Source organism: Notolepis coatsorum, assembly GCF_963971535.1.
Source record: "Notolepis coatsorum genome assembly, chromosome: 8".
Classification (NCBI taxonomy): domain Eukaryota; kingdom Metazoa; phylum Chordata; class Actinopteri; order Aulopiformes; family Paralepididae; genus Notolepis; species Notolepis coatsorum.
The window spans coordinates 126,808,234-126,880,322 of NC_140172.1; the positions used below are offsets into that span (position 1 = coordinate 126,808,234).

The 72,089-nt window shown below is 41.3% G+C and overlaps 1 protein-coding gene across 1 annotated transcript; it reads right to left on the reverse strand.

Moving 5' to 3' along the window:
* Positions 1-10,730: 10,730 nt before the first annotated feature.
* foxred1 (FAD-dependent oxidoreductase domain containing 1) lies at positions 10,731-31,816 on the reverse strand (the record flags this gene model as incomplete). Its single annotated transcript, XM_084319951.1, has 12 exons — positions 31,431-31,816; positions 31,122-31,295; positions 30,572-30,792; positions 26,916-27,026; positions 25,987-26,105; positions 25,596-25,690; positions 21,451-21,552; positions 19,103-19,179; positions 14,851-15,011; positions 12,376-12,505; positions 11,174-11,278; positions 10,731-10,985 (listed from the first exon to the last, which is right to left on the reverse strand). The coding sequence occupies exons 2-12, from the start codon at positions 31,273-31,275 to the stop codon at positions 10,731-10,733; spliced, it is 1,530 nt and encodes a 509-aa protein (XP_084176077.1). The 5' UTR covers positions 31,276-31,295; positions 31,431-31,816.
* Positions 31,817-72,089: the final 40,273 nt, after the last annotated feature.

Here is a 72,089-nt window from a genome sequence, read left to right on the forward strand (position 1 = left end):
AGTAACGATTATAACACATGGATTGGGGAGAATCAAGCACCGTGGATTCATGTACTTTCGTGGATTATCTTGGCAACACGATCGACATCAATACTTGGAATGGCGATCAGATAATTGGAATATTCTTTTTGCAGTACATCCTAGTCAAGGTAAGTGCTATATGTTATCAATCTTACGTTGATCCGAGCATGCCTTCATTGTGATCTGTGTGTCCTGTAACGTTACTCCACAACGTATGCCGTTGGTGACGATCGAAGCATAACCCCCCCCCCCCACCCTTTCATGCATGCATGATGAAACATAATACCGATAATCTAGCGTTGATTTCAGATTGATTGTTGATCCAAGCGAGGAATGGCACGATTCCTAGTGAAATGCAATAAAATGCTGTTTAGCTGCATTTCCTGGGATTACACAGAATTACTCTAAAACTATACTCATATTCACCACGGTATAAAACGGGAATGTATTGATGAAAGAATTATCTGTTTTTTGCATCTTGATCGGAAGAAATTCAATGACAATCGACTATATTATTAGATCCATAGCTATAATATGTAATATAGTTTTAGCACTGCAAACACCGGCATGTACCCCCATTCATTACAGTGCTGGCACACATGGCCATACGCCCACAGCGACCTCTGGCGCCCAATGTGTTAATAGCAAAGTGCATGATAGTAAAGGACAGTATAAAGTATTTCTTTCTCTTCATTTCAGATATTGATTGAAGATGTGTTTAGTCGACGGCTGAGAATAGGTCCGGTTTTTGGCTGTCCTGACTGAGGTGGGAAGTTCATTCCACCATTGTGAGAATAGCTGGCTTCTCTTTGATGAAGGATAGGAGTGGGTCTGAGGCGGCCAGAAGATGTAGAGTGAATGTATAGAGCCCAACTCTGTCTCTGCTAAAGAATAAATATTTCTTCATGAAAAGGTTACATAGTGAAAGTAGTCTTCAAGAGGAAACAGTGTGTGAAGCTAGACAGCTACCTACTGTTTCAGTTTTCACAGAAAGTAGGAATGTTCACAAGTTGAGAACTACCAATCCAACCACCACAATTCGGGGTCACTTCTCAAACAGGGTTTGAGAATACCTGAGTTAAAAGTTAAAGTTTTAAACGGTTGAGCTGGCAAGCATCACAGAGAGATTACAATTGACTGTCAGCTCACATTACTGTACCACATGCACTTCTTGTTTGTCCGTACTCTTATCACTGTCTGTGTCTAGATCCGACATTCACACACACATCAACGTTACCAGTCCGCCGCACACGCATAGCTCCGTTGCTAATGGCAACCATTACCATATGCCATGGGCGGAGTTTATGGGGGTGCAGGGGGTGCATTGCACCCCCTGGTGGCCGGGGGTGAAATTGCTTTAAAAAAAAAAAATTAAATCAAGATTATTTTTATTTTAATAAAATTATAATAATTGTGAGAAACAAATCTGAATTCTATTATGTTTTGTTTTACAATACATTCATTTTATAGTAGTAATCATGTCACATTATAAGGCGAACCTTCTGTAGTGTGGCAGTGAAAGGGTTAACGTGCGGCCAAGCACCAAGCAGCAGCAGCAGAATGCCCCGCGCGATAGATTGTAACACTTGTACAAAGCCACTTATTCTGAGATGATAATTAATGTATCTGGATAACCAATGCACGGATTTTGTCGAGGCAGGTAGCGTTATTTCGGGAAAATTGATATCTATAGTCTGGTATATTTTTCGTCCACGAAAAATGGAGGCTGTAATAACTATTATTGCTCGAGACCGAGAGTCTCTATGAATAATAATAATTAGAGCCTCCATTCTTCAAGTCAGTTAAAAATGATCCCCCGTAGTGCTGTGTGTGTGAGTGTGTGTGTGTGCTGCTGTACTACCTAAATAAAATAAAAAATTAGGGGTTAGGGCATTGTAAAAACGCTAAAATAATAAAATAAAGGTAAAAAAAATCACGCGTGCGCGGTATCGTTCGCCGCGCAGTCGCACCCCCTGGCGTGAAGTTCAAACTACGCCTATGCCATATGCCCTCCACTTAGTTCCAAAGTCCAACTTTTCATTCAACATCGCCAATTTGTTATATCTGATCCTGATAATATAACAATGAATAATCACTCTGACACGGAGGTACTCAGTAGCGAGGATTTATACTTGGTAGCAGGTAAACACAACAACCCCAGGTGCGCAATCACAACGTACATATACAGGGCGAGTATGGCAATCGCCCTGGGACAAACCTAACCCAATACATAACAGGTGCCACCTGCAGAAGTTCTCTGACGACTCCTCCATCGTAAGCTCTACAGGAAGGGACAGAGCAGGCTGTTCTTCCTGAGGAGACTCAGGTCCTTCAATGTTTGCAATAGGCTGCTGCAGTCATTCTACCAGTCTGTAGTGGCCAGTGTCCTCTTCTATGCTGTGGCATGCTGGGGGGGCTACATCAACTCGAGGGACACCAACAAACTGAACAAGCTGGTGAGGAAGGCTAGCTCCGTGGTGGTCAGACTAGAGGTGGTGGCAGAGAGGGTGATGAGAAGGAAGCTGGCTGCTATCCTGGAGAATCCCTCCCCCACCCCCTCTACAATGAGCTAGTCAAGATGAGAAGCACGTTCAGTCACAGACTCATACCCCCCCCGACACTCAACTAACCACCTCGACCAGTCCTTCATACCAGTGGCCATCAGGCATCAGGCTCCACAACAGTGGGCACTGGGCAGGGACTGCTGCCAGACATCCAACTACTAGGAACCTAGTAGCTGACTCCCACCTAAAAGGACAATATACTTACCTTATGCATACCGCACCTTATGTGAATACTGTATACTTCATCAGAGCATATATTTAGCATTTTTTTATTATATATTAGATTTGATTAAATTATTGGATTATTAGATTATATATTGCATATATTTAGCATTTTAGCATTTCGTTTTTTTAGATTATATATTAGATGCGATTTAGATGATTAGATTATATATTGTAACTATATTTATTGTAGGGCAAATATAACCGAGAGGGCATACATATGCTCAGCTCGCACCTTGTTGCCCATAATGTCCAGAGTTAATTATATTGTATATTGTTTACACTGCCTTTTTATTCTATTTTTACTTCTCCACTGTACTATAATTCTGTGACCTGTACCTGTATGTCTTCTTGTACTACCTGTACCTCCCCTCCCCCATGCTGCTATGATGCCTGAATTTCCCCAAGGGGATCAATAAAGGAATATCTTATCTTATCTTATCTTAAGTGTAGCCTTTTACGGACTTCCTGATCACTATCCAATCAGAAAAAGTTACATAGTGAACGTAGTCTTCAAGAGGAAACAGTGTGTGAAGCTAGACAGCTACCTACTGTTTCAGTTTTCACAGAAAGTAGGAATGTTCACAAGTTGAGAACTACCAATCCAACCACCACAATTCGGGGTCACTTCTCAAACAGGGTTTGAGAATACCTGACTTAAAAGTTAAAGTTTTAAACGGTTGAGCTGGCAAGCATCACAGAGAGATTACAATTGACTGTCAGCTCACATCTTTCTTTTCATGGATTCTGAAATAGTCAAGAAACTAAATGATCCAACATGATACGGTTAAATGTCTTTATAAGTCATGGTTTTCCCCAGCATGACACATTTATGCCACATAATGCTACTGACATTGTATGCCGAAATTTCAACATAATTTCATGTACACGCATGCGTGCACAGGAAATACACTTTCAGTGACACTTCCTGTACTGATGCAGTGTAGTGACGAAATCAGAGAGGACAGTGGTTCTTGTCATGGGTTTCAACTGTAGGCAGGGGCGTAGCTGGGGGGGGGGGGGGGGGGGGGGGCTTAGGATGATTCCAAGGGCCCAGCACTGGGGGGGGGGCCCTTTACTAGACATCACTCGGGTGTATTATTGATGCTCTCATTGATACTATGTTTGTGTGTGTGTGTGTGTGTGTGTGTGTGTGTGTGTGTGTGTGTGTGTGTGTGTGTGTGTGTGTGTGTGTGTGTGTGTGTGTGTGTGTGTGTGTGTGTGTGTGTGTGAGATATATAGAGAGAGAGGGGGGGCTTTGGTAGACTATTGCATTGGTCCATTCATTGAAGATGAACGCAATGCGACATCCTTTACTAGGCTCACCCACCAACAGTGCAGGTGCTGAACTGCTGATCCGAATGTATAGGTAAAAACCATGTTATGCGTTTTCATTCACTGGGGGCCTACAAATACATTCTTTCATGGGGCCCAGAATCTACAGCTACGCCCCTGACTGTAGGGTTGGGTTCTGTTAGCCCGTTCTGTTTTGTAACCGGTTCAAAGTTAACAAAATACCTGGATTCGTATTCTAACAAATTATCAAATATTTTTCTCCCCCTTGACCTTCTGCTTATAACATTGCTGAAAGAATATTGTGAGACTGTAATAGCTGCATATATTTTTTTTTCTTGGAAATTGTCTTTTTAGCACAAATAATTACCGGTACCTAAAGATTTGATAAGGAATTTGAAAACGTTTGGATTCAATAGGCATACTGGATTCAGATTAAGATAAGATATTCCTTTATTGGTCCCCTTGGGGAAATTAAGGCAGCATAGAAGCATGGGCGAGGTACAGGTATGGGCAGGGTAAAAGTTGAAAGACATAAATATAGGCAATACAATTTTAGGAAAGAAATGTACTTATATAATTGATCTATAAAAACGCTTTCGAACTGTCAACTGTCAACTGTCTGTGAGTGTGTGTGTGTGTCTGTGATGGGGGAGGGCAAACAGATTCCTAGTGCAATGTGCTGAGATAAGTGTGCTTTCATAACAAACCCAGAGCCCTGTAGGCTACTGCACACCTGGATGCTGCTGAGCTATAAACTTCATAACAAGGAACTGGCCCACGCTGTAGCATAGCAGACTGATTATAGGCTAAACGACTAATACATATCTGTGCACCAAAACAGTCAGAAGACACATCGAGAGAGCTTCCGTGCATCGATCATTTCTAGAAGTCAAGTCATGGACTTAAAAAATTTAAGAACTTTGGGCGAAGGTCTTGACGGTTAGCTGAGCTCCAAAACATTTAAAAGGAAGCGGTTTCTATTAAGTGAGAGAAGTCACACTCTGAAATCAGCGTTTCCTTGCAGAAAAGAGGATCTCCTAAACTTGTCCAAGGCATGTTCCAACAGTTTTTTTTTTTTTTTTTTACTCATTTGAATTTCCAAACTGCAAGAAATTAACCAGTCATTGAACGTCTGGGGAAGAGTCTGTCAAAACACGCACAGCCTTCAACATCTGGACTGCAGTCCCTGTCTGCATGCCCTGCCATTCACGCTATAAATGAATGCTACCTCAGTGGCACTGTAATTAGTGGCGGCGTTCAAGTCCTTATCAGTCAGTTTTTACAATAGATTAAAATGTATCCAGCACAAGTACAGTACAACGAAAAGTGTGGCATCCAACCAGAGTGCAAATAATAGCAGTAAAATGCAACATCAATATACAGGTGATTCAACTGGGTACAAAATAATATACAAATTAGTACTACTGCGTGTAGTGCTAATCAGATGTATAATACAGAGTTGTATAAATATATAGACCACCTAGCAGAGTAGGATATATGTACAGATATAGCTAGATAGTAAAGGACTATGTGCAGGTAAGTACAGACAGAGGATAGGTATACATCACAAAACAAACTGGTCAGACTACTACTTGACCTGACTCCTAAAACCCACCTTACCCCTGCCCATTTTGACAACCTAGGATCGATGGCTTAGAGTAGACGACAGAGTACAGCAACTTGCAATGGGCCTGGTCTACAAGATACACTACACCACTAAGATACCCATGTACATGTCGAAATACTTCCCAAAGGTCCGTGAATTCCACGACCACAACACCAGAGGGAGCTCCACAAATCATGTTCAACCCAGATTCGGCTCAAGGAAGGGACTAAACACGTTTCCCATTTATGCCACAACAATGTGGAACGCCCTACCCACAGCCATAAAATAATGTGAATACCTATACCCTCCTTCAAAGCTGCTCTCAAAGAGCACCTACAGGTGGCTGCAATTAGAAACTGGCCCTGGTAAATGTTCAACTCCCCCCCCCCCCCCTCCAATGTACAGTTTCTTCCCCTTCGATGTATATATATTTTTTTATGATCTCTTTCTCCTACTGTATATTTGTATGTCTTGTATGTCATAAATGTTGTGATGAAACAGTACTGTATATCTGTATGTCATGTATGTCATAAATGTCTTGATGAATTGAAAATGGGGGACCCTGATGTAAACAAGCCGAAAGTATTTTATTGGTCTGCATCCTCCAGTTGTGTGTATTGAGCTGTACTGTATTGTACGGATCTGTTAACAGTTTTCAATCAATCAATCAATCAATCAATCAATCAATCAATCAATCAATGCGGTGGGAATACATTATACAGCATTATAGTACTGTACATGCTATCATACAGAGCTAAGGGTTATGTGCAGATGTACAAGCAAGTATATGAGGGCGGGGGTATATGCAGGTATATTCAGACAAATACATATGTGGTGATATAAAAATAAAAGTGTAAATATGCGGTAGATTGATTGAGCATTTTATTAACAGATTGCAGAATGGGTACAATACAGTACAGCTCAGGGACGTGCACAGGACTTTAGAGGGGCAGGTGCTCAAAGGCTGAAAAGGGCACTACACTTGTGTGTATATATTAAGCGAGCGCGTTTAGCGCGCAAGCGAGATTTTTAAGGGCCCTTTTCGGGCGGGGGGCCCCCTTTTTATGCTTTTTGGGGGGTTTTGGTGATCAAATATTGAATATTGAACTATAATAATCAGTGCAGGAGCTCACTTATCCTTGAACACTTTTATCACTGACTTAAAAGGCCCATACATCTCCATAAATGTTCAGGGGGGAGGGAATAAGTGCTTACCCTACAGACCCCAAGAAGTGCTGTATATTCTGTATTGTTTAATATAAATGCATTTTTTATTCCAATCTCGATTTGTATTTGAGATTCCCAAATCCCATCAGACTTGACTTCTTTGTGTCCCTCAATGAGTGTAATATCAGCATTCAACAGCGGTTTCTATCATGATCATCATCACCACCCACGCTATGCATAAAATATATAGGTCCGCGGAGAGGCATGCTGAGGAGGCCGTGCAAACTGCAATGGAATATGGGGCATCTCTCTCTCTTTACCTAATATTTTGATTCTATCCTGACATTTTTCAGTTGGAAGGGCAGTCTATATGCATAACAGTTAAAAAAAAAAAAAAAAAAAAACATTTTTTATTTTTTTTTCAAAAAGGGCACTTTTTTGATGAGGCTCAAAAAGGCAGGTGCTCAGGCACCCCTTGGCCTCTATGTGTGCACGTGCCTGGTACAGCTCAATACACACAATTGTTAAGGGAATGCAGACCAGAGAAAGACTTTCGTCTTGTTTACATCAGGGTCCCCCATTTTGCCATCATATACAAATGGTATACTGTCACACGACACGGGGTTGGAGAGTAGAAATTAAGACTGAGTCTGTAAATTGGAATAATAAACGCACGTATTTCGGTCACAGTGGGTGACAACGTTCAAGTAGACTAACACAATTTATTTTGATAGATAGTGTCGTTTTTTTTTTTTTTTTTTTTACCGCTAGACGCCAAAGGCAGTGACAGAAGAAAAGACAAACAAATAATTACCGTTCAAAATGAAGTGTCAGTGGCCTACATTGATGCCGCTTTGATGTTTGCCTCGTGTGAAAGTGATACCGCGCGCGTGTGAAAGTGATACAAACTGACAGTCCTCACATCTCTGGGCACGAGCCCACCCATCCGCGCGTGCTATTGGACAGCTTTGCCTCTCAAGCCTCCGCGCGCTCGTACCCATCACTAGCTGTATGTTTACATAAGGCGAAACAGCACCCCCAAAATAGTCTTTTAGCTTTTTTTCGACGATATTGAGATTTTGTTATATTTTGCTTACTAAACATGTCTTCTATGAAACTAGTGACAATGAAATGTCAATAACACACATTTAGTTGTTTATTTGACTTCATTTTTGCCTGATTGCATCCATAAATGTGCACATATTTAATGGGGAAGTGCCTCAGTCATTTGCATATATAAACATAAAATTCTGGAAACTTGCAATATCTTTTTTCTTTGTTTATATGTACATAACAAACTGGGAAAGTTTCATAGTGATATCTATTCAATAATACTTTTTTCCCTATTAGGGGGTGCTATTATCCCCCCTTAACTGTCGATATCCACAGCCAAGTTTCAGAATTGATATTTAACCAAGTCCAGCATTTCATATCTAAATGATTCAAATTAAGGCGTCTGTGTTTCCAGATTTAATTTAATTTGATCAAATGGATACTGCTCCAGACAGTTAACCTATAAACAACGTCTACAAATTAACAATAGGCTAAAATACATGGGTTGATTTATTTGTTATAGGGCTACATGATGGCAGTAAAGGTGGATAAACTATAGGAACTCTGGTCAACACAATGTACGTTGATGTTAAATGACCCAAATATGTTAGAACCTTATAATAAACCATTGAAAAATTACATTGTTTACATTTTTCTTTTTTAAATATAAGAAAATTTATTTTCCAGCCTCTGACCATATGTAGCATAATATAAGTACTGTAAGTATGCATACCTTTCCACAAGGAATGTGTTGGTGGTTTGACATTTGGAAACACTATTTTTCCATTCCATTTTCCAATATCCAACATTGGGATATTGACAACCATACTGGGTAATTTACATTGGAGGTGGTTGGGGGGGGGGAGACACACTGTATAAACAAGCAAAACTGTACATTGAGGGGGGGGGGAGGAGACACTGTACAAACAAACAAAATTGTACATTGGACTATTGATTATAGTCAATATATATATATATATAATATAGTTGATTATACTATTGACTATATGACAACTAATAAAGAAACTTGACGACTGTCTATCTCAAACTATGCAATTAAATGTAACCACATTGCATTTGAGAGCATAATGAGAGCTGATAACTTAAAACGGACTCAAAACAGAAAATAAATACAATGCATACAATGCGTTGACAGTCTATTTAATGACTTCCCCTTTCACACACACTCAGTACTTTAGCCGCTGCTGTAACCCCCCACCATCATCACCACCACCTCCAACTGCTTTGGTTCTACTCCTTGTTGTATGCAACTGCTCTAGCGTTGCAGCGCCCATGGGGGATTCACTCCAGTGCCCCCTGCTGTTCAGTTTCAGTATGTCGTTATGCTTTATATTCTGTGTGAGGCGAGCTGTTGTGCTTTAACCTCTCATGCAGCAGGGAGCAACTCAAACAGTAGGACCACACCGCCAAGACTTACTGTATTACCATTGGCATTTATTTTGCCATCAAACTAAAGATGCGAGTGATTTCTGACAGAAACGGATACAAAGTATAGATTATTGAAACATATTTTGAGTACAATAGTAAAAGGGTTGGGAAACAATAAGGTTGTAACAAAATGAAATGTTACAAAATTGCTGATTTCCAGCACAAGATCGAAATGAGTAACTGACTGTGACAATCAAACTCTGTAAGAACACTTGTATTGATTTCATAGTTACCTCTGGACTTCTTTGCCTCCAAAATCCATTGAATATGCAGTTAAACAAACAATACATTCCAGTTTAAAGACAATTCAATAGATGTTACTGATCCGATTATGCTTTTTGCTCAAACTGAAATAGATTTAAAATCTGGTTAGATCACTAGCTGCAATTCATTCTCCCATTGCTTTCAATGCATTACTAACCCTGAGGGTAAATGATTGTAAATGACAGTGGAGGATGTTGACCTATATACAAAAAAAAAAGGAAATCTATTCGCAGCCATTTCTTTATGGGCCATCCGAACAAACATACTGCACACTGCATTACATTATATTATATTACATGAAGGACCACTGGCTCCAACTACATTCCTGAGGTGACCATGGGTTTCTCCCAGTAACAACCATTAATACACGGAAGATGGACTGATACTACATGAAGCAAAGATGCTGATTTAATTTCAGAAATGGACATTGTTTACACGAGTGGGGCATTGAAATGCCACAACCTCCATTGCGTACTTCCATAATCTAACATGGCAATTGTAGCACTTCTCTACTTTCAACAAAAATAATTATACGATATAGCATTAATTTAATACCTGGAAATTAAGATCAGCAAACATTAACAATATCTTCCTAATGTAGCCATTATGACTCAATTGAAAATGTAGTAAACATTTTTTTAAATAATAATTTACCAATTTTTTTGTCACTGATTCTGATCAAACCCCCCCCCCCCCCCCCCCTCCCCCTCAATCTGAAGTCTAACTGTGTTTCTACAGTTTCTGGATGTTTAGCACAGCGGCTGTGTGTCCTTGGAACCTTTAGGATTGCAGTTTCCATTTGAGCTACAACGCATTGTCCTGGCATTTAAAAGTGAGCAAACTTTAAATCCCACTGTTGGCACCTGGGACTTTCCAGAGTCAAACAGGAAGTCAATATTTACGGGGGGATCGCCACACCTGTCTCCTCCGCTCTATACCTCCTCCATCCCTCACTCCTATTTAAGAGGCAGTTCCCCCCTTTTCCCACCACCAGAGATCTCCTCTCTCTCTCTCTCTCTCCCTCCCTCCCTCTCTCCCTCCCTCTCCCTCCCTCCCTCTCTCCCTCCCTCCCTCCCTCCCTCCCTCCCTCAGACAATGTTCCTCTCCAGCATGGGCTCCTGGGCCAGTATGCGCCTGAAGCCGAGGGCGCTGAGGTCCAGCGTGGTGAAGTTTCCGTCCAGGATGAGCTCCGCCACGGCCCTGCCCGCCGCGGGCGAGTGCTGCAGGCCGTGCCCGCTGAAGCCCGTGGCGAAGATCATGTTGCTGACCAACGGATGGATGCCCAAGATGGCGTTCTGGTCAAAGGAGTTGTAGTCGTAGAAACCCGCCCACGCACTGGTAACCTGAAGGGAAGAATGTGAGAGGGTGAATTTCATCAGTAGAAATCGACCTCGATACTCAAATCATCTTAAGAAATGGAGTCAATTATTTAATAAGAATACCATATTACTGGGATACTATAACATTGGGAAGCTATAATTAGTCTTTAATAATGGATTTCTAAGGCACCTAAACAAAAAAAGGAACTTACCTTGATGTTCTCAAAAGCAGGAACACGATGAGCCAAGTGAGGCCAGATCTTCTCCTCAAAGAACTGGTGATCCACCTCCAAATTACTGGTGTCTGGCTCCTCCATCTGAAAAAAACAACAACACTGACTGTAGCTTTCATGCATATTTTATTTTAGTAAACAATAAACAATCGTGTACTTGAAAACGTGACCTACATTTTTATTTAATTTTAGAACAGCCAACATAGCCTATAAAAGTCTTCAGTCAGCTTGTACAGACAGGAGCTTGTCCTCCTCCACTTTGAATTGGTTTGTGGCGAACTAGCCGGAGCTATTATGAGGAACAGCATGGATTATGCTGGATGATCAACATCACTGGCAAGTAAGAAATATCGCTAGGGTTAAAAATACACCTGAACTATCCCTTTAAGTTGCACACAGAGCTGCACACTAATCTCAGTACAGGTGACATTGTGGCTCAGGAGGTAGAGCCGTCGTCTGGTAATCCGGAGGTTCCCAGTTCGATTCCCACTCCTCCCGAGCAGCATGTCGAAGTGTCCTTGAGCAAGACACTTAACCCCTAATTGCTCCTGATGAGCAGGTTGTCACCTTGCATGGTTGTGAGTGAATTGGTCAAATGTGAGGCACAAATTGTAAAGCGCTTTGGATAAAAGCGCTATATAAATGCAGCCATTTACCATTTCTTGTGTGTTGTGGCTACTGCCCATCTTCAGTTTGTACAAACACATTATTTCACACACAAGAGCATCAGCGAGTGAGACACAGCACTGCATCGGGAAGATCCTGACGCTCCTGCTCGTTTTTTCTTTTAGTTGCAATTGCCTGCATATGGCCAGGGTTCACACTTGCAACTCCGGTTACAAGCTTTAAAGTGAGAATGATCCGATTCTTTTCGGCATACTAAATGCCTCTATACAGACCAGGTGCCTTTTGGTGGCGTAACGTATGATTTGTTCAGCCCGGCTTAGGGTTGGGTATTGCTTGAATTTTTTTCGATTCCGGTGCCAAAACCGATACTTTAAAACGATGCCGGTTCCTAAAATGGTGCCAAAATGGAACCTTTTCCTCTTCTTTTTCGAAAGTACATGGATCCTCACAGTTTCGGTGCCGCACATGATTGGGTCCGGGTTAGTATCGACCATGTTGGAACCCGGTACCAACTGGTACTTGGTTCTCGATACCCAACCCCTGCTATTGCGTACCTCGTCTGGTGACATCCCGACAATGTAGTTGCCGCCTAGTCCCTCTCGTCTGAAGTACACCCCAGAGTAGTCAATCAGGAAAGGAGAGTCCAACCCTGGTCCGTCTGGACAGTGGTATACATAGATATACCTAAAGGCAGATGTGGGGAGAAGTCAGTTGTACTACAATGGGCCTAACCTTGCAAACATTTGTCCTCAAGTTTAGACATTTCTGATAGTAGCTTTAATTTATTTGAAAGGATTTATTTTGCACATAATCTCACACACATCCAAAAACTGTATGCGTTCATTTAGTTTGACAGTTATTGAGAGTAAATTAGTTTTACTATGGCCGACATCGGAGACACTGAATCCTTGTGTTGTGTTAATTACAGCACGGTGAAATGGTGTAGATGAAAAAATAGCAATGCCTTGTCTTATCCTTATCATTTCACGGTGCTGTAATTAACACAAGGATTCAATGTCCCCGATGACATCACTGGTGGCAATATTAATAATAATAATAATAATATCTTAGATTTATATAGCGCCTTTCAGGAGACCCAAGGCGCTTAACAGCTAAGGGAGGGGGACAGGGAACAACGTAACAACAAAATATTAATCAAAAGGAAAGAAAAGAAAGAAAACAAAAGAAAAAGGAGAAATCAGGCAGTCATTTACAAATTTGGTGAAAAGGTGGGTTTTGAGTTGGGATTTGGGTTCAGGGATGTAGCACTACGGATGTTTGGAGGGAGAGAGTTCCAGAGGGTGGGTGCGGCCACAGAGAAGGCTCTGGGACCAACAGTCCGCATGTTGGTGGTGGGGATGGAGAGGAGACCGGAGTCAGAGGACCGCAGCCTCCGGGGGCCGAATGTAGGGATGGAGGAGGTCTGCTAGGTACCGGGGGGCAAGGGAGTGAAGGGCTTTGTAGGTGATGAGGAGGATCTTGAAATTAAATTATATTCCAACTCATTTACTCTCAATAACTGTCAAACAAAATGCATGTGTGCAGAACTGAGTGTGCAAAATAAATCAGCATGTTTTGTATTGCTATCGCCCAGCACAAGTACAGTACAATGAAATTAAGTTGGCATCTAACCAGAGTGCAAAGTAACAGTAAAGTGCATAATAATAATAATAATAATAATAATAAACTTTATTTGTATAGCACCTTTCATACAGAAATTGCAGCTCAAAGTACTTCACAACAGAAAAAAGACAGGCATAAAATGTGCACATAAAGTGCAGACATATAAAATCATGGTTTTTCACATTAGTATCTAACATCCCAACAGGCCACCTTGTTTATGGTTTGATTCAGTTTTAAATAGACAATAATAAAAAGAGTAAAATAAAATAGACAGAGTAAAATAGTTCAATAGTGCAGTGCAATAAAATAGTAGAATAGAATAAATAGACATAAAATGAGCACATAAAGTGCAGACATCAATAAAATAGTTCTGGATTACTGAACCGGCCGCGTCTATGCTTTTACCAACGCGTTCGTGTTTCTGGGTTCCCGTTTTGCGCTCCGATTGGCCACTGACCTACGCTAGTACGCCCCGCTCGCTATGAGCGTAGCAGGACGCTAGTGGGCTAGTCGCTAAAATTTATATCGTTTTATATATAATTGTACCAACACAGATATTAGGCAGACGGCAGTACACACATTGTCCTGCAATACAATCGTTGTGCAAATTGAGAGGCTGTGCTCTTTGCACACAACCCTTGTACACTTGTAACATTGCCTCTCCAGGCGGCTGCGATTGTAATGATAATCTTTACAATAATAATAATAATAATAATAATAATAATATTGCATTTCACTGTAGACCGCAGCAGCAATAGAAATATATGGCGAATGTAGCTGTGCATTCACTGTACATGTATTGCAGGACAATGTGTGTGTTGGTACAATTATATATAAAACGATATATATTTTAGCGACTAGCCCACTAGCGTCCTGCTACGCTCATAGCGAGGGGGGGCGTACTAGCGTAGGTCAGTGGCCAATCAGAGCGCAAAACGGGAACCCGGAAACACGAACGCGTTGGTAAAAGCATAGACGCGAGGGGGAGCTCCAGTAGCTCACCGCGTACCTCGAGCGCTATTTCGGCGCCGGGGACAACCGTGCTCGTCACGGATCTGGGGTTTAGCGAGTTCGAATCCCGGACTGCAGCCGTGCCTTTCCCAGAGTGTCTTCCCCCCCATCTGTACCCCTTCAGCCTGTTTCTGTCGGTCATTCTTGACCAGAGTAAATACGATAAACGCAAAAAAGAGCCAGCGGAATGGCCAAAGTAAAAAAAAAAAAAAAAAGCATAGACGCGAACCGGCCATGTCCGCTTCCATTCATTGTGCTAAGCTAGGCTAACATGCAGCCAGATAGCTTTCTACTGAACGCACAGAGAGGAAACTGGTATCCATCTTCTTGTCTCTCTCTGGAGAAGATGGTAAGCTAATTTCCCTAAATGTTGGCGTGTTCCTTTAGTCGTTTACCTCTTCCTGGGCTCCACGGGGAAGGGGACGCCAGCAACCGTGTCTTTAGGACCGTAGCCAATGCCCACCATCTTTGCCAATTTCCCTGAGGAGGCTCCTGCCGCATTCACCACGATGGCACATTCCACCGGCTGGTACTCCATACTGTTCTGCATGTGAACCTGCTCAAAGACAAGGGAGAAACCGAAATCTGTGTTTGCACTGTGGAGCCGTCTTCAGTCAGCTCCAACACACAGGAACTCCACCCCATTGCACTGACTTTGCATTGGTTCGTGGCTAACTAACCGGAGCTAGTATGAGGGTGGATGGAAGGATGGATGGATGGATGGATGGGTGGATGGATGGATGGATGGATTGTGGTGAGAAAGGATTGTGGTGGTAAGTAGCAAACGAGATTCCAAAAAAGCTGAACTATCCCTTTAACCGACGGACGTTTTGACAGATTTGCATCATAAAAACGAATGAGGTTTATACCACGTACTGTGAGAATAATCTCTTCTGATTGGCTGATAACTGGACAGCTACTTGTTCACTGTTCTAAATCAATGTGGAGGCAAAAGGTGTAAACATCGACTTTAAGATGAACAGTGCTTTCATGTTTCCTTAAAGAAATTAATATTAATCCAAAACCAGCATCATAATATAGGTGAAACTCTGCTCTGAGAGAGAGAGAGAGAGAGAGAGAGAGAGAGAGAGAGAGAGAGAGAGAGAGAGAGAGAGAGAGAGAGAGAGAGAGAGAGAGAGAGAGAGAGAGAACGGGAGACAGAGCGGGGGGAAGACATTCGGCAAAGGACGGCGGGTCCGGGAATCGAACCCGGGTCGGCCACTTCGCGACGCAGCGTGTTACATGGTTCGCCACTTGGGCACCGAAACTCTGCATCTTTTGAGTTGAAATCATAGAATGACCTCTCAATTTAGAGTTTCAGTGTTCATAAGCACAGCGCCTATGACAACGCGTTTTAAAAAAAAATTATTACAGCAAATGGCTTTCTTTATTGCACAAATAAAACAAATTATGTGTTTGCCTCCCAGAGGGGGATCAGCCCCTAGTTGAGACTCAGCACCATCTTGTCGAGTTTTCTCCACAGCTCTCATCCTCTGCTGCAGTGAACATTAGAGCTGAGTGAAGATCCTTCATGTCAATGCCCTTGCATGTCTGGTTACACTACTTCAGTGTCTTTCATTTTCTGGTTGAAAAGCATTTAACCCTTTCACTACGACACTACAAACGGTTAACTGTCTGTAGTGTCGTAGTGAAAGGGTTAACCTTCTGTATTGTCGCAGTGAAAGGGTTAACCATTTGGTAGTGAAAGGGTTAACCAGGTGACAGTAGCCGAGCGTCACATGGTTTCATCCAGACGGTCCCTGGAGACCTCCTGAGGCCAAAGCATCATCATTATTTACAGTAAAAAAGTCTAGTAGCAGCTAGACTTAGCTTTTAAATTTTCTTGCGCCTGCCTTGTCCTCAGGAATCCACCAGGTGGCGACAAAAGCAGCAACACAGCATGATAATGCCATCAGTGCATTCTTGGCATCACAAATGTAATCGCTATCATGTATCCCATCCTACCAGTCTTAGCTTCCATACTATCCAACATATTTTTCTAGCAGTATCCCTTACATATAATCAGTGTACACAGTTCCTTTACTTAAGTAAAAGTAGAAATACTCAGATAAATTAGTACTCTGGTAAAAGTAAAGATCCTCCATTCAAATTCTACTTCAGAAAAAGTAGAGAAGTATTTACTATTGAATGTACTAGTATCTAAAGTAAAAATATGCATTCTACATGACGTTTGTGTATTCCAGTGCTTGGGAGCATTCAATCCTCGATCCACTGACCACTAAAGGTTAAAGTGGTATGTGTTCTAGTTATGCTGCTTTGATTAAAGGTTATGTTATACATCGTATAGCTCCGCTCTGCGTCATACTGTAATACTCTTCCATATCAGTATTAGCACTGAATACATTTTCACATGCACCTTTACACACCTCATCTGCCTGGCCACACCCCCATCCGCTCCTCTACATAAGCAGGGGTGTGGCCATACTAACAGCTCCTTCTTTAGTTTTCACCACGGCAAGTGCCTGTATACACCACTTTGAGACTGCTGAAATATTGAAGAAAGGAATTGGAGCTGACATTGTTTCTTTTTTTTTCTTCTCACAATTTAAGAGAAAAAAGCTAAGTTATAATGTCTTCTTCGGGGGGTCCGAGCGCTCGCAACATCACCCTTCACCAAAGGTTCTCCATTGCCGCCTCTGCCGTGCGTCGTGGGGCTGCGCTGACTCCGCGGTCGTGGCAGTCAGACGTACCCGATCGGCGTCCGGTGGAGAGTTTGCCTCTCCGAGGAGCTGTTGAACCAAGGCCGTCTCCTGTGAGATGGCCTAGTTCCAGCTCTGGTTCCCCCGCCGGGGGGGCGGTCGGCCAATAGGCTGACGGCTCCTCTGGTAGCGGAGGATCTGAGACGCAAGCTCTTCGCCTCTGCTCGTTCCCGTCGTAAGAGGGTGGCCTGCAGGGGCGAACGGCCTGGCTTTGGTGAGCTGCTGGAGCCAGACGAGGGTGCTTCTGTTTCTCCTTGTCCGATGGAAACAGAGGATTTTATGGTGGAAGCGGAGGCGCTCTTGTTTGACGCCCCGGTGGGGACACATCACTCTCCCCCTCAGGGTGGTATGTCTCCTTGGGGTCCCTCGTACTCTGGTGTTGGGTTAGAACCTCCGACTCGGCGACGGGATGCCCTGCTATCAACCGCATCGGATGGTGGCACCACAATGAGTGGCAGCCTCCCGTACGTGAGGGACGCGGGCTGCGTGGAGGAAGGTGCGCATGGGGAATTGCGTGCCTTGTTCCCGGAGCTCATGGCGACAGCCGCAGCCGCTAATGGCGTGCTGCTGCCGCAGCCACTGCCTGCACTTGTCCCTGATGACTTGATAGGTCATCTATGGCAATGTCATCCTGTGAGGGAGACGGGCGTTGTCTGCCCATTCTTCCCCTCAATGGAGGCCTACGTGAGTCAGGGACAGGTAATCTCCCGCATCACCGGCCTTACCCCCGCCTATGTGCAAGTCACGCGGGTGGTGGGTTTGATCGAGGGACTGAAGGAAGGGGTGCCTCGGCTTGATAGCCCGATGGCGTCTCTCCTTTGTCCTGAGGTGGTGTGGGAGCCGTTGCGGAAGCCGGTTCCCCAACTAGGCAGTTGGCCAACTGGAGTGACCAGTCATTCATCGCCTCGACTCAGAGCCTAGCTGCGACGTCCAACATCGCGCAGCTGGCGCGCTTCATGTCAGGGATGATGGCGGGCGGTGCAGTGCTGGACGAACACCATCAGTTCCTGCACACCCAGGCGGCTGGAGCCATCCTGCACCTGATACAGCTGCAGGCAATCGCCGCCGGGAAGGTACGCGCCCTGGCCACTCTAACCCAGCGCCACCTTTGGCTGGAGCAGGCGCGGGTGCCGGAGCGGAAAAGACTTCCCTTGCTCACGGCCCCCCTCTCCGATGCTGGGCTCTTCGGGTCGGCAATGCAGCTGGGCTTTTGCTCTTGACCCCGTGATATTAGGGGTTGTAACAGGGGTTTGTTCCTTTCCGTTCGTTCCCTAGTGGCGCGTGGGTTGCGCGTTTGTGTAGTCGTGGGTAAGTCCCACAGTCTGCTCACCCTGTGCGTTGAGTTGCTAAACTCCTCTTCGCACAGTCGGATCCGATACCCTCCCGTCCTCCGCTAGGGGGGTCCGGAGCTCGGGTCCTCCCCGGTTCTGATGGTTGTGGGGGACCTCAGCGGGTACATTTGTCGAGCTCTCGCTCTGCTTAGCTCCTGTATTACAGTATGACGCAGAGCAGAGCTATATGATGTATAAGATTAAAGGTTATGTTAAAGTGGTATGTGTTGTAGTTATGCTGCTCTGATTAAAGGTTATGTTAAAGTGGTATGTGTTGTAGTTATGCTGCTCTGATTACATCATCTTGAAGTTGACAGGCTTCAATTGTGAAAATATGTAATCTTCATACATTCTTGCCATATTTTCTATGCAAAATCTTTTTCTTCAAAGTAACTAGTAACTGATGGGTTCCGATAAATGTAGAGGAGTAAAAAGTACAATATTTACTTTGAACTGTAGTGGAGTAAAAGTATAATGTTCCCTAAAATGGAAATACTCACGTAAAATACAAGTAGCTCAACATTTTAACTACTGTACTTGAGTAAAACTACTTAAGTTACTTTCCACCAAGCATATAAGACTTTTGTTACACTTACATAAACATGTCTTATTCTCTTGAAACCCACATCGCCGCCTTCGAGAGTTTGCATTTGGTTTGTCGTACAGTGAATTCCTGCAGAAGAGACAAAATCAACATTAATAACTAATCAACACTAATAACTAATCAACATTAATAACCATCAAGTAGAGAAGTGAGTACCAAGCTAGAAGCACCTCATGTCTACACAGACATAGTTGTGATCAAAGGTCCAGTATTTAAAAGCCAGCATTTTCCCAGGAGGGAATTCTGAAAGGTTACAGGAACTGTAATGAGCATAAGACCTTATGGGGGGGGGGGCAAGAACATCTAAAAGGAACACGCCAACATTAGCTTACCGTCTTCTCCAGAGAGAGACAAGAAGATAGATACCAGTTTCCTCTCTGTGCGTTCAGTAGAAAGCCATCTGGCTGCATGTTAGCTTAGCTTAGCACAATGAATGGAAGCGGACAGTGCCGGTTAGCCTTCGGGAGAGGTGTTAGTTGGACAATGCCTAGGCCAGTGTTTCTCAAAGTGGGGGGCGCGCCCCCCAGGGGGGGCGCAGAGGCATGACAGGGGGGGCATTGAGATTTATAAAAATAAAAATAAAAAAAATAAAATAAAATTATTCCAGAAAATTATCACTAAAGTGCTATCTGTTGCAGCTGCACTGTTCTCCATGAAAATACCATTTCTCAAAATCTGAAAATCATTATTTAATAAAACACAGAAAAGGATCACCAAGTTACTCTGGATAAAAAAAAACTTTACAGACAACATTGAGACAAAGCTTCCTGACACATCTCCATCCAAACTCTTGGAAGAACTCTTTGAAATCTCATCTGATACCACCTGGAGAGCTAGTTTCAGAGTGTGGTGCTGAGTACCAAGTATCTCATCTCAAAGTATCTCATGATGCAGCAGTTAAGGTGTTGATACCATTCAGCACCACATATCTGTGTGAAGCTGGCTTTTCATCCATGACAGCTCTGAAAACAAAATATAGGGCCAATTTGAAAGGTCACGATATTGGTGTTATTTCAATAAATTAAAACATGGCCCATTTCATGACTATTTTGTTGGGGCGAGGGGGGGGGCCCAAATATTTTGGTCCGCCAAAGGGGGGCCTGACAGAAAAAGTTTGAGAAGCACTGGCCTAGGCCAACCGGCCATGTCCACTTCCATTCATTGTGCTTGTCATTGTCATTGTCAAGTGCTAGTTAGGACAGCTGAAACCCGTCCAATCTTTCGCCGTCAACTAAATACACACTTCTTCAATCATTATCTGAAATGAAAAAAAAAAAATATATATAAGAAATCTAACCCTAAAGTAACTAACTTTACTGTCATGTCCTAATATACTAACCTACACTGTAGCACTCAACACCTTGATGAACATTGTTACTCAGCTGATAAGAGTTGTACCCTTCCTGCTGTATTGTTATACAAAACTTGTAAGTCGCTTTGGATAAAAGAGTCAGCTAAATGACTAAATGTAAATGTAAATGTGCTAAGCTAGGCTAACATGCAGCCAGATTACTGAACACACAGAGAGGAAACTGGTATCTATCTTCTTGTCTCTCTCTGGAGAAGATGGTAAGCTAATTTCTGAAAGGTTACAGGAACTGTAATATGAAAGACCTTATGGGGGGGGGGGGCAAGAACATTTAAATGTGCTATAAATAACATTCAGCTACTAGATGTCGCACTAGAGCACCAGCAAGTCATTTATTAAGTGCATTCCATGTGGGGAAATGGGAAGTAGGGAGGGGATACATGTAAACAACAACATACATTTTGGACCCACAAACATTATAAAAAAAATTATTACTCAACATAAACATGTTATCTGTAGCACCTTTAGATAAATAATTTCTGCTTTGTAAATATAAGAGGACAACAACAATGGCAACGTTTACATTAAAAAATATTTTTTATCAATGTTGGGCTTCTATGAGGTCAAACGGAACAAGCTGGACTAACTGTATTGAAGTGCGTACAGAAGGAGCCATAATGACGACAGCCAGACAGGTTATCGTGTCTCCTGTTGGGGGGGGGGGGGCACAGGCAGCCAGACAGGTTATCGTGTCTCCTGTTGGGGGGGGGGGGGGGGGGGCACAGGCAGCCAGACAGGTTATCGTGTCTCCTGTTGGGGGGGGGGGGGGGGCACAGGCAGCCAGACAGGTTATCGTGTCTCCTGTGGGGGTGGGTGGAGACACAGGCAGCCAGACAGGTTATCGTGTCTCCTGTGGGGGTGGGGGGACACAGGGGGGGCTCGGGACACAGGTTTGAGAAGCAGCCGTTTACACAGCTCTGGCTACATCAGCTATAATAGCATTGCTTTTGTGTCAGTAAACTGTTACAAACCCGTGACTTCTCCAAAACACTGGTAGACCCCCATGGACATGGCCTTGCGTCTGAAGGCATCCAGCAACGTCCAGGGATCAAACCAACCTTCGTTCTCCAAGCCTGGGTGAGACAGAAGAAGAGAGGAAGGGGTTTATGTTGTTTAGCAATTAAGACCAGTTGAGATCAACGATTCACAATGAGAGAATGTGGTTTTGGAACATTGCAGAGGAAATTGCAGCAACGAGAACCGGTTAGTTTCAGAAGGTCTGGAGCCGTTGGCTGAGGGCCTCATGAAGCCCACCATATGATATCGCCAAGTGTGGTTTTAGAATGAATATGGGGTGGGGGGTGTCACAGGCCTTAAAGGGATAGTTCTGCAGTGACCTAAAGGTTAAGAGAAGCAGGCTTGTGACTGGAAGCACAGCTCCCTGATGTGAATGTATGAAACTGTGCGTGAATGTGAAGCAAGGCGTTGCTGTAAAAGAGCATCCATGCTCAGAGAACCTACCCGGGTAAATAAAGGTTATATATATATATATATATATTAAAAAGAAAATGATTTTGTCCAAAAAAAGAAAGCGTCTGATAATTTGCCCAAGAACCAGTTTATCAGGGAGATCTTTGGGTCTGTTGGAGGAAGTGAATGTGGTCGAGGTGTTTTGTGGTCATGATGTCACACAACCCTTTCTTTAGGCGACAGAGACGGGAGACACTGCTCTCTCCATGGTGCATTTGACAGGATCACACTTTCCTCCACTGCCTCTCTGTGACTTTTAGAAGGGCTGTCAGTGTTTCAGGGGGTGGTGTTTAATAGGGTTGGGAATCACCGGAGGCCCCACTATACCATATTAAGACGATACTCGAGTCACGATACTGTAATATCATGATATTGTATTGCATTTTGATTAATTACATTTCTTCAACTGCAAATTATGTCCCCAATGGAAAACTTAGTTAACAACTGCAATAAGAATATATATAAATGATCCGTTTTATCTAATAAGATAACGTTTTCAGTCAGTTCACCTCATTCCAATAATGGTCTATTGCAGTAAGTCAAATTAAAAGAAATAAAAATATTGATACTTTCCGTCACTGTAGTGTAATGATATAATATCGTCACACAAAATGTCACGATATATTGCATTGTATCGATTTTTTTGCCGTTTGATTGGGTTCAGCTATTACCTCGGGTGGGAACAGGGTGGAAAGGAATCCCATCCTGAGCATGACATAAGAGCAAAATGGTCACCGTGTGTATTTGGTCAATGACCAATATATGTTTTGTGAGTCCTCTGTTGCATCCAGGTTCGTTGTGAATCATTATCCTTGATGACGTCTCCAAGTTGCCACATGATGGTGTCACAGCAGCCAGGTGTTCTAGCCACACGACCCTGACATTCATTCACAGAAATGCCAACGCCACAGAACACAAGAAAAACTGATGTTTTTGTATTGATCACACAACGAATAGCTGCCTCTTCTATAGCGCTTTGCTAGTGCTAGTAGCACTCGAAGCACTTCACAATGGAACGACTACATGCACACATTGTACGGTACTGGGTAGGGCTGCTCAATTATGGCCATTTATTTTGCCAGTAAACACAAAATTCTGGTATCCTGTTCCCACGTTATCCAATTAGGAGAGAGAACTGCACACTGCAAAAATGGTCTGACAAAAAGAAGAAATAAAAAGTGTTATTCTGATTTTATATTTTTTCCTTTGGATTCAACCAAAAAAAACAATACACATTTTTTTTCTTTTTCTTCTATGGCCGCTTACCCAAACATCTCAACCCGAAACAGTTCCAAAATTATGTTTTTAACTAACTTTAATAACAGTACATCTGCAAACAGTGCCAGTGTAGTTCAATGCTCAGTGCCAGTTCAGTTATGAGGTTTCTTTTTTTCAATTCAGTTCAGTTCAATGCAGTTCAACTACCAGTGCAATAACTAAATAATAATTAAATAGTTAAATAATACAAAATTATTTGTTTAAAAGAAATCAGAAAAAAACTGTAAAATGTAATTTATTTCAAAGAGATGTCATTTAAAGGTTCACGCTTCTCCCCATCTCTAGCTGACATCACCATTGTGATACATGATGGATAAGCCTTTGTGTTTTCCTCCGTGAGGGATTTTCTTTTGTCGGTCAGCAGCGTTTTGTACTTGCTGAAGCTTCTTTCTGTATAATTATTTTTTAAGTTTAAATATCAACATTATCTGGCCATCCTCAGTAAATACTATCAAACTTTCCAAAGACCAGAGTTGGGACGTGCACACACACACACAGAAAGGGAGAATGGCTTATATGAACTATGCAGTTCATTTATATGAACTATGCAGTTCATATATCAACTTATATCAACTATCCAGTTCGTTTTTATAGTGTAACATTTGGTTACTTGTAGGGCTGTCTTAAATACTTCGAAGCTTGTGGCATGGGATTCGAATATGAAAATAAATTTTGAATATATTAAAAAAAATAAAAGGTAATTTTTTTTTTTTTGCTAAATCAACTCTGCCTCTCTTTGTTAACTACAACAAGCAATGCTGTTTGTTATTTAAGATGAGGTCGGACTCGGCACTGACAGATTTGTGTTCATTGTGCTGCTTTTATAAAGCCTCAAATGACGGTTTACAATATTTCATGAAAGCAAAGTGTTTCATTTGTCTAAGATTTAAAAAGGTTTAAACTTTACAGCACTGACAAAGTTGAACAAAGTGCTGTACAAGTCCCAAAAAAATATATATAATAATAATTATCTCAAAGCTTCGAATTAAAATCGAATCTCGGCCCCGAAGCTTCGAATTCCAAAAGAAAATTCGAAGGTCAGCCCTAGTTACTTGAAGGAAAGAGAGAGAGAGATTGAGACTTGTTACGCGCGACGCTAGTCTGTCTCGGAATGGATTTGGTAACTTTTTTCTGCGTCTCCGTAGGCGTAAAACGTGCCGCGCCACCGTTTTAAAGGAGCGGGCCGCCCAGCCAAGGCAAAACCCGACACCAAACTACACCACTTACTCACTATCGCACAGAGCATAATAACATGGTAAAACCCGACAACAAACTACACCACTTACTCACTATCTCACAGAGCATAATAACATGGTAAAACCCCACACCAAACTACACCACTTACTCACTATCTCACAGAGCATAATAACATGGTAAAACCCCACACCAAACTACACCACTTACTCACTATCTCACAGAGCATAATAACATGGTAAAACCCCACACCAAACTACACCACTTACTCACTATCTCATAAGCATTAAAAACATGGTAAAACCCCACACCAAACTACACAACTTACCGGTACTCACTATCTCACAGAGCATAATAACATGGTAAAACCCCACACCAAACTACACCACTTACTCACTATCACACGAATAGATTTGACACAGAGAAGAAATGCAACGTGATTTACAAAATCCCATGCCTTTCATGTAACAAAGAGACAGCTTCGGAAAGACAGCTCTTTGGCATCATCATCACACATGATCTAAGAAACCAGAGTTGAATTAAGGGGGCGACAGAAATCCGGAAGCAGGACAAGCGGACATTGAACCGGGACGAGGGAGACCCTCCCAACTATCCCGCACCTGGAGCTCTGTTCTGATAAAGTCGTCAGGGGGTACGGCGGAACGTCGGAACGTCCTTGTCTCGCCACATCCGGCAAGACGACCATAGCAAGCTGACGGTACACACACCACAACAACACCTGTGCCGTTTCTTGTGGAGGCGGTCGATTTCATCGGCGAAACGTCAAAGGTAAAAAGAAAAGTCTTACTACTCCATTCAATTTAAGACTTTTTAAGACCTTTTCGATATGTATTCAAAAATGTAATACCAATTTCACGACGATACTAGCAAAACAAAACAAAAACCCGGAGCGACACTGACTTGCCAATTTAAATGATTGTGCATTCCATACAGGCTCTCGCCAGACGCACCAAGTTCCCGGTAGCCCCTGCAAGAAACAACTTGAATACAAAAACATTTCATATATTTGATATTATTTCATCTCCCGACAGCCGGTGTGCCCACCCCTGTGGAAATTCAATTCAAGACTTAATACCTTTTAAGGCCTTAAATTGAGAATTATGAATTCAAGACTTTTTAATACCCTGTGATAGTATTGTGTTATTCTTCTTACCGTGTGAAGCGAGCACTACTCCGTCCGTGTTGATCCACGGAAACCTCTCCTTCAGTTGTGTGGGGGACAAGAGAGACACCTTGGCTCCAGCATCCCTGGTGTTACAGAAGATTATTGCAGTTGTATTGAAACAAATGTGATACACATATTAGTCACATAATCAATCAATCAATCAATAAGACAGTAGTCATATCTTGCCTATATTACTACCTACTATGCTAATATGTCTATACTACTATGCAAGTCTGTAGCACTCAAGTTCGACGCTGTTTGACGAACAATGTTATTCACCCTTAGCTGCCAGAGTTGTACCCTTCCTGCTGACCTGTTGTACAGAACTTGGATAAAAGCATCAGCTAAATGACTAAATGTAAATGTAGTGATTATACACCTCTGGGTCCTGTAGTTCTCCTCCATGATATGAGCCACGTTCTCGCTGGCCAGGAAGAGGTATCCTGAGTGGTTGAACTGCAGGTCTATGGGCTCCTCGTTCAGCACAGCGAGGTGCTCCTGAGTGGTCACACAACGTGTCAATCACTTTCAAATCATCAAGCTCTATAGTGGAAAAGCTGCTATTGGGGCACGCCGGCCGCACTCCGCTGAAATTTACTTTTAGGTTATTTATTTATTCATGAGTTTGAGTCATTAAGCTTCCAAAATAAGGAAAATGCTATCTGAATTACAGTGCCCGGGATGGCTGAAAGAAATGTCATTGACAAACATGTGTAGGGCTGTTTTGCGTTATGAATTTCTACATATTGCAGTTAGTAAGACACCATGTAATTGCAGTTTGCAATATTATGAATATTAATAATAATAAACTTTATTTGTATAGCACCTTTCATACAGGAATTGCAGCCCAAAGTGCTTCACAGCAGTTAAAATAGACATACAGTAGGCATAAAATGAGCATATAATTGGCATAATTATAGACAGGCATTGAATGAGCAGAGAATTGATATAGAAACCTCCCAGAAAATTGTAATTGTTGTTGTAATAGATTTCTTTATATTTATTTTAAATTTTTAATTTAAATTTTTAATTTTAATTGCCATGTTATACACCAAATCTCCCCTCTATATAAATTAGTACTATTGAGTAATATCAGATGTATGTAGAGTTGTAGCACTAACTCGCTAATAACTCACTAAGTAATAAGTAATAACTCGCTATAACTCACTAAGTAATAACTCGCTATAACTCACTAAGTAAAAGTAATAACTCGCTACATGACTCACTAAGTAATAAGTAATAACTCTCTACATGACTCACTAAGTAATAAGTAATAACTCACTAAGTAATAACTCCCAGTCCACCTACGTTGATGTTTCTCATGAAGTCAGCGGAAGCCATGGAGAGGTGGATGTTCTCCGGCAGGGAGAACTGCTGTCGGATCCCCCCTGCAGACAACACTGTGGAGGCCTGGGAGTACTGGAGAGAAGAGAGGGACAGCTATTCAACCATCTTACTGGATGTAGAAGACTGATATACTGTATACCATACGTTTATTTTGATTTACTTAACCTTTATTCAACCAGGCAGGTCAATTAAGAACAAACTCTTATTTACAATGACGGCCTGGCAAGAGGACGAAAGGTCCCCTCGAAGGGTAACAGGGAAAGGGGACAGAAACATTTGATAATATATATTTTTTTTTATTATTATTCATTAATCATATTAATAATAAAATAGAAAAAAGACAGATGGTACATACATCACAGAGGTAAGGGAAATCATTAAAACACATCAAACAAACAACCAAATAAAATGACAAAGGCATACATGAAGCAGAATAGTCAAATTACAGTTACTGGGTGACAGTTGCAGGCGTGTGTAAACAACTCTGCGATAGAGTCCTTAAAAGTAGTGAGGAGGGTCAATGTGTCCATTTTCAAAGTCATCTCATTCCAACTGCTGGGAGCAGCAAATTGACAGAAAGAAGTGGTAACACAGGGAACGTCTCTAGAGAGATATGGTGAGCAGCTCTGGTGTTATAGGGAGTAGATGACAATTTCAACAAGTGTATCAAATAAGGAGGAGTCAGACCAAGGAAGGTTTTGTAAATGAGTGTAAGCCCATGGATTTCTCGTTGAGATTGTAACGATGGCCGCCCACAACATACCATTTATTTATTTAACCTTTATTTCACCAGGTAAGAAGCTTGACTCAAAGAGCTCTTTTTCGAGCAACACCTGACATAAAACAACAACAAACAACCATACAGGACAGTAAATGAACATAGACAAAGGACAAAAAGATAAAGATAAAAAGAGCAAGCAGCAGCCCGGGAGAGCAAATGCTTAACCTGAGAAGCATTTGCAATTTTGCACACTCCCATATCGGTGATTAAAAGGTCAGTAATTAGTGTTTTAAAACTGTGCAAAGTGATAAAAGCCTGGGCCCTCATTCATCAACGTGTTCTACGCACAGATCTGTGCTTACCCTGTGCGTACGATCATTTCTAAGCAAAGAGTGGGATTCATCAATTTCGATTTGAACTTGACTCCGTGCTTACATCTACGCACAGGTCAGACCAGGCGTACCTGGCGCCCAGTGGTAGAATATATTATTACAACAAGGAAATGAGCTTCTGTGCATAATAACACTGGCATGTTCTGTACGAACCGTAGTTCATTATAGTTCATTGTAAAATAGCAACAGTAGTGTAATTATGGTCAAAACCCTATAAATAGCATTTGGAAAAATAGATCTTCCTCTCAGAATGAATGCAGCATGGTTTATATAGCATTATCGGAATATACGGGGTGTAGGCTACTGACTGACTGCGCTCCGCGTAGCTTGATTGATTGATTGATTGATTGAAAAGTTTATTAACAGATTGCAGAATGGGTACAGTACAGTACAGCTCAGTACATACAATTGTTAATTGGGGATGCAGACCAGAGAAAGACTTTCGTATTGTTTACATCAGGGTCCCCCATTTTCAATTCATCATAAATCATAAAGCTCAACTCGTTATTATTTTGCGCAGACCGCAGAAACACGGGAACGTTTTGATTATATTTAAAAGGCTTTACGTTAAACGAAACAAGTGGAATTTCGAAGCTGTAAGCAGAATACAAGTCATATGAATATAGTGTTCTTCCCCCTTTTTACTGTATAAGAAAGAATAGAAAACGCATTGCAATGACACCAGATAGTGGACAGACTATGTATATGATGGGATTCAAGTTCGCGTTTTTGTTGATCATAGGCATGCTGTCAGAGTATGATATCAGAACATTTGTCGTCACAGATCATGTCCTAATAGAACATAGGCTATGGCATGGATCGTGATATTGTGTGGACTGTTATTATTACTGTACACCGGTACCACCCATTGTGACAACAGCCTTGTGAGTCCCGCACACAAACATGATGGAATTCAAGTTCATGTATTGAAAGGCAGGCTACATCATACATGCAGTGAGATTCATTGCTACCCAATACTGACATCAAAATAGATTGTAGTATGCCTCTAGAAATCATATGCAGCAGGTAGAAAATTGACGGGAGATCCATCGCGATTTGGAATAAAATTGAGGAGAACTTTAATCCCTGGGTATTAATCAAACAACACGGGAAAAGGCAGTCATATTCCAGCGCGGTATTTATTAGTGTTTGCGCTGCCCAGGCAGCAATGGTTAATAGATATCATATCCGACATCACCGTAAGTGTACACGTCTGTCAGCCTGTCTCATGACACGCTTCCCTCGGCTTAGTCCATTTTTCCACATTTCATGGGTGTATTCCATTACCGTATATGGTTAATCGGGGCGTTTCTGGTATGCAAATACGTGAAAGCGTGCACGAGCCGCGGCGCAGAGCCAAGGTGGGATTCATCATGACAGGTGTGTGTAGAGCCTGCGTACGCACGTGTGATGAATCCCGACTTCCCTGTGCGTACACTAGTTCTACATTCCGTGCTTACGTGTGGAAATAGAACATGTTCTACGCACACATTGATGAATGAGGGCCCTGGAGTTTAAGAGATTTTTGAAGTCCATTCCAGGTAAACGGAGCAGAGTACACAAAAGCCCTCTTCCCAAACTTAGTGCGAACTTGTGGGACTGAGGTGGATAGAAAGTCCTGAGAATGCAAGCTGTAGGAAGAGTTTGATGCAACGGTAAGGTGTGTACAGAGATATAGAGGTAACAGTCAAAGTAATGCTTTATAGAGGAAGACCAATGATGAAGCCTACAAGCAGGCAGGGACAGCCAACCTACATTCTTGTACAAAATGCAGAGATGAGTGAGAGATCTACAGCCAGTAAAGAATCTTAGCGCACCATGGTAAGTGGCATCAAGCATAAGCAACGAGGTAGAACAGGCATTCATAATACAACACGTCACCATAACATACCAGTTAGTTAATGAACACTTTTTTCCAAAGTGCCCTAGAGAATGAACGTGTAAAACACTGTAACTTATGAATTTTTGTTTTTAGCTTGAATGTGGAAATCAAACCTCTAACCTTGGAAGTGTTAGGAACATGCTTATTGAGCTACAGATTCACATTACGGCAAAAATGTAAAGAGGCAGTTTGCCAAAAAAACAATGCTGATTAATTTTGCACATAATCTCACATGCATCCAAAAAGTCTAAACCGTTTTGCACACATTCATTTAGAGTTCAGAGTAAATTAGTTTGAAATGTGCCACTGGTGATGTCATCGGGGATATTGAATCCTTGTGTTTTGTTAATTACAGCTCATTGAAATTATACAAGGTAGCAGTCCCTATACGATAAGGTGTTGCTATTTTTTCATCTACATCCTTTCACTGTGCTGTAAAATTAACAGAACACAAGGATTAAATGGTGGCCATATTCAAACTAATTTACTCTCAAACTACATGAACGTGTGCAAAGCGGTTTAGAGTTTTTAGATGGTTGTGTGATTATGTGCAAAATAAATCAGCATTGTTTTTTGATGAAGTGCCCCATCATCAAAAGTAGTAGAAGTAGGGGCCTCTCACCGTTGGATCCTTCTCCACCACGACCACCCGTACGCCCCCCCGTATCCTCTCCTTCTTCTTCAGCCAATAGGCGATGGACCAGCCCACCACGCCGCCGCCAACAATCACTATGTCCGCCCTCTCCGGGGGAAGGTTGGGGTTTGTCTCAAAGGGTCTCCAGTCACTCCCCGGCAGGGCGGCGGATGCCTTCTTCCTGAAGGCACTGAACTGGGACTCCAGGTCTAAAAAGTATATAGAAAGTTCAACATTACATCACGTTGTCAACCCCTTCTGAGCTGTAAATGTAAACAAGACAAACGTCTTTCTCTGCTCTGCATCCCCTGTGTGTATTGAGCCATACTGTATTGTACCCATTCTGCAATCTGTTAAATAAAGTTTTCATTCATTCATTCATTAAAGACCTGCAGGGTAGCAATGCTCATGATAATAACAACACAGTTATAAACGTGTGCTATGCGTGGTGGACTACAACAGAATTGTGCATTTTGTGTCGACATTTCAAAGCAACTGTAAGCCGTTAAAGTTAGTTAGTTAGTCATGACCCTGTCACCTTTGAAGAAGTCATTCTGGAGAGGTCTACCGGTGCTCAGACGTCGGCATCCCAGTGCGCAGAGCCGTGTTTGCTGATGGATCACTCCTGATGAGGAGCCGAGCAATCCGTGAGCAGTACGAACTGCAACATGGAGTGTTCGCTGCGTTGACATGTCAGCTGTGCTGCAGAAATCTGTAAACCAGTATCACATGCACCCTTTGCTGTCAACCAACGCGCGTGTATTTTATCGCGTGTTTACGTCACGTTACGTGGTTTGCGTCAGCGCGCAACCAAAGGAAGATGGCCAATCAAAATCGGTCCACTGACCTACAGGCGGTCAGTTCGCCCAGCATGGTTCTGCAGGACGTTTTGAGGTCATGGTTGCTGGCGTGAGGTCTCCAGTGAGGTGAAGGTTTGGTTTATAAACAATGCCCCCCCCCCACCGAGGTCAAATGGCGTGAAAATAGGGGGTCCCCCTTGTCGACCAGCCGGGGCGAATAGATCAACAATTAACCTTGGCTTGTTATGTTCAAATGGGTAGCATCAACAAGGATTATATATGATGTTTAATCCTGATCCATAACCTGATTATCATCCGTCATTTAACTATAGCGTTAATATTTCAACCCCGCCATAGCTAGATGCTGAATTAAATGTCTTTGGTTCCAACAAACATAGTCACTTAGCTCCCGACGCGTCAACGAGGCTGTTGCGCTCTGTACTTCCGGCAATAATGCACCGCCCCCCCCCACCACGTGCGTCCCAACAGCCAATAGGATTAGAATAAAACCAAAACTGACGAGCAGTGGATACTGCACCAATGGGTAAGTCTCTGGCGCCCTCCGATGGCCATTATTGGCAGTACATTACAGGAGAGTCGTAATGATAAGAGGGGTGTAACAACCTGGGAACATTATCGTTCTAGACTGGAATGTTATCTAGGTTATGGAACCTTAGAAAAAAAAAAAAAAAAAACGATTATAACTTGTTGAACAGGATCAGATCAGGCTGATTACCCTGATGTAAACAAGACGAAAGTCTTTCTCTGGTCTGCATCCCCTTAACAATTGTGTGTATTGAGCTGTACTGTATTGTACCCATTCTGCAATCTGTTAATAAAGTTTTCAATCAATCAATCAATCAAACGTCAACGTCAGTCGGGTCTCATTGGATGGCATGACATTTGAGGAAGATAGCCAAGACTGCACTTTTCTTTATGGCAGTTTTACGTTTGATTGATTGATTGATTGATTGATTGATTGATTGAAAACTTTATTAACAGATTGCAGAATGGGTACAATACAGTACAGCTCAATACACACAATTGTTAAGGGGATGCAGACCAGAGAAAGACTTTCGTCTTGTTTACATCAGGGTCCCCCATTTTCAATTCATCAGGACATATATGACATACATGACATACAGATAGTCAGTACTGCTACATCTATACATTTATGACATACCAGATTTGCAAATACAGTACTGTTTGTGATACAGAAGGAGTCAGGAAAAGGGAGTATATACATTTGACGTAGAAACTACATTGGAGGAGGCTGGGTGGGGGGGGGTTGGGTACACTGGGATATTGACAACCATACTGGGTAATCTACATTGGAGGTGGTTGGGGGGGGGGGGGCACACTGTATAAACAAGCAAAACTGTACATTGAGGGGGGGGGGGGAGACACTGTACAAACAAACAAAATTGTACATTGGACTATTGACAAAACCATACTAGGTAAATGACTGTACATTGGAGGGGGTTGGGTTAGGATATTTACAGGGGCCAGTGTTGAATTGCAGTCTCCCGTAGGTGTCCCTTGAGAGAGGTTTTGAAAGTGGGTAGTGATCCACATTCCTTTACAGCTTTGGGTAGGGCGTTCCACATTGATGTGGCATAATTGCGAAACGTGTTTAGTCCCTTATTTGAGCCGAATCTGGGTTTAACATGATTTGTGGAGCTCCCTCTGGTGTTGTGATCGTGGTATTCACTGACCTTTGGGAAGTATTTTGACATGTACATGGGTACCTTGGTCGTGTAGTGTATCTTGTAGACCAGGCCCATTGCAAGTTGCTGTACTCTGTCGTCTACTCTAAGCCATCCTAGGTTGTCAAAGTGGGCAGGGGTGAGGTGGGTTCTAGGAGTAAGGTCAAGCAGTAGTCTGACCAGTTTGTTTTGAGATGTTTGTAATTTTGTTTTTAGCGCCTTTGAGGTGCTTTGGTACCATGAGGTGCAAGCATAGTCGTAGTACCCCTGAATGAGTGCTCCTGCCAGAGTCTTCAGGGTATTCTTGTTTACCAGAGAGGAGATCCGGTACAAGAATCGAGTTCGTTGGTTGACTTTTTTTATTACATTGGATGCCATTTTGTCACAGGAGAGATTAGCCTCTAGGATGGAACCCAGGTAGGTAATTTCATCTTTCCTTGTGACAATATTGTCACCCACTGTAACTGAGAAGCCGTCGGTCTTGCTGAGTTTGTTATTTGAACCGAAGAGAATGGACTCTGTTTTGCCCATGTGTAATGATAGTTTGTTATTGTTGTTGATTGAATTGATTGAATTGATTGATTGATTGATTGATTGATTGATTGATTGATTGATTGAACATTTTATTAACAGATTGCAGAATGGGTACAGTACAGTACAGCTCAATACACACAATTGTTAAGGGGATGCAGACCAGAGAAAGACTTTCATCTTGTTTACATCAGGGTCCCCCATTTTCAATTCATCATAACATTTATGACATACAGATAGACAGTACTGCTACATCTAGACATTTATGACATACCAGATCTATACAGTACTGTTTATGAGTACAAAAAGAGTCTAAAAAGAGAGTATATACATTTGAGGGGGAAGAAACTGTACATTGGAGGAGGTTGGGTAGGTGGGGTGGGGGGGGGGGGTACTGTACATTGGAGGTGGGGGGGGGGGGGTTGTGTAGGCGGGTGGGTGGGTGGGAAACTGTACATTGGAGGGGGTTGGGTTTGGACATTTACAGGGGCCAGTTTCGAATAGCAATCTCCCGTAGGTGCTCTTTGAGAGTGGTTTTGAAAGTGGGTGATTCACATTCCTTTACAGCTGTGGGTACGGTACCATGAGGTGCAAGCATAATCGTAGTACCCTTGAATGAGTGCTCCTGCCAGAGTCGTTCAAGTTCAAGTTCAAGTTTCTTTAATATTTGTCATACAGAAGTACAGAATACTTTTATACAAAATGCTTCTTACTGTTACGCTCCAGAGACTGTGCAAGACAAGATAAGTATGAAATAAAATAACATAGTAAAATTAGAAGTAAAAAAATGAGGTCACAGTGTTCAGTTTAGACATATGTACAATGTTCGATGCAGAATAGACGTAGTTACCATACAATATACAATACTGTGCAGTGTACTAATATACAATACTATATAGTGCAAGGCAGAAATGGGACGAGGTGCAATTTAGGTACAATTCACAGTAGGTGTACGAGTTGTAGTGCAAATCCTTTATCAATAAATATAAAGTGTAAAGTGTGTTTGTGTGATCTAAAGTGTGGAGAGTGGGTGCTGCAGTGTGTTGTTTGTTTGAGTGAGTGTGTGCGTGTGGGTGTGTGTGCTGTGTGCATTTGATGGTTGTTGCATAGTGTTTATTGTTTGTTTAGCAGCCTGATGGCCTGGGGATAGAAGCTTCTTCTGAGTCTTTCTGTGCTCGCCTTAAGACTCCGGTATCGCTTGCCTGACCGCAGCAGTTCAAAGAGGCAGTTGTTCGGGTGGCTCGAGTCCTTTATAATTCTCTTAGCCTTCCCCTTGCACCGCTTGTTGTAAATGTTCTGGAGGGTGGGAAGCCCCCCTCCAATTGTGCGTTCGGCTGAACGTGTCACTCTTTGTAGTCTGCTACGGTCGTCAGGGTATTCTTGTTTGTAATATTGTTTAATTATTTAGCTAACCTGGTGTATTCATTCATCATTTGCAGGCCTTCTTACACTTCTATTTAGGTCTACATTACAAAAAAAATAGATTTTAAAAAATATATATATTTGATCAAACTGAGTGCAAATGAGAACGAAATAGTGTATTGATAAATGTTATTGCATCTGGAATTCATTATATCTTCTCATTACCATTTGACCAATTATAATGTCAAAGGCAACATTGTGTTGAGCATAGCTGTAAAATAAATGTAGATTCATCCATTTTCTTGAATTTTGGAACATGTACTTTGGGGGAAATTGTTACCCTAAATATGTTGTTGGTGATTGATGCTCGTGGCCTATAAGATTATGGGTTCTAAATCAAAGGTGGTATTGGATAGTGTTGTGAACCTAGTTTTATACTGTCCTATACATTATGGATGTATCTCAGTCTCCTTAGGTTCCATACCAGGTTCCATGTTCATAAGTAAAAAGAAAAAATATATATATATAGATTTATTTATTAATAATAATAAAAAAAAATCAAGATATGAAATAATTGAAAATGGCAGATAATATGATTTGTAGCATAGCTATTTTAATAATAAACACTGCACAGACTCTGCTACTACAATATATATATATATATATATATATATATATATATATATATATATATATATATATATATATATATATAATCTATTATTATTAGTAGTAGTAGTAGTAGTAGTAGTAGTAGTAGTAGTAGTAGTAGTAGTAGTAGTAGTAGTAGTATTATAATTATTAGTATTATTTTTTTTATTCTGCTGTTCCACTATTATTACTATGTCCTACTCTATTATTATTACTATTTATATTATTATCTTTCCTGCCTGTACCTCCCCTCCCCCATGCTGCTATCTATTTATATTTTACCCAGGGACAGTGCACATTAAAACTATGACATCTGAATTTCCCCAAGGGGATTAATGAAAGAACACTTGACTTGACTTTACATGTGCACCAAATTCACAAATCACAGCGTTGAAGAAAGTTGTGAATAATATATTTTTTTTGACTAATTGTTGTTACAAATTGCTTTGTTTTTGTTTTACATGTGACAGGGAAATGCACCTATACACATCTCTCCTCTCTCTCTTTCTAACACACCCACATGCACAAACACACTATCTCTTCCTCTCCCTATCTTACTATCCCACATGGACACACACACACACACATGCACAATCGCATACACATAGCTGTCATTCGCAGACATATTTATCTACACACACTACCCCCCCCCCCCCCCTCCCTCGCTCTCTCTTCACACACTACCCCCCCTCGTTCTCTCTCTACACATAGCCTTCAACTTGTACACCTAAGGGCCCGCGTCCACCTGGTGCATATTTCTAGCTGAAACATGCTGGCAGTGCGCCCGGTAGAATGGGGCGGGGCGCATGCGGTGAGAAAAAGTTCAGAACGTTTCAACTCTCTAGGCTGTATGCGGCCGCATAGAAAAGCTGAAAGGCGGTGAAAAAAAAAGCCGACCGCAGCGCACTAACTATAGGCGGCCGCATACGCTCCCTCCCCATTGGAATACATTGAAAAAAGACGCATGCGGTCATAAATGTGAGGCAGGTGGACGCAAGCCCTTTTATGCACACACAACCTTCTCCTACTCTACTTAGTTTTGTCTACTCTCCTGTATAAGTACTTTTTTAGCTCGCCATTCTATAGATAGCTAGACTATAGAGCCATTGCTGTAACCTAGGTCTCGCCATGTTGCAACATGTCATTCTGTCAGTAAACGCCATCCTTAATCAAAGACTCTGCTTTTGTGAATACTATCTGATCATTCTATCAAATTATTCCACATCACACATAAAGATTTGTTAAAGTTGTAATCCGCAATGTTGACAGAATCAGGCTATAGGGCGACAATAATGTGGTCAAGGGGCATGGTTTCTATCTTGAGCCTTAACTGGCGTGGTTTATTTATTCACATGACAGAGCAGTAACACATGAGTTCTTCTCGTGAGAGGTACACAGGAAAATTCGCAGAGTCAAATTTACTCAAATTGAGTAAAATTTTACTCCCAAAAAGACAGTATTGGCTCCGACTCCAAATAGAGTGAAAATGACTCTTGTCACAGAGTTAAATCTTCAGAGTTATTTCTACTCCATTTAGTGTTAACATTTAACTCTACAAAATACCAATTTACTCCATTTAGCATAAAGTAAAAACAACTCTAACATCATTTCACTCAACACAGAGTTGTATTTACTCCGTAGAGTTGTGATCCCATCAGTAATTGCCTCAATATAGAGTTATAATTCCCTCAATATGGAGTGTTTTTTTAATCTATAGAGTTCTTTTTCACTCAATATAGAGATATTTTAAGTTATATTTCACTCAATATAGAGTGGTATTTTAATCAATATAGAGTTATATTTCACTCAATAGAGTTATATTTCACTCAATATAGAGATATTTTAAGTTATATTTCACTCAATATAGAGATACTTAAAGTTATATTTCACTCAATATAGAGTGGTATTTTAATCAATATAGAGTTGTAATTCCCTCAATATGGAGTTGTAGTTCACTCAATATAGAATAGATTTCACTCGATATAGAATATCATATTTCACTCAATATAGAGTGGTATTTTAATCAATATAGAGTTGTAATTCCCTCAATATGGAGTTGTAGTTCACTCAATATAGAATAGATTTCACTCAATATAGAATATCATATTTCACTCAATATAGAATTAAATAATAATTTACTCTGGAATAATACATTTAAAATAAACGGGGGCAAAGCTGAAATCAGTATTTAACAATGCACTTTTATTTGCAACATGCAGGCATATCCTTTGGGATGCAAACAGTTTTACAACAGCGTGTGAGAATCATGACTTCAAGGGGCGATCGATAGGGAAAAAAAAGGTCATTAATAAAATAAGATTCATCAATAAGCTTGTGCAATCTTTGTTTACAGTTGCCAAGAAATTTGAAATTCCTAGTACCTTGGACTTAAAGGTCTATGATGACTTAAAACACTGAAGTCGACAAAGAAACCAGACATGGGTGTGTTGGAGATTTGTTCACCCCAAGTTGCTTATTAACATGGAGCCTATAGCCTCATCCAAAATGTCACACAGGTACTGTATATGTTTGTACTTTGAAATGATCTTTGTTTCTATACGCCCAATGTAATGTAACATAGTAAAAAAAAAAAAAAAACACGTCTGAGGAAGAACTTGCTTGGTGTGGATCCTTCCTAATCTTTTTACATTACACTTGTCACAAACATTCCTCTCTTGCTAATCACACTTGGTATATGTCTACGTGATTGTTAGATTCAGTGAGCCCCTCTGCAAACAACTCCATTATATACAAAAATCACCATGACTTCAAGGCTTCATGGGGAGAGTAATCGATAGAAAAAAGGTCATAAATAAAAGACAATTACATTTTGGCCTCTGTAAAGTGACAGCAGCATCTGCACCCTTTTAAAAAGGGATAGCTCACCCAAAAAAAGAAATCTACCAATTACACACCCCATGAATCCTTGAATTCATGGAGATTTGTTTGTTTGTCGCATTCCTGAGCCAATAATTCAAGCCAGTCATCAAATTATTGGCTCAGGAATGCAACAAAAAGAAATCACCATGACTTCAATTAAGGCTTCATGGGGAGAGTAATCGATCAATTACATTTTGGCCTCTGTAAAGTGACAGCAGCATCTGTACACCCTTTTAAAAAGGGATAGCTCACCCAAAAAAAGAAATCTACCAATTACACACCCCATGAATCCTTGAATTCATGGAGATTTGTTTGTTTGTCGCATTCCTGAGCCAATAATTCAAGCCAGTCATCAAATTATTGGCTCAGGAATGCAACAAAAAGAAATCACCATGACTTCAATTAAGGCTTCATGGGGAGAGTAATCGATCAATTACATTTTGGCCTCTGTAAAGTGACAGCAGCATCTGTACACCCTTTTAAAAAGGGATAGCTCACCCAAAAAAAGAAATCTACCAATTACACACCCCATGAATCCTTGAATTCATGGAGATTTGTTTGTTTGTCGCATTCCTGAGCCAATAATTCAAGCCAGTCATCAAATTATTGGCTCAGGAATGCAACAAAAAGAAATCACCATGACTTCAATTAAGGCTTCATGGGGAGAGTAATCGATCAATTACATTTTGGCCTCTATAAAGTGACAGCAGCATCTGTTCACCCCAAAGAAATAAAAGAAAACTAATAGTGTTCATCCCCAGTGCAATAGTTCAAGAGCTTAGTGATTTTCTCTTTTCCTTTTTTAAATCACAGGAAACAGTATGGAACAATAAATGAGCTTGAATCGTCATCACTGTATGACATCTGTATATCGAATGCTTTGTAAAACAAAAGCTCTTTGACATCAACTACATGAGGTCCATCTGTAGTACACACAACTTTAAATGCATAAAAATGGTCATCCAGAGACACGGTTTGTAGTGCAAATGTAAACAACAGTAACCTCTCATCTTTAAGAACAACACGGTGGATTTTGTGAAAAACTGGAACCTCACTAAGAACTTTAAGACAAACAACTAAACCTGGACGATACATATTTCCATGGTGTTTGGCCCATCTAACATTTAACACCTTGGTGTCACTTGGTACCTGAAGAGTCTCCGCTATCTCACAGCCTCTGTCCATCACATTTAATGCTACCATTTTACTTGGACCAAGCACCAGTCTGTTGGGATCAAATGTCTGCCAATTGTATGCTACTTGACTTTGGTGTTTCTTTGCCAACGTTTTAGTTATATTTTTGAAGCTTTTTAGTTGTTTTTTAAAGAAATTATGCTTCGCTTCATAGCGCATGCACCAGACATGCAAAAGTGGTCCAATTTTACGAATACATGTAGGATAGTGCACCATAAAATGATGCTTTGGTAGTAGCCTCCTGTTGGGAAACAAATGCTTGAATAACCCGTGGTGCTCTGCAATCAAGTGTTTTAAATAAATAGTAATGCCAGTTGATAACCTGGGAGAAAATACAATATCTGCTATTTGAAGCAACAGCAGAAGCAAATACCAGTGTTGATCATTTGGACAAACCAAGTCTCCAAAGATAAGTGGTAGATTGCGAAGTAAACACCAAGATTGGATTGCATTTAACCCCAAGTCATTTGAGGTCTCTACTAACTTCAATGCAGGTGGCTTGTTGTTTTGTTCCAGGTAACCATAGTTAAAGCTCTTAATTCTCAAGTCTATTTCCTTTGATGTTGTGTAGTTTTTAATCAAGTGTAGTATTAGCAGTTTCATTTCATATTGTGCCACGCCCTCCAAGATATCATGCATAATATCGACAGAGAAATTGTCACATGTATTGAAGTACTGCAAGGAATTTAGAATGCAAGAACGTTTAACTCCCATCACATAGGGAAGACCAATAGTAGTCTCCATTGTGTGGCAGTGTTCTGCATGAAGTGCTCGAGTTCGCATAACTATCTTGGGTGAATCTTCTTTGAATTCTGTCTGAAAGTCCTCTTTCTCAGCAAGATAAAAGCGGCAACAATATCTGGCACTGAATGATTCTACGAAACCAAACAAACCGTGAATACCAAGGTTGTCACCTGTAACTTGGACAATAGTTCCATACACTGGCTGATCATACAATGGGACCTTAATTCCATCCTTCTCCAGTATTTTAATATCTTCCACAAGTGGAGCAAGTATTTTAGAAAAGCCATGTGTTTTAATGTCTTGGGCATGGAATAAAGCGACCAAATGAATATTAAGCAGAATTGAGTTGTACTTTGGAGAAAAATTACGCAAGGTGAAATAGATTGCTCCTAATTTATGTATTCCCTTTTTACTCCCCAACGGATTCGCGCATTCAAAATCATCATAGAAAAGCTGCACCTGAATTGCATGCTTCTGTTTTGAAAATAGAGGATGACTCTTGAAAAACTCTCCATCACACAAGTCATTAAGAAGATCTTCTCTTAAACTGGAATCACTCTGCATCATCTCTTCTATATTAGGGTGTTTGTAAATAAAGTCTAATGTTTTCAAAATTGGGATATAAACACATTTATCAGTAACAACAGCCTGATCATAAGTTCCAGTAGTCCGATTGCGCAGGGTATCAAATCTTGTACCAAGGACATATTCAACTGGGTCTACCCTTCCCCACTTCTCTGTAAAATATTGCCTTCTCTTAGTTTCAGAATTTAAGATACAAAAGGGATTTTCAATTTCTTCAAAACACTGATCAATTTTACACTCAACCTCACTTTTGATAGGTTCCTGTAAAGATAGACACTGCTTCACATATTGTTTTGCTTGATTATGGATATCATCAACAATCACTTCCATTGAAGTTACCAAAGAGTTGATTATTGTTTCACCTACACCTGCCACTTTAAGTTCAGCTACTGTTGTAGCACAGCTGTCTACAAGACTATTATTAAGAAGGACTGGAAGGACTGGGTCAGAAGGGGCACTGCCTGATGGAAAGTCATCAACATAACTTTCAGCTAAATGTTCAGCTGTAGAGCGGCCTTCACCAGGATCATCACATGGTTGATGACGTGCTTTAAGATGCTTTCGAAACCCAGAAAAAGTGCAAAAGACATGTAAACAACCAGGCTGACCACATTTAAGACGAAGTGTCCTTCCTGAACAAAGTCCGTGGATCATCCTCAAGTGCCTCATCAGTGAATTGGCATTTGCCTGAGAGTTTTTGCAAATGAAACACAACATCTTATCAAAAAACACTGGAGCATCAGAGGCCTCAAGATAAAATATATTCTCAGTATCAAAAGTCTGTGCAGCATCAGAGGCCTCAAGATAAAATATCTTCTCAGTATCAAAAGTCTGTGCAGCATCAGAGGCCTCAAGATAAAATATCTTCTCAGTATCAAAAGTCTGTGCAGCATCAGAGGCCTCAACATAAAATATCCTCTCAGTATAAAAAAGAAATCAGTGCAGCATCCGAGCCCTCATCTCTTTAACCCTGGGGTTGACATTAGTGGTAGCAGCATCGATCTTGTAAATGGCGGTTTGCAAGAAGTTGTACATATTGGCCAGATCCCGGTTGTATGAGGTACCAAAGACAAAATGAGCTTTGAAAAGCTCATCAAAAGAGGCAAGAGAGTCTGGTGACTTACAAGGGATTGCATGTTTGTCAATCACAATGAAGTACTTGTGAATCACACTCCTCTGGGTCCCCACAGCAAGCAGATAGGGTTGAAGGCTCTCCGTGATGCTGTCCAAATGCCCCTGGATACTGGTCCCAGTCTGTGACAAGAGAACTTCATTAGTCTTGCTATTAAAATTAGTCACGGTTTGCAAACCGTGGTCTTTGCATGATTTCAATCATGCAGGTCAATATCAGGGACAGAACTAGGGATGCACGATAATTATCAGGCCGATATCAACAATTATGACGTCATCCCGATAAAAGTATTGATAGCTCTGATAATAAAAAAAATATATATATTTTTTTTACTTTTTTCTTTTCATGTCAACGTTCACACGCACAATATATGCTTATTTAGGATTTGACTTGATTCAACAACAAAGCAGTCGGGGCAATGGCAAGCCAAAAACGGTCGAAAATGTGGTTATTTGAAGTTTGGATTTTTTTTCTTCTCACAACTGAGGTAGGTAGATTACATTTTTAGAGACTAAAGTACCGAAAAAGGTACCGTTGGGTACCGGTATCGATTCACAGGTACCGGTACCGTATCGGTTCAAATGTGAACAGCATCCCTACTGACAAAGCACAATACCTGTTGGTTTTTAGTTGTTCAGGGAAACACATTGTTAATGACATTGACGGATTGTGAATTTTGTGATCGACTCAAATTATATTTATTTGGAAAAATAAATAGTCACTTTATTTGAAGAGTCAAAACTGTTCTCTTGGCTTTGTTTTGTTCATATAGTAATGCTCATGTCATGATAAATCTGGTTAGGTCAAAACTACAGGAATATACATAAAAAAATAAATAATTATAATACAATAAATATATATATCGGTTATCGGTATCGACCTTGAGGAGCAGAAAGTTATTGGTATCGATATCGGGGTCAACAAATCAATATCGTGCACCCCTATACAGTGATCCTTCTTATACTTTCATTTAACTGTAACTAGGGATGCTCGATATTGGCTTTTTTACCGATATACCGATATTGTCCAACTCTTAATTTCCAATACCGATATCAACCGATACCGATATATGCAGGGTTTCCCCCCCAAAAAACTGAATAATTTCAGGTAATTAACATTACATATGTCTTGTTGTGGAATTAACATAACATTATGCATACTTTTGACAATAAATAAAATCAGAATTTGTTCTTACTTGCCTGGGTAAATAAAGGTTGGTTATAGAAATGTAAAAAAAATAATAATTTTTTTTTTTACCGATATTTTCCTATATCACATTTGAATGCCAATATCGGCCGATAATATAGGCAACTGTAACCTTACCTTTATGAACTTCACAAGGGAGTCAATGGCTTCTCTGGCTGAGAGCTTTCCCGGTCTCTTGTTGCGTCCCTGAGATGATGGTGGCAGGAGGTGGACAAGGAGCAAGAGGGAGGACATCTCACTGTCCCATGCTAAAAATACAAAAAATTAAATAAAAAAAATCAGAAATACATTTGACTAAAAGCTGTGTTTCCATTTGTTTAAAAAACAATTCACCCTTCCATTATTATATTCCTTTAATTCAAGCATACCATTGTTCAGTTCTATTGTGTCTGTTGTGGATTCAGCATTCTGAAGCAGGTCTTGAAGGTCGCCGGTCTGGGTGAGGCCACGGCTTTGTTCAAGGACTTTCTGCCTGCAGAAAGTAGGCCACTTCTCCAGGAACTTTGCAGAGATGTCATCACCAAACATCAGACTGAAATCCTGCTCAATCTGCAGACAAGATGGAATAAAACATGGTTGAAATTTTTTTGTCATACATTGTTAAATAGTAGGGCTGACCCCTATTAATCGATTAGTCGACTAATCGGTCGAAAGGGGCCGTAGTCGACTGGCCAACCTCTTAGTCGAATATAATATTATAAAAAAAATAAAAATAATAATATATATATATTATAATTTTTTTCAAAAGAAAAGAGGCTAGAAGCGTGGCTAACGCTAATGGCAGGCATACCAGAGGCTAACTGCCTACGAAAACAGGCACAGAGGCACTGAAAGAGGATTTCATCAGTGGACCAATTGTATGCTTTTGCAGAGGACAAGAAGCCTTCAGTTGACTCCTTCAGACATTAAGCACCCCCACAGCCCAAATGGAATGATAAAAAAAAAAATATATATATATATACCTTTTTTTTTTTTTTTTTTTTTTTTAACAATCCTAGTCGACCATCCAAATCCTTAGTCAGGGACAGCCCTATTAAATAGGTTCACCCTATGACCAGGGATGTGATCTAAATTGTTTAAAAAGGTCATTTTTAATTTCAGTTAGACTTTAATGCAAGCCACATACCATTCCTGTGATGTCTAGGAATCGTGGAAAGGTGGTGAATATTTCAGAGGACTTGATTGGGTCATGCATCATTTCTTGGCGATGGGTGAAGGTCTGTTTCATCTTCTCCTTGATGATTGCTTCATCAGTTGTATGCTTCATCAGTGCACTGGCCTCACGAAACTGGGTGTCTGTGGTTAGCTGCTTTTCCTCAGAGAAGGGGGCTCTGTCGCCAGAATTTGGACCACCTGTAACAGTGTAGAAACCACACATACTGCTGCAATACTTTCCAGTGATATGCATTTACTATAATGATCCATCTTCACAGTTGCTAGATAAACAGTGGACTGGGACAATCAAAATTACATACCGATCAGTGGCTGAACATTACGGCTCTTCTTTTGTCCCTCTGATGCTACCTTTTGAAGTGATTTCACCCTCCATGCCAGAAACCCACTCCCATCTACTGGATTGTAATACTGCTCCTAAAACACAAGAAGTAAAGAGAAAAAAAAAGTGTTATTTGGTTTAAATGGGCATGTGTAAATGCGTTTATTTCTCTCCTTAAAACTTAACACATGCCCTTCTCTGAAGAATTGCTAAAATCAAGGTCAACAGGTAGGACATCTGTGGTTCTGAAATTGTTGAGGTTAGGAGAAATGGTCAGCATACAGAAATGTTAACAAATATTTAGTTGAAATCGTACTCCGCACAGCCCTTTTAAGCAATTCCAGAGAAGTGAGGAGTAAAGGGGTTGGTGTTTTATGTACCATGCATGTGATTGGATAATGTTATGCATAATGTTGTGTTAATTCCACGACAAGAGATATGTAGCCTAATGTTAATTACCTGAAATTATTCCTTTTGGGGGGGGGGGGGGGGGGGGGAGAGAAACCCTGCATATATCGTATCGGTTGATATCGGTATTGGAAATTAAAGAGTTGGACAATATCGGTATATCGGATATCGGTAAAAAAAAGCCAATATCGAACATCCCTAGAAATTATATAACAAGAATGACCTATAAACATAATAATTGTTAGACTAGAAGTCTTTATTTTTCATGCAGTTTTAACACACACACGCAAGATGGGCGACCCACAGGAACACACACACACATGCACTGAGTCGCCGATGAAATGTCTCTCTGCACTTTTCCCTGATGTACTTACATATCCCAAATTGCCCTGGGGATCGGCCAGGTATGGGAATAAGGCAGTGATGCCCTTTGCGTAGTCTTCTTTAACACGCCTTGAAGGACTCGTCCTACAGTGCACACATACACAAGTATGAGATCCAAACAAAAGTATTGCTGTGCCAATGCCTTCTGCACAATCTATGTAAAGCGCTTTGGATAACCATTTATCATTTACCAATTCTGCAAAAAGGAGGATCTTAGTAAAAACCAAAAATGTGTATTGGGTGCGTAATGTTTAGATGACAACATAATTACCCATGCTCTTTTGCCATGTGCGCAACCAATATCTTCACCATGTCGCGTCTTCTGGTATCCGTTAGGGTTTTTGTCCGAGCATAATCGGCAATGATCCTCTCTCCTCCAGCTGTGTCCCTCAGAATCTTTTCAGTCATCTAAGCGGGAGTAAAAAGGGGGGGGGGGGGGGGGACACACATGGATAGACAGTCATATTTTTAAGCATTGTTCCCACAGGCCCCTAAATTTGGTGGCCAAGTATATTTAACCCTTTCACTGCCACACTACAGAAGGTTAACCCTTTACTATCACACTACTGACGGTTACCGTCGGTAGTGTGATAGTAAAGGGTTAACCTTCTGTAGTGCGGCAGTGAAAGGGTTAACCTGCTGTTGTGCGGCAGTGAAAGGGTTAAGGTGACAAATGTAAACCATGACCCCCCCCCCCCCCATTTTCTCCCCAATTGTACTTGGCCATCCCCAATGCCCATGCTACCCCTTTATCAGAGTCACCATCTCCATTTCAAACAGTCATATGCAAAGCTTACCAGAGTGATACGAGTCAGGTCAGCACCGTTTCTTGGAGCAGGACTAGACTGCAAAATGATGGTGTCATCAGACTCCCCCTCATTGTCTGCACCAGAGCTGAGAACGGAGCTTTGGCTGGAGTTGCTTGCAGAGGTCCTCACTGAATCTAACAATCATGTAGACATATAAGTGTGATTAGATAGGAATGTTTGTGACAAGTGTAATGTAAAAAGGCCACATTAGATTAGGAAGGATCCACACGTTACATTGGGCATATATACAAAGATCATTTCAAAGTACAAAAATATACAGTACCTGTGTGACATTTTAGGTTAGCCAGGACACGTGTAGCCTTTTTACAACGCATCCGCGTTTCCGGCGCTCTGATTGGCCAGGTCATGTGACATGTGCGCCCAATAGCGTGTTTGCCCATTTCCGCGTCGAACAGCCTGCAAACTACCTGGCGTTCTATCGCCATGCTCTAAGACAAACTCTAACCTTAACCAACTTCGAAGAGTGCCCTTAACCAGTGTAGAAACTTGCCGTCCCACGATTGCCGCTCATGTCACATGACCTGGCCAATCAGAGCGAAAAAAACGGGAACCCGGAAACGCGGATGCGTTGTAAAAAGGCTTCAAGCAGCCAGGACTGTATGGATGAGGCTATAAGGCTCCATGTTAGCAACTCACCTTCAGGATTTGAGTCTTGGGGTGAACAAATCTCCAACACACCCAGGTCTGGTTTCTTTAGAAGAAATTGAAACGCCTCGTCGTCGACTTCAGTGTTTGAGTCATCATAGACCTTTAAGTCCAAGGTACTAGGAATTTCAAATTTCTTGGCAACTATAGACAAAACAAGATTGCACAAGCTTATTGATAAATCTGTTGTGCAATTTATTTAATTTGTATTAATTAAAATGTCATAAAATGGGATATTAAAATAGCCACTGAAAATGTGATCATATGAGGAAGATTGACAGCCTTAATTGACATACTTAACACCGGTTCCTGACAGGCAGCGAGCGTGCGAACTGGAGACGAAATCGTGCGCAACACTGTCCTGATAATGAGGCGGCGCATGTCCGGGTGTGTCTGTGTGTGTGTTACCTGGAAGCACACAGGGGCAAAGCAGCCTGCGATTCTTGACCAATAAAAAGTGTTTAGGGGCGTGACTCGGCCGCGTAATCGCTCAACTAGAGACACAGCGAGCGAATATTTGAGGGGGGAACGACATCGCCGCTCAGTTTGCTGTCGCTCGCGGCAGGTCAGGATAGTCTGATTGAAACGAATACATTTTAATCATTTTCGCAATCACGCTCGCTCGCGTCGCTGCCTGTCAGGAAGGGGTGTAAGACATTGATTGGTTCACTCTATCCTAAATAAAATGGATTGTGCTTTGTACTGTAGGCCTACAGCTTAAATTAACATGCAGGGAAAGCCTAAACTGATACCCAGTATGTTGTTGCATAGGGCAGTGGTTCTCAAACATTTCATGTCAAGGACCCCCCAAATTGACAATTAGCCCACAGACCCCCATTTGAAAAGATGTGCCATGGACCCCCATAAGACAATATTTGTACGGCTCTAGCAGTGATTCTCAACCATTTTAATTCCAAGGGCACCCATTTAATGGCATTTGTATCTTTGGGACCCCAATTTATATTGTAAAATCAATGTTAATTTAACTCTTGACGGTGTACAATGGACGTTGGGGTCCATTTGTACACCGTCAGAGTTACAGACCAATAAGGGTCCATTTGGTTCCTAACTATCAAGGCGGACGCCATTTTGAGAACCAACGGCACGCTGTGCAAAATGTTTCACTCACCACACTCCAAAAAAGTTGTGAAGGTCAATTGGCCCTCAAAACAGATGAATTTCTGCCGGTCAACGTGTTTAACACGTACAGCCTGCATCTGATGGCAAATAAATAATAACAGTTACTAAGATGATACATATAGGGCACAACAACTCATGCATTATGAGGAGTGTTACAATTAGAAAATATTACAAAAGCACCATACAGTAAATTTCGCTGAGTACATTTTACTCAAACTGAGTAAAACTTTACTCACGTCTTGGGCTCAAATTGACTCAGTTTGAGTAAAATTTACTCTGTGAAATTTACTGTGAGGCTATCTAGTTCCACAAGTTTCCATTATATTATACATGGAGGCAGAACACACATACCTAACATTACGGTGATGGAGCGTCTCTGTACATATGTCTATACCGAACACTGTGACCTCATTTTCTTCTTCTAAATTCATGCTATATTATGTTATTATGTTATTTGATACTATCTTGTCTAGCACAGTCTCTGGAGCGTAACAGTAAGAAGCATTTTGTATGAAAGTATTCTGTACTTCTGTATGACAACTATTAAAGAACTTGAACTTGAACTTGAAATCTTTGTGCACGTGCACCCATTAACGAGCGACAGTGAAAAGTGTCTGGGCGGAAACAAGCGCTAACAGTTTGGTTCCGCATTAAGACTAAAGAGTCAATCCACAATCTAGAGGCGAATTGTTGGGCATTCATTCAAATTAGTCAACCCAGTACAATGGTTCAAATAAACACTTGTTGAACCGAACAGTGCGTCAAATTAACTTGTTATGTCCATTTACCGCTAGTAAAACAGTCAACCTACAGCACATCGCGGCAAATTTACGTGACTCTATTTAGAGTAAAACACACGTTGTCTCTGCCACCGTTTCAGCAAAATCCGCCAACATGTAACATATAATTGTTCCATCTCCTGTACTATGTCTACTTGTCTTGTATGTTCTTAATACGTCAGTTTTTGTATGGATATAGTTATATCACTACTTTTAACAACAGCCTACAGGCATGGTCTACAGGTATAGCCGCATGCAGGTGAAAATGAGCTTCTGGCTAACACTAGCTCATATACATTTTACATGAAAACCGACATGTTGATTAATGTGCACTGTCCCTGATAGCAATACTGTTGATAATTGAATACTCGTGTTGCACCGACGTACCTGTTCTTAAGTTATTGTCCATAAAACTGTAAAACGTTTATTTAATAGCGTGCGTGCTAGCAGTAGCAGCTAACATGCTAACATCGTGATAGATGGCTCTGTGGCTGTAATGTATGGTGACTCTATTTAGAGTAAAACACACGTTGTCTCTGCCACCGTTTCAGCAAAATCAGCCTACAGGCATGGTCTACAGGTATGGTCTCAGGCCTATACAGGTGGAAATTAGCTTCTGGCTATACACTAGCTCATATACATTTTACATGAAAACCGACATGTTGATTAATGTGCACTGTCCCTGATAGCAATACTGTTGATAATTGAATACTTGTCCATAAAACTGTAAAACGTTTATTTAATAGCGTGCGTGCAAACGTATAGCAGCTAACATGCGAACATCGTGATAGATGGCTCTGTGGCTTAGCTGTAATGTTGCAAATTAGTTACACACATTGCTGTTTAATAAATTAACAAATAACAATAATAATCTTACCTGGTATTTGGCATCCAACTTTCCAAGGAAAATATCGCTGTATTGCGCTCTTGCTGCACACCTGAGCTTGAAGCGACGGACTTGCCGAGAGAGAAAGATGGCGTCTTCACATTTGGAAATTATATTGATAGTAGGCGTGACCAATGCTGTATTACTCCAATAGAAACTCTTCTGGAACTTTACTCTCACTCTATTGGCCACAGGCAATGATTATGCCCCAAATGGAGTAAATATGACTACTTGAGAGGAAAATAATAACTCCGTAATAATTACTCTGGGAAAATGACTCCCCAGTTTTTCCTGTGTAGGTGGGGGAAGAGAAAGAATGGGAGGAGACATCTCTATTTATACTCGCCACCTGGTGGTGTCCCTGAGTGGCTCCGCCTAGAGCGCCCTCTAGTGGAAACAGTTATATATGCAGTTAGCCAGTTACTAGTGGAAACAGTTATATATGCAGTTAGACAGTTACTAACAATCCTACCTAGAACCTCTGACTTCAACACTCCCACTTAAGTTTGTATTAGCATTAGGGATGGGTACCGAATTCGGTACTTTTGAGGTACCGAACCGAAACACGTCGGTACTACCGACTAGTATCGAATCAAGTGAGAAACCAAAAAAAATAAATTTTTTTTTTTTTTTTTTTTTTTACTTTTTTTACTTTTTTTTTTCATGTCAACGTTCACACGCACAATATATGCTTACCTAGGATTTGACTTGATTCAACAACAAAGCAGTCGGAGCAATGACAAGCCGAAAACTGTCGAAATTGTAGTTATTTGAAGTTTGGATTTTTTTTTTGTGACTGAGGTAGGTAAATTAAATTTCTTGAGACTAAAGTACCGAAAAAAGGTACCGTTGGGTACCGGTATCGATTCACAGGTACCGGTACCGGTATCGGTTCAAATGTGAAAGGTACCCATCCCTAATTAGCATACTGGGTAACTTCTTCGAAAGACATTTTACAAAGGAAATAATATACTCCAAAAACATCAAAAGAATATGGCAGTCAATATCTACACACCAAACATGGCCTCTGCAAATCTCTTCAATTTCAATTTGGAAGCAGGTTTCGTCATATACCATGTATATACCATGTCGTCCGTTGGACAATACATCAGTGTCATCCTTTCTTCTCTGATGACAGATCTGATGAAATGGTATTTTATATCGACATGTTTACATCTCTGTCGGCACACAGGGTTTCTAGCAATCGCAATGGTTCCCTGGTTGTCCTCGTAAACAACAGTCTTCTTATATACATAGGTATCCATCCCTTCTAGCAGTTGTTCCAGATAAATACACTCCTGTATGGTCATAGCTAGAGCCATATATTTGGCTTCACAAGTTGATAGAGCCACGGTGGGCTGCTTCTTTGTTTCCCACGAAACCAGTGAGCTATCTGCGTTCAAACTCACACAATATCCTGTGGTACTCCTTCTATCTGTGGTGTCAGCTGCCCAGTCTGCATCACTGTAGGCTTTAAGTCCTAGACCCTCGCTGCTCTTTCTGAAACACAGTTGTCTGTTTGCTGTACCTTTAAGATAACGAAAGACATGTTTTGCTGTGATCCAATGCTCCTCTGTGGGGTCAGCGAAATTCTGTGACAGTTTACTCACTACAAAACATAGGTCAGGGCAGGTACATGTTGTTAAATAAATGAGGCTACCCACAGCTTCTCTGTACATTTTTACATCTGTCAGTTTCTGAGCATCCTCCTGATAGTCTAGTTTTTGATCACATGGTGTTTCCCTTGATCTACATTCTTGCATGTCGAAACGTTTCAGGATCTTTTCCACATATCTCTTCTGGGATATTTTTACACAATTGGCAGACTGTTCAAAATCCATACCTAGAAAATGCTTTAACCTCCCAAGGTCTTTCATTTTGAATCTGGTGGAGAGCATCTCTTTCACCTGTGCTAGGCTTCTGGTGTTGTCTGCTGCTATGATCAAATCATCCACCCAAATGACGATGATCACTTTTCCTGACTCCTTTGACTCCCTCGAGTAAACACAGGGGTATACTACTATACTGGGTTCTGTAGGAAGTGATCTTCGATAAGGCATGTATGAAGCATCTCGTTCCAATTTCGCCCAGACTGTTTCAGGCCGTAAATGGATTTTTCCAGCTTACACACTAGCTTCTCTCCTTTCCTTTCGTAACCCTCAGGTTGTTCCATGTATATCTCCCTATCTATGGGTGCGTGCAGATAGGCTGTTTTCACATCCATCTGATGTCAAATTAAATTGTCCTCAGCTGCTTTCTGCACCACTACCATTATACTGGTCAGATTGGCTGTGGGGGAGAATGTTTCACCGTAGTCTATCCCCTCTCTCTGACTGTAACCGTTAGCTACAAACCTCGCTTTGTACTTATCGTGGCCTTCAATACCCTCCTTGATTGAATGCACCCATTTTCCTCCCACTGTCTGTCTGCCCTCTGGTAACTTGGTTAGAGTGAAGGTGTGGTTGTCCTCTAGGGACCTCATCTCCTCATCCATTGCTCTCTCCCATTTACTTGACTCAGGGGACACTATGGCCTCTTTATAGGTCTGAGGTACCCCACTAACTACCCTGTAGCAATAATCAACGGTGGTGGGTGTACTGTCCTCCTCGTCACTCCCTTTCCGAGCATAGTCTGTCAGATACTTTGGGGGTCTGTGTTCCCTCGAGGGATACCCCACTGCTTGGGGCACTTGACGTCACCCTCGGGTGCTCCTCGTCATCGCCCTCTGCTATGGCTATAGGGCGACAATAATGTGGTCAAGAGGCATGGTTTCTATCTTGAGCCTTAACTGGCGTGGTTTATTTATTCACATGGCAGAGCAGTAACACATGATTTCTTCTCGTGAGAGGTAGGTGGGGGAAGAGAAATAATGGGAGGAGATATCTCTATTTATACTCGCCACCTGGTGGTGTCCCTGAGTGGCTCCGCCTAGAGCGCCCTCTAGTGGAAACAGTTATATATGCAGTTAGACAGTTACTAGTGGAAACAGTTATATATGCAGTTAGACAGTTACTAACAATCCTACCTAGAACCTCTGACTTCAACACGCAAGAACCACTTAATTTTTTTTTTACATGTATCGGTGCAACCATTACTTCCTCTGCTAATTGAACTGGGGATATCTGACCAGACGCTGGTGTTTGTGATAAACCGGTTATAGGTGGAATTGCTATTGTATATATCAGTTATATTAAAGAGTAGAAAAAACTGACATTTATTTATATGAAAATTTTTGAGATTCTATCCATATAACACTGTATGATAGCAATGTACAATAATACTGTACACACTGTATATACTTGTATCTATGTATATCCAAACCTATACTCTTATTAGTTAAACCACTGGCTAGTATGGTTTGCTACCATAGTGTATTCATACTTGCACTTGTACACGTATTATATACTTGTAGTATATAATAATACTGTACATGCATTAGTTTAGCATATTTACTCTGTAGCTTCATCATATATACTCCACATATTCACTTGTTATATTATATACTGCAATGCACTTTACTGCTTCCTCTCCTTTCCTCCCTCAGATATCCAAGTCTCTGAGCAGATCTCGGCCTGCCTGTCCGACATTTCCGCCTCGATGACGACCAACCACTTCAACTCATACAGAACACAGCAGCCCACCTGATCTTGAACCTACCAAATTCAGCCCATGTTACCTCACTTCTTAGAGAGCTGCACTGGCTTCCCATCGCCACACAAATCCCCTTCAAGGTCCTTGATCTGGCATACCGTGCAATGGTCCGGTCAATGGTCTCTAACTACACCCCCCCCTGTAGTGATATGCAGTAGGTACCATATAATGCCGGGGTGCGACCCGGACGAGATATAAGAGTGCACCAGTATGTATGAGCGTCTATGTCAACCTAAGTAAACTTGAGTCCAGTCTGCAACTAATTGTCTTCATTGTCTCGATAACACTTCATGGTGACAGCGGGAACAGTAGTGGATTGCCTACAAGCAGGACGGGAGATTGTCAGAGGATAATTCTGCATCGGCACGTAGGAAACCCGTCACTCCGTCAGCGCTAAATCAGCACTAATGAAGCAATCTGACAGCTGACAACTGACAGCAGCAGTTCACACGCTGGAAACGCAACCCGAACGAGAAGACGTCATGGCATCACATTTGCGCCAACAATGAATTGGGCCGACCCGGATCACGGTGAGGCTATTTCATTGTTTAAACAAAACATTTCTCTTTACCTAGAAGATGAGGAAATAGTTGGCAATGCCAAACAGGCACGGAAAATATGTCGTGGCATTGGAGATGAAGGACGGAAACGGCTGAATGCTAGTGGACTCAGTGAGGCTGACAAGAAAAAGCCAGCCAAACTATGGGAATTCTATGAAGGTCAGTTAAAATTGAATGTTAACTTTAAAATCCATAGGCTCCAATTAATGCAATATAGACAAAAAACAGATGAAAGCATTGATGATTTTGTGACCAGAGCCAGAACATTAGCTAAAAAATGCCAGTTTATTGATGAAGAGCTCAATGAATGTTTAATGGAGCTGATCATTGCCAGCACACCCCACGATGCTCTGAGGAATGACCTGTACAGCAAACCCAAAGGCCATCCTCTACAAGAGGTACTACAAGAGGGGCGTAAATATGAAGCCCTATCAGCAGGCAATGAACAGTTACACCAACTGGGTATGTCACATGGTGAGAAAATCCATGCAGTGGACAGAGGGTGAATATGCCAAAACTGTGGCAGGAGCCATAAACCCCGCCAATGTCCTGCATTCAACGTTGAATGCTCTGCCTGTGGTACCAGAGGTCACTGGGCGAAGTGCTGCAGGAAAAGCAGGCGACAGGGACAACAACGCTTCGGTCAAAGCCAAAGAAGCAAGTCTCCCCACCACCACCAAGACAGGACAGACAACAGGCCTCCAGGAGTTACCACAGACAGCGGGGTGAGTCCCACATCAATGCTATAGAAAGCACAGAGGCTGATGAAGAAGGGGAGTACCAAACAAAATTCTACTCAATCACCATCAGTGAGAAGTGCATGCACAGCATTGAGAGCAAGCCACCCAGAGAAGAGGCATACACAACACTGAACGTGAGACCACCTGACCTACCAGGCCACAGACATATACTCCGTCTAAAAATAGACACAGGGGCATCAGGCAATACTCTTCCACTACGCATCTTCAGACAGATGTATGGCAAGGATGCGTGTGCGCATGAAAAGCTGAGGACAATTTACAGGAGGCTATCGGCATACAGTGGTCATCAGATTCCCTGTATGGGTACTATCGACATTCCATGCCAGTACAAAGACTCACAATGGATCAACGCCAGGTTCTATTTTGTGGATGTACTACCAGGTCCAGCTGTAGTCGGACTGCCAACCAGTGAACTGTTAAACCTGGTAACTGTCAATGTTGATACAGTAAACAAGAAGGTTAACAACAGCCAGAGACCACTGAAGAGGATATCAACCATTGCAGAGCTAAAGAAAGCTTACCCAGACCAGTTTGATAAGACCCCTCTGCTCTACATCTTCTGGCCGCCTCAGACCCACTCCTATTCGAGCTCTGGGGGGGTCATCAAAGAGAAGCAGCTTATTCTTGATCCTCACTCCACAATGGTATGAACTTCCCACTAGCCGAAACTGAATGAATGAATGAATGAAGTTTATTTTTCGGTCTTGTTTGCAGATAAATCAAAAACACACTTGTGTGGACTTACAAAAAAATAAATATATATCACAAATGTACATATTCAAGGTAAGCTCACACACAAAATCCAAAATCAATGACCGAAAAAAAGGAATAGGCTGAAGCACATGCTTATTTTTGCCTATCCTCACCCAATTATCTTTTTTTGACTAAAAACACACTTCTTCAATAAAAATGTAAAAAGACTAACCTTCGTACTGTCTTTTACTAATATGCACTCTGCTACTAAGGAATCTACCTTACTACCTAACCTGCTATGCTAATATCTCTATGCACTCACTCAAGACTGTAGCACTCAAGTTCAACACAGTTTGACGAACAATGTTACTGACCCTTAGCTGCCAGAGTTGTGCCCTTCCTGCCGACTTGTTGTACAGCATTTGTAAGTCACTTTGGATAAAAGCATCAGCTAAATGACTAAATGTAAAAGTAATGTGTAGTAGCCCTTTTTTCTGATTCCCTTGGGAAGAGGAGTGGAGAATTCATTCATGAGCATCTGTTCAAGGAATCTGTTCCCTTTTATTTGTCTTCAGAGACAAATAACCGGATGAATTGAAAATGGGGGACCCTGATGTAAACAAGACGAAAGTCTTTCTCTGGTCTGCATCCCCTTAACAATTGTGTGTATTGAGCTGTACTGTATTGTGTATTGTACCCATTCTGCAATCTGTTAATAAAGTTTTCAATCAATCAATCAATCAATCAATCAAGACATAAAAGGAGATCACCTCAGAAGATATCCTCGTCTGTGCCTCTTCATCTAAACACAACGCACACAATATTAGATGCAACCGGTTACACTTGCACTGTGGTTAGATGCCAACTTAATTGCATTGTACTATGTACTTGTATTTGTGCAATTAACAATAAATTGAAACTAATCTCATCTAACACGGTAAGAGGAAAAATATGTTTTATTTTTATTTTGGGTAACTGCCCTTTTAAAGCGGAATGTTACCCAAATGCACATATATGTTCTCCCTGTGCCCTGGGACAGTTTAGCCAGTATTTATAAACATCAAGTCAAGTGTTCCTTTATTAATCCCCTTAGATACATCCAGGTGTCATAGCAACAGAGCGGAGGTACAGGCAGGAAAAAAGATAATAATAGAATAGTAACAATAATAGAATAAAACATAATAATAGTAGAATGGCAGTTTATTATATCAATAATAATAGTCTACATGGTATATGTTATGTTCCACCTGGTCCTGCCCACTTCCCCCCTCCTATTCATGGTCTTATCCCCCCCACTGCATTCTCTTGGACAGTTCCCTTCACCTCCTCTTGGACTCCTCGTGCACTTGTGTCTTTAAAATATCTATGTTCCTCTGTGTTCTCCCCCTCTTTCTGTGTCTCCCAGTGTGCCTCTTGCCCTTCGTGTTCCCCTGTCTGTTTAAGGTTTGTTGTTCTTGTACTTGTTTAGTGTTATGTTCCCAGTGTGTTAAGTCTTCTTGTATTTGGGTTACTGTCTAGTCTTGTCTTATTGTGTTTATCTGTTTACTCTCGTCTGTCAGTCTGTTTTCCCATCCCAGGTGTCTCTCGTTGTAATCAGCCCTCATGTGTCCCGTTTTTGTCAATTAGCCGTGTATATTAGTCCTGTCTTCCCTGTTCCATGTGTGCATTCATTGTTTCTTGTTGCTGTCGTCATTGCCCTTGTGTCCAATGTAATCAAAAAAGTCAACCAACGAACAAGATTCTTGTACCGGATCTCCTCTCTGGTAAACAAGAATACCCTGAAGACTCTAACAGGAGCACTCATTCAAGGGTACTACGAATATGCTTGCACCTCATGGTACCAAAGCACCTCAAAGGCACTACAAACAAGATTACAAACATCACAAAACAAACTGGTCAGACTACTGCTTGACCTTACTCCTAAAACCCACTTCACCCCTGCCCATTTTGACAACCTAGGATGGCTTAGAGTAGACGACAGAGTACAGCAACTTGCAATGGGCCTGGTCTACAAGATACACTACACCACTAAGGTACCCATGTACATGTCGAAATACTTCCCAAAGGTCAGTGAATAACACGACCACAACACCAGAGGGAGTTCAACCCAGATTCGGCTCAAACAAGGAACTAAACGCATTTCGCAATTATGCCACATCAATGTGGAACGCCCTACCCACAGCCGTAAAATACCCACCTTCAAAACCACTCTCAAAGAGCACATACGGGAGGCTGCAATTCGAAACTGGCCCCTGTAAATGTCCGAACCCCCCCCACTCAACCCCCTCCAATGTACAGTTTCTTTCCCCTCAAATGTATATACTCTCTTTTAGAAACTCTGTCTCCTAAACAGTACTGTATATTTGTATATCTTGTATGTCATAAATGTCTGGATGTAACAGTACTGTATCTGTATGTCGTGTATTTCATAAATGTTATGATGAATTGAAAATGGGGGACCCTGATGTAAACTAGACGAAAGTATTTCTCTGGTCTGCATCCCCTTAACAATTGTGTGTATTGAGCCGTACTGTATTGGACACATTCTGCAATCTGTTAATAAAGTTTTCAATCAATCAATCCATGGTATCTTTCCCTGTGGTTCCATTCCCGTTGATAGAAGCACTTGTTTTTCATATGTGTATATAATGTAAATATCTGTAGATGACAGCAGACATCTACTCTTGACACTCAGGCTTTATAATTAACACCGACAGGGCCTTTAAGCTGGGGAGCAGACAGGGGAGGTATAGTGTTAGACTCTCCATAAACAGACCAGAGTAGGGTGCGTCAGTGTGTAATAGCAGCCAAGGTCATCATCCACAGCAGCGCTGTGGCAGTCTGGTCATCACTTATAAGTGATGGGGGCAGGGTAGAGAGAGAGAGAGAGCCGTTGCTATGGTTAACAGCCGTTGCTAGGGAAATACACTTCATAGCTAAGAGCTCTTCCGGTTTGACTCAGACTAGGAAACGAAGCTGACGTGTAGACATGTTGACAGAGAGACACCAGTGAGCTGGAACAGTGGGGGAGGCGAGGCTCCTCCACCCTCCTAGGCCAGGAGGTAGCTAGCTTCGGTTAACAGGGAAGGCTTTTGGCTAGCCACTAGGCCTCAACTACCATCGGACTGATAACAGGAGAGACGGTAGAATTAAGGAATTCAATAGACCTTTTTCAAAGACCTTTTAGAACGGTTTTCCATCTGGGTTTATGGAAATAAACATCACCGTCAAGGAAAGGTATCATGTTTCCAGTGTATCGTTAATTCTTCTGAGTCGAATGCATCACCGGGGGGAGAGAGGGTATCAGTCAGTACAATGAGTAAGAGACAAACAAGTGATTACTGGCTGAGGACCCGAAAATCCAACACTGTGTTCCCCCGTTCGTGTTCATATGTGTTAAGTACATTTTTCTAGTTTGTTGTTTTCCTTGTGTAACCCTTAGTTTGGTTTTTCCCTCTTCCAGCATTGCTGAGAGGTTTTGTTTTCGTGTTTGTGAAGTTTATTTGTTTGTAGTGTTTTTGTTTGTGGTGCTTTAGTTTATGTGTTAAATTAAAGCTCCTTTGAATCGCTATCCGCCTTGTCCTGTCTGCTATTGGGTCCTACCACCACCACCCCAGACCATAACAGTATATAGTAGTAGCACAGTGTTTAGTAATTAAGAGTCAGACAGTCCTAACAGTTCTCCAGCTATTAGTCTCAGGACAGTGGTTCGGGAGGTAGAGCAGTCGTCTAGTAATCCAGAGGCTCCAGGTTCGATTCCCACTCCTCCCGGGCAGCGTGTCGAAGTGTCCTTGAGCAAGACACTTAACCCCTAACCCCCTAACCTTGCATGGTTGCCTCCGCCGTTGGTGTGTGAATGTGTGAGTGAATGGGATAAAAGCGCTATATAAATGCAGCCATTTACCATTTAATGGTCACAGTGACATATCAAAGATTGGAGGATTCTCTTAGGCTTACCCCCGTCCCCCCAAATACTTGGTGTGTTGCTCAAGGACCAATATGCCTCTGGCCATTTTGCTCCTGCTTGGTATTGTACATGTTTTGGTCTGATGTGTGGGTTGGATTTGATATTTTGATATTTATTGGATTTGAGCCTCAAATAGATTGCTATCAGCTCTATCTTTAATCTTTCAAAATGTTCAGTTGCTATCGCTATTAGCTCTATCTTTAATTTTTCAAAATGTACAGTTGCTATTGCATGCACTCATCTGTGTTCCACTACACACATGAGTGCATGCTTACCAACTGTCCGTCTGCAACACTACTATCACCAACATCTAAGAAGGGAGATCCCCCCTTGAATGGCCCTTCTAAGGTTTCTCTCCTCCACACTGCCTGTGGAGCTTTTTTCCCTATTGTTAGGTTTTAGTGAGTTTTTCCTTCAGTTCAGTTCAGTTCAGTTCAGAGTTTTTATTTGCCACATGGAATAATACAATCATAGTTCTTCATTAAAAAAAATCATAAATAGCCATTCCATGGACAAAAGGAGCAGGAAGAAGAATAAATCTTATAATTACCTGCCCCTTATTCCTAAACTAACATGTATTTTCTTAATGGTCGGCGTATAACCTTATTTACACAAATAATCATTTATACCATTATAAAAGAAACACAATCCACAGTTAAACAAGAAAAATTTAAATAATAATAATAATGATAAAGAATAAAAAAGAAAAGAAAGAGAAGAGAAAAAAAAAATATCTCACTATTCAGATCACATTTTGATTTTCATACTGACTACATTTTTTTTTTATACATTTTTTTGAATTGATAAACACTGTTACATCCCTTAAGCTCGCTATGGAGTATGTCTGGGAGTGCTTGCATTCTTTCATTTATTTGCATCCATCTAAAAATGTTTGCACCTTATGGTGTTCTTGTTCTGTTCTTGACTTATTGTTATGTTTTCTTCTTGACTTGTTTAAAGAAGATCTGTACGGCCCATGGGGACATTAACGTGTGTTGTCGGGCCCTATAAATAAATTTGATTTGATTTGATTTTGATTTGATACAGTAGGTATAGGTGAGGGGTTTCTGCTGGACACACACCAGGCTCTGCCAAGAAGAGAGGTCTGTAGAGGTTACTACAATCCAAACATCAGACCAAAACAAGACATGTAGAGTAACAAAGTGCAACAGCAAACAGGGCTTTGTCTGCTTCTTTTATAACCAAAATAAAACAAACAAAAGAAGTACAGGAACCAATTTCGACTAAAAGCTAAAGCCAGACTCGCATGATGTGGCTCAGGGCATTCTTCAACTAATTAACTTGTCAGTCAACCAGCCAAAGTTGCTAGTAGTAGATTCACAATGGCAGACAAAAAAAAGCCAGAGCTGAGCAGTACAACTCCATTGAACATTTTCAAACGGGTCACGACATGATTTGAAATTAGAACAAGCCACCAGTCGAACTTCAAAGGGATTATTTATGGCATGATTTGAAATTGATTTGACTGGTGGCTGGTGCTTGATTGATTGAAAACATTATTAACAGATTGCAGAATGGGTACAATACAGTACAGCTCATCAATACACACAATTGTTAAGGGAATGCAGACCAGAGAAAGACTTTCGTCTTGTTTCAAATCATGCCGTGACGCTTTTGGAAATGTTCGACGGAGTTGTGATGCTCAGCTCGGGCTTTAAAAACGGACGTTTTAAATGTATTTTAATACAATAAAAATGACAGCTTTCGCAATGTTTTGGTCTTTTGAAGACGTCACTTCCTGAAACGGCGCTAGTAGTCAATAGTATCAATAGGGGGTATCTGCAGAGCCGCAGAGCCAGGCGTGGACGGGTTTGAGGCGGGGCTTCGTGGCGTAGACAAGTATTAGTGGCCTGGACAAGTATTTGCACTACTGCGCAGATGAGGGGGGGGGGGGGGGGGCTCTCTCGCTCGCTCCCTCTCTCGTTTACGACACATACACAACTTAACACTTTGATTGCCTAAGGCTAAATTCATGATATACCTTCTTTGCAGGGCTATAACTTTTTAAATTCTATTGCTAAATTGCCATTATTAGGGCCCATTCAATGTCCTATATGTATTGTTCAGGGTGTATGAACGTTAAACTTTTTCATTCACATATTCATACTAAAATATGATCTAAAGTATAAGTATGTTTTCATCTCTTTCTGCAGCTTTCTCCAGAACGTGATTTATAGCCCCAAATGCATTATATTGATGATCAAATACAGTTTGATAGCAATCGGCGCGATATAAAAAAATCCAACTGGACGGACTTCTGGAAGTTACTACACGTCATCTGATGTTGACCGGATGGGCGAGGGGGCGTTTATAATTCCGTGGGCAGCGTTATACCATTCATCTAATGTGGGTCAAATGTTCATCATAGCAGTTAGTGTCGAACATGGAAATATTACACGCTAAAACTCACCCCAGTCTCCGCGGGCCGTTGGGCGATCAGCGTGGGGTAGACAGTTTTTCCATTATGGGATGTAAAAATACCCGGTCCATTTCCATGTTGTATAATGGTATATACGTCCAAATCATGTTGTTTATCGAGTTATTGGCAACGGATCGCTATATGTATTGTGTCAAGATGGAGTCGCGGGAGCTATAGAGAGTGGCCGGAAGTAATATGGGTGAACAGCACTTCAGCCACATCACTTCCTGTTTTGCGCTTCTGCCGATCGGCCACCAGATGGCGCTCTTGAACCGCTAGAGCATAGGTGTCAAACTCACGGCCCGCGGGCCAAATGCGGCCCGCCACGTCATTTGATGTGGCCCCCCAAGAGCTCTAGTAAAAAAAATTTTTTTTTTTTTTTTTTTACATTAATCTTGGGTTAAAAAATAGCAGTGTTAAAATAATTGTGGGTTAATGCGTTAATAAAGCTTTGACAGCCTTAGTTATTACACATTCTTACACATACATGTGTGTTGAACATCTGAGGTATTGATGAAGTAACAAAGGAAAAAAGCCAAAAGCACTTACTCCTCAGACATTCTTTGACAATTTTACAGCCCAAAATACAAAAAAGATCCAGGCGGAATAGGTAACAAAGGGTTGAAGAAATATTGTCTGAACTGTCAGATGCAAGCTGGCTGTGTGACATAACCGAGCATCTCGCTCAATTGAATAAGAAGCTGTAGGGACGCAAACAAGTCCCACCCAAAACTTGACCAATATAGTTGTGAACTGAGACAACCCTTATTTTGTTATTTTTGAGTACAGTTACAGTTGTGTGTTCATGCAGACACATAATAGCAATTTCATTACGAATTGAAAATGGGGGACCCTGATGTAAACAAGTCGAAAGTCTTTCTCTGGTCTGCATCCCCTTAACAATTGTGTCTATTGAGCTGTACTGTACTGTACCCATTCTGCAATCTGTTAATTAAAGTTAATTAAACTTCCAAAATCTTCCATTAGTTGGATGTATGGCCTCTGCAAGGTTGTGTGCAGTCATTTGTTTTTTTAACATCTGCTACATCTGTCCCACGTGTTCTTTGCAGCTCACAGGTGTTAGTTCTGCCCCTCTTGACTGTGACAAAAAGGTTTTGAACAAACTTAATGTCATAGCTTGTATTTGATGATATTCTTCTTTGTTATTTACTTGAATGGTTTGATCATTGATTGATGGAGTAATATGGGGTTCTGATAAACTAAAATTATTTGTTAAAATAACATAAGCTAACATATATTTTTACATCTATGCAAATGCATATGCAATATGTATAACTTGAATAAGTAATAAATACAGAAACAACATGTTTAACAATATGTAAATGAGTAGCTACATTTATTTTACATTACATTAACATTTATACGGTCTTTGGCCCTTTGAGGGCAACCATAATGCTGATGTGGCCCTCTGTGAAAATGAGTTTGACACCCCTGCGCTAGAGGATTGAGAGGAGCTCTGAACTGTGTGTGAAGGCTGCGGATGGAAAATATGATTCCGATCACAGATTTTTGAAATATTGATATCAAAGACGAGTTACGGCGTCTTCGGCAACTTGAGCATGGCGGGGAAGGACGCCTAAACTCGTCTTCTGGCAGTTAAAGTGTTAACTTTCGTCTCGTTTACATCAGGGTCCCCCATTTTCAACTTCACTTTCGTCTCGTTTACATAGATCCCCCATTTGCAACTTAACTTTCGTCTCGTTTACATAGGTACATAGACAGTAATGTTACATCTAGAAATGTATGACATACCAGATCTAGTAATAATAGAGTATATACATTTGAGGGGGAATACATTTACATTTAGTCATTTAGCTGACGCTTTTATCCAAAGCGACTTACAAGTTCTGTACGACAAGCCATCAGGAAGGGCACAACTCTATCAGCTGAGTAACAATGTTCATAAAGTGTTGAGTGCTACAGTGTAGGTTAGTTTATTAGGACAAGTGCATTAGTTAGGGTTAGATTTTTTTTATTTTTATTTTTTTATTCAGAATGGTTGAAGAAGTGCGTCTTTAGTCGACGGCGAAAGATTGGACGGGTTTCGGCTGTCCTAACTGGGGTGGGTAGTTCATTCCACCATTGTGGGGCAAGGACTGAGAATAGGCGACTTCTCTTTGATGACCCTCCCGGAGCTTGGATAGGAGTAGGAATAAACTGTACATATACAGCACTGTTTGAACCTGGCACACAACATACTTCACATGTCATTTTTCTTTTTGTGGAGATGAAGATGATGAGTACCAGTCTTCTCCTCAGACATATAAAATCAGTTTTTCAATACAAGTACGACTCAAGACACAGAACATTAGTATGCAAAATAAAAAATGAACACAGATTTTGAGTGTTCACGAGACGAAAGTGAAGTTGAAAATGGGGGACCCTGATGTAAACGAGACGAAAGTTAAGTTGTGTTTGATTGATTGATTGATTGATTGAAAAGTTTATTAACAGATTGCAGAATGGGTACAGTACAGTACAGCTCAATACATACAATTGTTAAGAGGATGCAGACCTGAGAAAGACTTTCGTCTTGTTTCCATCAGGGTCCCCCATTTTCAATTCATCATATGACACACATGACATACTGCTACATCTATACATTTATGACATACCAGATTTTCAAATACAGTACTGTTTGTGATACTAAAAAAATCCAGAAGAAGAGTATATACATTTGACATAGAAACTGTGCATTGGGGGAGGTTGGGTAGGTGGGGTGGGGCTGTACATTGGAGGTGGGGGGGGGGGGGGGGGGTAGGGGGGGGGGACACTGTACATTGGAATACTGACATACATTTGACATGGAAACTGTACATTGGAGGAGGTTGGGTAGGTGGGGTTGGGTGGGGCTGTACATTGGAATAGCCATGCTTGGTCTTTATTGTACAACTGGGTTAGGACATTTGTAGGGGCCAGTTTTGAATTGCAGTCTCCCGTAGGTGTTCTTTGAGAGTGTTTTTGAAGGTGGGTAGTGATTTACATTCCTTTACAGCTTTGGGTAGGGCGTTCCACATTGTTGTGGCATAATTGCGAAACGTGTTTAGTCCCTTGTTTGAGCCGAATCTGGGTTTTACATGATTTGTGGAGCTCCCTCTGGTGTTGTGATCGTGGTATTCACTGACCTTTGGGAAGTATTTTGACATGTACATGGGTACCTTGGTCGTGTAGTGTATCTTGTAGACCAGGCCCATTGCAAGTTGCTGTACTCTGTCGTCTACTCTAAGCCATCCTAGGTTGGCAAAGTGTGCAGGGGTGAGGTGGGTTCTAGGAGTCAGGTCAAGCAGTAGTCTGACTAGTTTGTTTTGAGATGTTTGTAATTTGGTTTTTAGTGCCTTTGAGGTGCTTTGGTACCATGAGGTGCAAGCATAGTCGTGGTACCCTTGAATGAGTGCTCCTGCCAGAGTCTTCAGGGTATTCTTGTTTACCAGGGAGGAGATCCGGTACAAGAATCGAGTTCGTTGATTGACTTTTTTTATTACATTGGATGCCATTTTGTCACAGGAAAGATTAGCCTCTAGGATGAAACCCAGGTAGGTAATTTCATCTTTCCTTGTGACAATATTGTCACCCACTGTAACTGAGAAGCCGTCTGTTTTGCTGAGTTTGTTATTTGAACCGAAGAGAATGGACTCTGTTTTGCCCATGTGTAATGATAGTTTGTTGTCGGCGAGCCATATGCAGATTTTGCCTAGTTCCGAGCTGAGGGTTTTTTCAACCTGTAACTTGTTCTTGTCAGAGACCAGCAGGGCTGAGTCGTCCGCAAACAGGAACAAGTTGCAGTCACAAGCTGACGACATGTCATTTGCATAAATTAGGAACAGTAGTGGTCCTAGTATGCTTCCTTGTGGAACACCACAGTTCACTGTGAGGGGGGGGGATAGGGTACCGTTTACCTGCACCATCTGTTCTCTCCCCTCCAGGTAGGATTGTATCCAGCTCACTGATAAACTATCAAAACCAATTGCTTTTAGCTTGTCAATCAGAATGGTGTGATTGACAGTGTATGTGTCGTAAACGAGAGAGGGAGCGAGCGAGAGAGCGAGAGAGCCCCCCCCCCCCCCCCCATCCGCGCAGTAGTGCAAATACTTGTCCAGGCCACTAATACTTGTCTACGCCACGAAGCCCCGCCTCAAACCCGTCCACGCCTGGCTCTGCGGCTCTGCAGATACCCCCTACTCCAATAGTATCCTAGTAGTAGGAGGAGGAGGGTCACCTAACCCGAACAAATACAACAACAACATTTGAAAAGACCCAAGACTGAGGGGTTCCTAGCGGTGAGTGCAATGGTTTCAATAATGGAAAATGGTTCAATCGTTTTTAATAACACTATTTCTTATTTGCTCAATAGTTAGTTATATAGCGAGAGCGTGAATTATTGTAATAATAACAAAAAGCACAGTGCCTCGCAGCGAGCAAGGCAACCTGTGCAGGAACGACTTTGAGATACAGGTAAAATGATCACTTATAACATCAAGAAAATAAATACCGACACAAAATTAATAGCATAACGTTAGGTTGTTCTAGCTGGCAAATTACTCATTAATAATAATAATAACCAGCCGTCAAAAGTTGTTTCTTCCATTCGGATATATGCTCTGTTTGTGTTTGTTATTATGGTCTCCGTGACTCTCTGATAACATTATTATGAGGCAATTTATCCTTGAATCGTTACGTCGTAACTACTGTTTACTGTAAATGTGTAAAAGTACACTTGTCCACGCTGTAATTCCAAAGTACACTTGTCCACGCGCCCCTCCCCCATCGTTGGCTAAATGCGTGTTACGGGTTGTCATGGCAGCTGGTGAAGTTGAGACCCCGTCACCCCCACCTTGTCAATTGTTATCTTCGCCCTATCGTGTGTCCAGCTGTCTCTACCTTTCTCCGATCTCCTTTGGTAATGGCAGTTTGAGCTTTTGTTGGGAAGTTGAGGGTGGCATCGGTTGTTTACAACTGTTTACTTAGTGTTCGCCCAGATTATTTAGATTTGTAATTCCACCATATAAACCCTTCCATTTCTTGGACCAGAAGTGCTCCTCAAAAGTTGTCCCTCAGCAAGCTAAAAAGGCATCTGATCTGATGTGTTGAAAAATATGGCTTTTGTTTTTGTATCTGTGATATGGGAAACCATCTTGACAGAGCATCATCACACTGAGTTGTGCCAGGGCACTAAATCAGCACTCTGATAGTTGTGTGTGTGGGAACCAAATCACTTGGGATGGCCCGAGAGAGCTAAGATGAGCTGGTTCAAGGATGACAGACCTCTTGTCTGAAACTGATAGGGATGATCAAAGTTGAAGAGGATTTTTTTGTGAGTTCTTCTAGCACCCTGGTTCTAGGTATAGAGAGAGCACACATTCGTTTTTATCTGTCTTGATTGATTGCACTTACAAATTTCATGAAACATGCTTATATGCTCATAACATACATTAAGGGGAGAAGGTTCTATGTTAAGCTTGGAGACAATGTATCCGAGGAACATGACAGCAATTTTGGAGTCGCACAAGGAAGCTGCCTTGGTCCATTACTCTTCTCACTATATATGCTGCCCCTCGGGGACATCATTCGAGACCACAATGTATGCTTCCATAGTTATGCTGATGATACACAACTATATATCTCCGCAGAACCAAATAACACTACAGCCATACAGTCCATTACAAATTGTCTGTTAGCAATAAACAAGTGGATGAACAATAACTTCCTAAAATTAAATGAAAGCAAGACCGAAATCCTATTGATCGGCCCAAAAGCGAAAAGGGAAGTGCTTTGTAAAAACCTGGGGAGTCTGTCATCCTATGTAAAGACTGAGGTTACAAGCCTAGGTGTCATCTTGGACTCAGACCTGACCTTTAAGTCTCATATAAATAAGGCCATGAAAACGTCATTCTTCCACCTAAGAAACATAGCGAAAGTAAGACCTTTCGTAAATAAAAAGGATGCAGAGAAACTTATTCATGCTTTTGTATCAAGTCGGCTTGACTATTGTAATGCACTGTTCACTGGTCTTCCCAAAGCAACCATTGGGAAGCTTCAGCTTATCCAAAACTCTGCAGCTCGATTACTAACTCATACAAGGAGAAGAGAACATATCACTCCAGTCCTGGCCACTCTGCACTGGCTTCCAATAACTCATAGAATTGATTTTAAGGTCCTTTTCCTAACATATAAAGCTCTTAATGAGCAAGGCCCAAAATACATAGCAAATTCCCTAGTTAGTTATCTGCCCTCAAGAACGCTACGGTCATCCACTACAGGTTTACTAGACACGCCCAGAAACCAAAAAAGGATAGGAAGTATGGCATTTGCCAACTATGCCCCAAAACTATGGAACACACTACCAACACACATCAGAAACGCCAGCTCTATACACATTTTTAAAGGAAAATTAAAAACGTACCTATACAGTCTAGCTTACAAATAGTTATGGCTTGGAAAAACCTGATGGATCCATGAGGCTAGGATAAGCCTTGTGGACCCAACTTTTTAGATGAAGGAACGGGTACATACGCACACAATACACGACCACTGATGGATCCGTAAGGCTTGGAAAAGTCTTGTGGACCCAACTCTTTAGATGAGGGAACGGGTACATACACACACAAGACGCGGCCACTGATGGGTCCATGGGACTTGGTAAAGCACTATGGACCCAAACTCTGGCCGCTGACCACATGAGGGAACGGGTACATACGCACACAATACACGGCCACTGATGGATCCATGGGACTTGGTAAAGCACTATGGACCCAACTATGACCACTGATAAAAACGTAACTACACTAGCGTTATAAGAGCTAAACATTGCTACCTACCATACAAGTGCATTGGTTTAGTGCACTTCGGTTGCTACTGAGCGGAAATGTTTGTGCGGACCTGTTCTCCCAAACTGGTAAGCAAATGACTGTTTTTACGTTATTTTCATTTTTACGTTACTATTATTATTATTATTATTTTTTTAAACATTGATCTTAACTGATCACTGTGACTTTATTGCTTTTATCGTTATATATGCCTATAATTGTGTACAGCACTTTGAGCTACATGACATGTATGAAAGGTGCTTTATAAATACTTACTTACTTACTTACTTACTTACTTTACTTACTTATATCATAGATAAGAAAACCTGTTTAAAGGAACATGTCGACATTATTGGTATATCTGCAGAGCCACAGAGCCCAACGTCTGGGCGGGGCTTCGTGGCGTGGACGGGTTTGAGGCGGGGCTTCGTGGCGTGGACAAGTATTGTGGCCTGGACAAGTATTTGTTGGAGTGCACATGCGGATGAGGGGGGGGGGGGGGGGGGGGGGGCTCTCTCGCTCTCTCTCTCTCTCTTGTTAACGACATACACATGCGGATGAGGGGGGGGGGGGCTCTCTCGCTCGCTCTCTCTCTCTCGTTTACGACATACACAACTTTCGTCTTGTTTACATCTTCTTCACGTGATCAAAAAGTACCATCACGCAGTTGTATTGCGACTCTGTCATTTATTATATAACGTTACGTTCTCAAAATATTCCCCTTCCGGTATAAATATTTAGTATTTCCTTTCCCCCATTTTCAATTCATCATAACATGACATACAGACAGTAATGTTACATCTAGACATTTATGACATACCAGATCTACAAATATACTAGACATTTATGACATACCAGATCTACAAATATACTAGACATTTATGACATACCAGATCTACAAATATACAGCACTGTTTGTGATACAAAAATAGTAGAGTATCTATAGTAATAATAGAGTATATACATTTGAGGGGGAATAAACTGTACATTGGAAGAGGTCTACAAATATACAGCACTGTTTGTGATACAAAAATAGTAGAGTATATATAGTAATAATAGAGTATATACATTTGAGGGGGAATAAACTGTACATATACAGCACTGTTTGTGATACAAAAATAGTAGAGTACATTAACCTGGCACACAACATACTTGTTCACATGTCATTTTTCTTTCACTCTAAAGGAAATATGTCTCGCATACAGTAGACCCCCCAGTAGCCTACTTTGTGGAGACGAAGATGATGAGTACCAGTCTTCTCCTCAGACATATAAAATCCGTTTTTCAATACAAGTACGACTCAAGACACAGAACATTAGTATGCAAAATAAAAAATGAACACAGATTTGAGTGTGAATGAAAACTTTATTTTAACAGATTTCAGAATGGGTACAATACAGTACGGCTCAATACACACAATTGTTAAGGGGATGCAGACCAGAGAAAGACGTTTGTCTTGTTTACATCAGGGTCCCCCATTTTCAATTCATATCGACATACAGGTATTTAGTACCGATACATGTTAGTCTTAGACGAAGTAAAATTATGCCCTTCGCATATCTTTTCTGGATACACATTTTAAATAACCAGAGGCAACACTAAAGCAGCACTGTAATTAGAGATGTTCCGATACCATTTTTCCCTTTCCGATCCGATTCCGATACCTAAGCTTTGGGTATCGGCCGATACCGATATTTATCCGATATCAGTGCATAAAAAAAAAAGAAAAAAATATTATATAAATTATACCTTTTTTTTTTTTTTTTTTTTTTAGATACCGTTATACTGTTTTTTAGTAATAACTAGAACGTATGGTATTTATTCAACAACAGGTGATTGTATAGATTTGTATTAGTATCATTAATCAATGAGTATGGGCTGCAGCACTGCAGATATACCCTACTCCAATGATCCACACGGACATTAAACGGTGTTGCACTCGCTACTCAGTGGCTCTGCAGATATACCCTATTCAGTCTGTAAGCTAGTGGCAGATAGAACGTTCATGTTGTGATTTTTGATGCAAAATAAATATTCAACATTCTCTTTTGAAACTCCGCCTCAGACTCTTATCCTTTGCCAACTTGCTGTACTTTGCTTGCAGGTCTGCAGCCATTATTGCTGGATTATGAGTAGCACCAACTTTAGACACGGTAACGTTATCAAGCTAAGCTAACTGACCTAGCTCGTCTTCCCGCATTGACATTTGATAACGTTAGTAATAGTCAGCTAACGCTAGTCCGTAGCTACTTAACTTAAATACAATTCACCGTGGGTGCATTATTGTTGATAGACGGTCACGGACAGTGTTAGGTCCTGGAGAAAGGACAGGCGATCATCTGATTTGATGTAACGTTAAAGCGGATGTTGTTCCAACTAGCTATCTTTCCAGCTAATGCTATCATAACACCAGCCAAACACATCCCGATTCCCGTCCGAGCTCCCCGTCACACCGCACTGTCGGGGACAATGGAGTTTAAGAAAGTGTATCTGCTGTTAAAATGACACAGCATCACACTTTAAAACATGTTCATTTTATAATCCTCACTCTCCGCAGGACTCGGCAGGAGATAAATTACATCATGGGATCGGAGGCTAGAATTTACGTGTACTCGCCGATACCGATACCAGCATTTTAGGCAGTATCGGCGGCATTTCCGATACTGGTATCGGTATCGGAACAACTCTAACTGTAATGTATCGTACCCGAGGCAGCCCAAATCTTCTCAAAGATTTTATCATAAGTGTGCCTCGACTTCATTTCAGTAGATGGTCTCAGAAGGAGGTCAGTGCGTGACCCAGAGGAATCCAATTTGCATTATTTACACAGCTTCCGTATCACAGAAACCTAAGACATGAAAAATGTATAAGAAATAGCCAGTGTTTTAAGTTGTAAAATGTTAATCAATGCACAGAAATAAATCTTCATTAGGCTAATACTATATAGTTTACACTTAAAAAGAATATCAACCTTCTGCTCGTAGAGCTCGTTTCTGAGCCTGTCTTCCGAGACTGTGATTTCCTGTCCCTCTGCTTGTTTTTGAGGACGGACTTTCTCAAATTCAGCGTTGATTACTTTGTTGGACCGGTGGGTATTTTTGCCTATCCATGGTGCCCAAAAGTGATAGCTGGGGGGAACTGCAAATGGGTTTTTTTTTTTTTTTTTACCTTTGCAATGAAAATAAAATAATAATGTCACATCAGGAATAGAAGTTGCTTAACAAATTGATAAAAGGAGATGTCGACTAAGCG